We start from the raw sequence: 54,390 nt of genomic DNA, 5'->3' as shown, positions 1-54,390 counted from the left end.
TTCTTCTTCTTCTTCCTCCTCCTCCTCCTCCTCCTTTACTGGCTCTCCCAATCTCTGTTCTGGACTGCAATTTTAGCTTCTCTCCTCTCCCTAGTAAGCTGTTAATCTTTTCCTTACTGTTCTGTTTCATTTTCTGCAACAGTCCACCAACATAGGGTTTCTGGGACTCTTCCAACAAGCCTCTGTTCAACCTCTGATTTTGGTTGAAGAAAGCCAACATAGGGGTGACCCTATTCCCTGAAGCTTTACTCGAAACTTCCTTTCAATCGGACTAATCGAAGCCTGGAACTGGGCTGAACTGCATCTGCCACCAGCTTCCATCTCAGGTTCTTCTCACATCCTTCCAGCCTAACGATTTGAGCAACCATCTTGTGGGTTTGGTAGAGCTTCCTCTTGAGAATTGAAGGGCTCTTCTTCTTTGCATGTTTCTGTCTTCCATCGATGGTTGAAGTCACAAGGTTGAAGACAACCTAAATCGTGGGATTTATTTTAAGTTCTTTTATTCTGGTTTTCCCATTATACCCCTATTAAGCCCCTTCATGCCACTTTGACCTTTAATTTCTTTTAGTTCCAAATCCAACCTTGAACAATAATTTAAATCCCCACTTGTGTCCTCTCCCCTTAACTGACCCATTCAAACATTAGAGATTTCTGGGTAATTACAATAGTGCCACTAACCTATGCTATCTCAATTTAATTACAAGTTTTCCATTACCCCTTGATACTTGAGTATTTACCATTTGGATGGGTCCATTTAATTACCAAATTACCACGGCTTCTAGTCTTTGGCTCCTTATTTAAGTGGGCCCACAGCCGTCCGAATTTGGTCTTCAAGGTCCACCGGCCCCGCATTAAGATGCCTGTGTGACGCCTTGACAATTATGCCAGTAATGGAAGAGTAACTTGCTTGGTTTATTCAAACTAAGTGTATCCATTTTCAGTAAAGGTTTGAAGCTCCGAATTTCAACCCCATCTCAATTTTTATTGAAACCAAAATATTTTGGTGAAACTTCAGATCACTTTGGTCCATTTATTTGGACACTGCAATTTCGGTAGTCAATTTATTTCAATTTCAGTCGAAACCAATATATTTCATGAAATTTCGAACAAATGCAGGTTATCCGTAGTTCCTCTCATCTCAAAAGACGGCCCACTCTTCTCCCATTGGTAGCCTGGGGAGCCATGGTCAGGGGCTCCCAACCCGACTGCTGATCTGAGTACACATTACCTCTATTTTGGCTCAGCTGTAAATAATTGCCTCATTCTAGTCACTGGCCTGTGGACATGATAACCACAAGTTATGGCCTTACCTCACAATCCAAAGCATCAAGAAGGCTCCTTATATATCATCTTGGCCAATTTTATCACTCAAACTGCAATGATCGTCCCCAACCTCTCTGTTAGTATGCCACCTCTAACATTGAGAAGAAGATTCTGTGCTTGTATCCCCATCATTCGAAGATTACACAGTTAGAATAAACTAATTTAATAGATGAGTATTCTTACAATCCTCCTCCCAAACAAAAATTGTCGTTGTGTTGAGGAATAATGATGGGCCGAGTATGGTTGTACTTTATGTTAGGTGTCCTGTTTCTTGTGAAAGAAGAAAATGGAACATGATTTCCTTTTGCCTCCACCATACCTGGTTATTTGGCAGCTAAATGCCAAATACCCCATCAATTAAGAGACAGACAAGAGGTTCTAAAGAATCTTCAAGAATTCAAATTAATTCAGTCAGGCTCAAACAGATTTGCCTCATAGGAGAAACTTCTTTCCTGGCTTAATGTTCATAGACCAGGAATATTCCCACAATTAGGCACTCAAACTCGACCAAACAAACTGTGTTTGTCTTTGTAAGTAGTCTTGAGTGGTCCATGACTCCATTGTAATGAGTATGAAAGGCATTTCGGAAACAATTTTATGACCCTCATGTCGATCAGGTCAAACTGATCAACTGTGTCTACTTGGGTGGTTCACAGTATAGGATGTGCAGTAAGTTTTCTACTTGTCAAATAATTTCTTCACCAACCACCCCCCCCCCCAAAAAAAAAAAAAAACACATTTCTTAACTGAGTCCATTATTGGGTATGGCGAACCTTTCTTATAGTGTTTTATTAGCTTGAACTAACTGTGTGTATGTTTCAGTGTCTTACAACTCTTTATCAGTTCTCAGAGCTTCCACTGCTAATACCTGCTTTCTTATATATTTGTATTGCAGATTGACAAAGTAAGGCTTAATATTCGGCAAAATCATGAGCTTGACATTAAACGTGCAATTAATGCAGGCTCATCAATGAGATTCAATCTTGACATCCCAGAATCTGTGGGTCTATCAGCTCCGTCACCTGCTCCTTCATCATCAAAGCTTATGGACGTGGATATAAGAAGGCGTAGTAAGAGGAGAATCTAGTTCTAATATATGTATAGTTTATAAAAAAAAAAGAAGAAAGTAAGAGTTGGTGATATAACTGCTGGTGCTAGTACTGGCGTAAATTCTTGGAGGGAAATGGTGTGTTATGCCTGCTATAACATGATGTATTTTATATTGTATAGGAATGTAAGTTAATTATGTTAAACTCTGATTGCCAATGGCCATCTCTCGTTTCAAGTTTTACAGTGTTGTAGATGAGATTCTTTGGAACCTCCTGAATTTTGATCCTTCTCCATGTAAGATAAATTTTTTGAAGATTGTTAATGAGGAATTGGGGAGAAATGTAATAACTGTCATCCCCGTGAAGACGTAACGTTTTTATTTGTTGAAGGTATCCCCATGCTGCACTAGTGCTCTTGTTGGACAGCGTTCCAATACAATACATATGGTGAACCATTTCGCCTGGATCTTGAAAATTTGTTCTCAGCAGCTGCAATGGCTCTAAAGCAGGGTGGCATGTTGAAACGGGATTTGAGTAGCCAAATCCCCGTGCATTTGGGAGAAGGATTAGTCGAGGTTTCCATTTCCAGAGGCACCACGATAGAAATGTATTGGGTAGGGAGTAGGGACTATGACCATTCTGTGGAGCTTAATACTCAATGCGATAAGAGGGGTAACTTGGTTGATTTCACTGTAAACATGTACAATGGATTCTTAAAGAATGGACTAACTTCGCTGGTTATCTCTATGGAGGCCAGGTGTGAGGCTACTGCAGCCTCTCATTGACTGTAACTACCAATTTGTAAGGATATTACTTGAACTCATTATTAGCTTGCTGTACATGCCTAACCGAAAAAAAAAAAAAGGCCTTGCTGTTGATGTTCCTTATAGTGGCTAATCAGGTATTTCCTGCTTGCAGTGATTTTCTAGCTTGAATCGATTATAAAATCTTGTAAGCATTTTGTCTTACGTTAATGACATGAATTATTGCCTGTTGTTCGGCTAAATGTAAAATTAATGGTGATAAAAGGAGCATACGGGCAGATAGCCAATTGTATCTAAAAATTCAGAATCTAGGTCTATCTGTTGAATTATCACTGACATAGTGAGAATTGGAATGACAATGTCTTTAAACATTGTTTTGATGTAATTTTACAATGAGGAAAGAGGTGAGGTTTATAGAACATTGATGATCTCCAACAGTCTTATTCAGGTTTGGGTTGTTGCAGCCTCATCACTCGTGTTGGCAACCCTAGCGATTTAGTTGAGTGGCTTCCACAAGAATTTTTTTTTTTTCCTGTAGTGGTGACAGTGACACAAAAATGAATGCACCAAAATGAAGCCTCTATCTCTTTCTTAGGGCCCGTTTGATAACGTTTCTTCCGTTTCTATTTCAAGAAACGGTAGAAACATAAATTTTCATTTTTAGAAACAAAAACGGAATTGAAGGTGTTTGATAAGTCATGTTTCTAGAAGCCGATAGTAACCAGCGAAAGAACGACCACGAGTCGTTTCCAAAAACGGCGAAACAAGCTAGGTCATTTCTTGAACCATAAATAGGTAAAAATTTCAATTTCAATTTCTAAGAACAAGTGAAACAAAATACTTTTATCAAACGCATTTTATTCCGTTTATGCCGTTTCTAGATACAAAAACAGTAGAAACGCGTTTCTTGAAACGTTATCAAACGGGCCCTTAATGTGTAATCAAAAGAGAAACCTATGAATGTTTACATCTTCTACTACATTTGACCTAGTCGTAATAGCCTTAATAAGCAATTCTACTAGACAACGGATACTACAAGTGAAGTAAATCCTCAAGGAGGAGTATATCAACATGCATCTTTTTGACATAAAGAATTAATAGAGAGCAAACATGGGAAGAGGTCCCAACTCCAAAGGACACCTCCCCTTCATTATCCGTACAATCCAGCTCACAATCTTTGCGTTATCCACTCATATGTTTACTTTCTAGAAACCCTTTGCCTTAACACTTGTTGCAACCATTGCAGGATGGCTCTGGTTGCTTTTTGATGCTAGCACATCTCTTGCATAATCACAACTCACAGAAAAGATACAAAATGGTACACCCGGTAAAACATAAGTTGCCCAGCCAGCAACACAAGTACATGTTGGGGATTTTTTTTATCATAGAATCATATGAATAACCCCATTGATATTAGAATATAAGAATCATAAATCAATCATAAAAGATTAATCATAGGTGTAGTTCCTACACCAAGAACACACAAATATATAGATTTACCCCATACATGATAATCAATTAGAATAGAAGAATACCAAGAACTACACAATGGAGTCCCAGCCACTAAGATCTTCTGTAGCCTTTCACCCTTAGAATACTCTCACATGCACTATTCCTATGGGGGAATCCGTACTTCCAAAATTATAAAGGTGTTAAAGTGACAACTGCAGTGACCTTTAGCTTCTATTTATAATAGAATCCCTAAAACCCTAATTCATTCCCACAATTGATTGGGCTAGGAGTTTCTTAATCAGAGTGGATCTATAATTGTTTGGGTCCAATGGATCAATCAGTATCAGTTAAGCCCACATAAAAATTCTAACAATCTCCCACTTGGGTCACACTGATACTGATGTCGTTCTATTGACACATGGCCAAATAATCTCAAGACTGAACACCACTCATATAAACTTTGATTCAATCGATAATCTCTACTGTTGAACAATAGTAAAAAATACACCTCAATATATGGCATATAACTATCTAATGTTATAGACAAAGAAAACTATTAATCCAAATCGCTTGGAAACATATATATATATATATATATACATATAAGGAATTGATATAATACCTGTGATCACATGAAATATACATTTCATTATAGGTCATTTCCTGATCTAAATATCAGCCTATCTTGAAAACCTCACAGGTAGTAAACTTTGATATTAATCAACACTTAGGCAAATCGCCATTTTCTTGAATTAATATCTTACTTTGGCATACCGCCATGACTAATCGCCACTTCCATAGATTTAGGTTAAATACCATAATAAATCACAAACTTTGACAAACCATCTATGGTTAATCACCACTACCATGGATTTATGTTAAATACCACTATAAATCACAAACTTTGGACTTAGGAAAAATACCTCCATAAATCATAAATTTTGACTAAATACTGTCATACATCACAAATCTTGACGAAATATCGCCAATTACCTTGACTCATTGTCAATTACTTTGGCTAACCACTGCCAATAAACCTTAACAGACACCGCCTTTAAACTTTGGTTGTCACCACCATGACATATTTGCTTAAATAAGATCATAAAACTCTCACTAACCAAGCATATAAAAAACCTCAATGACACCAATGTCAGAAAACATGGCTCTTGAACACTTTGTTGATAAACTTGGGTGACATCACCTTTGGGCAAATGTTACCTTGAGAAATACACAATTGAACTGAATGTACCACTTTGGTGGGTTTCATTTATTTCTATTATGTTTTTCATATTGGAGATGAATATATGTACAGAAGTGTATGCTTTAATGTATTTCTTACACAACTAGGGACAACATAAGCAAATAAAGCATAAATATACATAAATAATTTAGAGAACAAGATTTAAGATAAAATCATTTCAAAATTACTCCAAAATCATTATAAACTTAATAGAGCAACAAAATTGTTCATATTTCCTTTTGGTTGTGCTTTGATCAGTAACAACACCTGTTTGGGTTCCCTGAGAGCTAAAACCAGATCAAGTAACCAAAAAAAAAATCTCAGGTATGAAATATACACACCAAATAATCGGTCTAAAAAATTTAATATATACATCTGACAGATAGATTACACAATAAATGTATATCTAGCAAATAAAACACACAAGAGTCATAACTGTAACTACATTCATATTCTTTGGGCTAAGAATGTACTGGTCCTCTTGTAAATTTAAATTTACTATGAAAATACAATTACTTTTATCACATATAAGCTTAGAAACCTCTACGTTACAGTCATTTTCATACATATATTTTCTTTAACTTTGGTGACATCACATTTAGACAAATATCACAAACTTTGTGACGCTTGAAATAATTATGAAAGAATAGGATGCGCCACTTTGGTGGATTCCACTCAATCCTTTCATAGCTTCCTAGAAATATATTGTGTAGCATAAAATGTACGGAAGCTCACACCCAGTTTAATTTTAGCATATTTATCTATCATATGGTATTTCAAACAAAACATATCAGTGCAAAATGAAATGAATATGAATTTACTATATATTCCAGTCATAAATAAATTTTAAATATCATGATAATAATAAATCAATGCAAAACTCAAAATAGTTCTTTTGTATGAAAAATAATATAGTACACTAAATTTTTCCTCCCACTAGCAACTTAGTATATTGAATTTATCCTTTTAGTATATTGAATTTATCCCACCATATAACAGACAGGTACAGAAGAAGTTTTGCGTAGGGCACTTATAGTGATACAGAATGGTATCACAATTTTATCCCTGTTAAATTCTTTCATTAGTATTATCAGAAGGGCATGTCTGATAATCAGCAGGAGAATTGTACTTTGTATATAAGTTATATACAAATAACTATATATAGATAGAAGATCCACTTATAGGATCAGTAACTGAGTCTAACTTATAGCTAGAAGATTATAAATTCTTATGTGGCTCGACCAGTAGGAGGATAAATTTGGACACCTGTCTGTTGAATTTATCCTTTTAGTATATTGAATTTATCCTTTCATTAGAAACCTAGTATGCCAAATTTATCCTCCTACTGGTCGAGCCACATAAAACAGCTTAATGTCCATAATTCTATCCTCCCACTTGGTTCTACCAATCATAAATTAATCAATTTATTGGAGAATATAATTCATTAAATGTGACATACATATAAACTTGTTCACATAAGCCCAAAAACAAAAGAAAACCAAATATTTATATCAATTAATATTCATAAATATGTTTACAAAGAACAATGGCAGTGTTTGAGAACTTGGTATTAGATTGATCAAAATCGATACTAATCTAACCCAACCAATCAGAATTGATCCAATCGGAATACAAAAATAATACATTAAATAAACTTATAACCTATAGTCATAGTCATGAAACACTCATCCACCCTATTGCCATTGATCAATTGTCCAATACCTTTTAGGGCAAAAATCTTTGCTTTAAAAGCATAAGACTAAACTATTGATTTAGTCTTCCTAGTATAGAAAACTAGGTCTTTGAGGCATATATAGACCTCCATATTCTCAAGCCACTTTTAAATATATTCAGTTTAATAGTTCAATTCAAGGAAGAATAATTCACTCGATTTATAATTAATGGATGTAACATCAATAAAATTAAAACCAATATTGCATCACTAACCATTAAATGTAACCAGAGTGCTAATCGAACTACATTCTTAACCTTTGGGTCTGAAATGCACTGGTCCACTCAAAAACTACAATGACTATGGGAGTTTTTCAACTTAAAAAATTACTACCATCTTTGGATGAATAACAATTTCTAGGTTAAAGTCTGTCTATATTATACTTGCATTTATGCTTATCTTTGATAATGTCGTCTTGGGCAAGCATTACCTAATTCTTGCCAATAATTTTCTCTGTCTTTAAAAATAAGACAAAACCTTTGAGTTACAAATCTATTACAGTAATTTTAGATTTTACCACTTTGGTGGGTTCCATCCATTCCACTGCAAAAGCTTGCAATTACACTTGGTAGCTTAAATTTGTGGGTTATTTAAACATAAACTAAATATCATTTTACATGTACAAGAACAAGAATATAACTATTAGCAAAATAAACATTATAATGCTCAATTATCAATTACTTCAAGAGTGTCAACCAGAACTATATTCCTGACCTTTGGGTCTGAAACATACTGGTTCACTCAAGTTTCTACTATTATTGTGAGACTTCTTCTAACTTTCAAAAAATAATACCATCTTTGGATGGACAACATCCTCTAGGTTGAGAAATCCCTATTTTGTTTTCACTTGCTTTAACTTTGACTTATCTTTGATAATATCACCTTTGGGTGAACATTAGCAATCTTGCTACCAACTATCCTTCTGTCTTTTTAAACAATGAAGACCTTTGATTTGTATTCTATTGCAATAAGACTGAATTTTACCACTTTGATGGATTCCATCCAACCTCACTACAATAGTCTACAAATTCATTATGGCAGCTAAAAGTGAGATTGTTTGAGCATGAACAAAAAAATATATGTAAACAAAGGCATAATCTATCATTAGCCAATAAACAAGTTCATATGTTAATATGCAAGTAATATATAAGTTGATTTTCTTTCATTTATTCCAATTAAGAGGAAAAATTATGAAAAATCACAAAACACGCATACTTATAGCTTATACAAAATAGACAATAAAAGTTGACCAAAACTAGACTCATAATATGTCAAAACGAAGAACACGAAAAACTGGATTCAACACAAAAAACCAAGGTGAAAAATTCTTCACCATTTGTCTGTACGAGCCATTTGAAATTATAGGAAAAATAGATCAAAATCAATTTGGTTTGTCCAAACCAATTAGTTTGGCCAAGCGGTCTAATCCGGTTCGGACATATTAGTTCTGGGTCAAAATCTAGGTCTACCGATAGGGAATCAGGGTCAAACCTAGAGTCTTCGAGTCGGGTGTCTGGGTCTTCGGGTTGAATGGTCAATGACCTGGTCAACCTTTGACCAAGTCAAATAGGTTTGGTCATGGGTTGACCCACTGCACCTCTGGGTTAGAAATCCTACCGAGTTGACTCGGCGATGACTCATTGCCTTTTTTTTTTAAGAAAAAAAATATCTCTCCTTCGTCAGCCGGTTTTCAATGATGTGTGCCGGCTCGTCCAAAGGTTTTTGGTAACTTATGGTATACCGTCAAAAACGTATTCTCATCCTCTACAACTTTCGTGAAGAAATTTTTTCGATTCGGGACTTTTAAGTGATGGTAAAATTACGATTTCCATGATTTGGGACCCAAACCTTATACAAAATCAATTTTTCTTTAATTTTTCTTGACTCTAACACCATAAGGGTTGACTTTGATACCAATTGTTGGGGATTTTTTTTCATAAAATCATATGAATAACCCCATTGATGAATACAAGAATCATAAACCAATCATAAAAGATTAACCATGAGTGTATTCCTTAAACCAATGATACACAAAGATATAGATTTACTCCATACATGATAATCAATTGGAGTAGAAGAATATTTGTGTGTAAGTTTAGAAGTCTCATAAGTATTGATCACGTAAATCTCTTCCATTACTTGAAGATTAGTCCCATGAAGATTGTAACAAAAAATTACACAATGGAGTCCCAGCCGCTAAGATCTTCTGCAGCCTTTCACCCTTGGAATACTCACATGCACTATTTATGTGGGGGAGTCCATGCTTCCAAAACCATGAAGGTGTAAAAGTGATGGCTACAGAGACCTTTAGCTTCTATTTGTAATAGAATCCCTAAAACCCTAATTCATTCCCACAATGGATTGGGCTAGGAGTTTTCTAATCGAAGTGAGTCTATAATTGTTTGGGCTTAATGGATCAATTTGTATCATTTAAGCCCACATAAAAATCCTAATAGTACATTCGTTATAATAGCCATAACAGACAATAACTGGATAATCAATAGAAAGTAAAGTAAAGGTTTAATAATCCAAAAGAATCACATATATAAGCATTCTCATTAGGGGAAGAAATTATGAGGGAAAGAAACCATGAATACCCAAATCTGCAACCCATTTATATATTGATAACAGCAAATAAAATTACCAGAGATGAGAATGACTTTTTGGAAAACAAAGTTATTACGAACATTCCAGATAAAATACATGGTGATTGTAGCAATACTAAGAACTCTATCTTGTGAAAATAGAAATGAGGAATATAACCATGGTTTCAAAGGAATTTGTATGCGGCCCCAATGACCCAGCAGCCCACACACACCTACTTAGAAAATATACAAGAGATGAAAAGGTGCCATATCTGTGAAATATAAAAATGAAACCGTAGGTTTTAACCACAAGCTCTGCTTGGCTGCTTCTACCAAGAAAAAAACCACAAGCTGCCAAACAGTCAAACCAGGCCAATATTGGCGACCGCTAGCTCATCTAGCTACCAAAGTCCAAACCGGGTCCCCCATGTGACTTTAAACTAGAAATTACTGGACACTGCAGAGTAGGGAGTAATAGGGAATTAACATAGCTGGGCTTGTTGTGACATGTGCGTGTGCTACCATCTGTCTTCAAACTATTGAGAATCAACGACCAACGAAAATAATAAATACGGATCCATTTATATGACGACACTGTCAACCCTCTCTACTCTCACTCTCTCTCTCCGTGGCCTACTGGCCTATTACTTCTGTTCGTCTCAATAACCCCAACCCCTGGTGGGCCAGGTTCCAGACCCCGGTAGCCCGCCCTCGCTTGAAAAAAAAAAAAAAAAAAGATTGGAGAGATGAGTACGTAACCTGGCAGCCTCTACAGGCACGTTACGTATGGGCCGCAGAGCTGAGTTGGCACATACGAACGGAATTAAATTCTTTAGAGAGCCCTAGCCACGCGGACCATGCCGGCGATAAATATATACGGATAAAAAAAGAAAGGCTGTGAGACACTCACACTGCGAGGAGTTGCCGCAGCTGAACACATGAAAGGCGAAATGACTATCTTATCCTTCACAATGTTTATCTCAAGTTGAGATTCTCAACCCAACACCTTCCCGCCCCAAGTCGCCGCATCCCTTTGAAGTCGTGTCAAATTAAGATAACTAATTAATTAATTAATTTTTTTTTTATTTTTTTTTATAAACAATTAATATTCCTTTCAGTAGTAAACAAGTGGTGAAAGTTAAAAGTTTCCTGAGACTTCTTGACTTGCTGGACTCTTCTTTTATTTAAATTCTGATTCAATCAACTGGGATTATGGACCAACTGGATTATGGATTTAGGTGTCCTCATCGTTAGCAACAGCGAAACAAATATCAATTTACAGTTTTTTTTTTTAAACTCAAATTAACCTTGTACAGCTGAAATATATCGATATCAATACCATAAACTAAAACCTTAAGTCGTCATTAAAAAAAAAAGTCAGTATATAATTTGAGAATTGAGAGGTTATCAACTTATGAACTTATCTTGAAAATAATAAAATAAAAATGAAAAAGCGACTCCATTTTTAGAGGGAGAAGTAGATGCATTTAATTGAACTTTAAGGATGGTGAGTTGGAATACGTATCAAGCCAAAACGTATCTAGATGGATCACTATATATATAAAATAATAATATTATACACACAAGGGGCATGCATGCAGTCCATCATAATGAATGAAAATTGCAATTATATTCTTATAAAAAAAAAAAATGTGACGAATTGTTTTTTTTTAACATATCATATTATTCCCTTGTTCCTTGCTCCAGGATTTTTTTTAAAATAATTAAATATAGAACTAATAGGAATAGGGTTTCATATGTCAAGAGTGTAGTTCTGCTACAATAGAAGGAAAATGTGACGAATTGTTCGATACGAATGGGCACTTATCAATCAAAAGATATAGTGTGAGACCTATGAATGGGACATGAGAGGTGTGGGTAAGAATATGCACATTAGTGTTATATAAATAAAATTTATTCTAATTTTAATTTAGGGAAGAATTTTTTGTCATGAGGCATGACCTGCACCAACGTAAGAGCCAATGAAAGCATGGTCAAAATATCAAATGGAGGCAAGTTTTGGGCTTTCATGGGGTGGGGTAATCATTTTCACCCCAACCTGCGTCTGGGCGCTTGCACTTAGTTCCTAGATGTAATTCTTTATCTCTTAATTTTTATTAGAAAAATCCTAATAATTTATATCTCACATGCCAAAAACTGATGAATGGATGATTGGACATAAATGCATGTCGGTTGCTTGCTTAAGTATGCTAAACGCACATGGCCACGCCATATTCGTAAAAAAAAAAAAAAAAAAAAAAAAACATACCTATTGCAAGACGCTCCCTACCATTGGTGGGGCTGTTTCAAAGAAACTATTTCATACATTTTAAGTTTTGTATAAAAACTCTCAAAAGAAATAATTCTGATGTTCATTTAGAATAAATTTAAAATTGAATATATATGTGACATTAGACCTTATTTTGTGTTTTGCGGGGACTCTCAAGCTCAACTCTATCTACTGCCATCACCACTACAGAACAAAAGATGTAATTATGAATATGAAATTAAAAAAAATAATATATATTTTGTACATATTTTTGTTATTTTATGGGGTAAAAATACATTTTAGTTTTTTCAATTGTACCAATATTTTTTTATACATAAGTATTATAAATGATAAAAAAATATAAATAAAATAAGAAAGAAGAACACTACCTAGTCATGTGAACCTTATGCGCCAATATAAGAGGGTGCCAAATTATTATCCTGCCCCTGTAAAATCATAAAATTTCATCATTGTTGATACTTTAATGCATTTTCCTTAGCCTACACCAGTGTAAGAGTTACACAATTAGGTAATAATTTCTTGCCAAAAAAATAAGGGATGTGTTTTCTTTCTAGGAACCCCGGCATTCAAACACATGAGGAGTATAATGACCACAGCATCCCTCCTAATTGATGCAATAACGTATTTCTCCTTGGTTGAGACTTGGGAGTTAGGACACTGGAGCAGGCTAACCCCTAGGGTAGAAAAATATTTTTTCAAAAAGAAAGAAAAAAATTTTAGAAATTAGAAACGTTGCCGCACACAGCTTACCGTCCAGAAAGGTATTTTGGTAATTTAGGGGGATTCTTATTCTTGAAACTTCCTAAAAAACGTGGGCTTGATAGGCCAAATTAAGCAGCTTTCCCACACTCCAAGGATGACAAACAAAAAGAACTAATCAAAAAGTAGTTTCGTTAGAGGTTGGAACGGACTCAAAAACGGGACAACGATAGTGGTATATCCGATATATCTTGAGTGAAAGAGGGGTATATATGGGAAAACGACTCATAGCGCATTCATAGTTTCATACATACATTAGTTACGTTTCAGGCTATCATTAATTTATTCATTCAGAGCTCCGTTCGAAGTTTGATGGTCCGGTGGAAGCGAACAGCTTCGCAGAGGAAATATCTCTATTCAGTTTGAAGACTCCACTTCCATACAGATCTACGGGGAGAGGGAGAGAGAGAGAGAGAGAGAGAGAGAGAGTTTCGCTTCGGTTTCTGAGAATTTTTGAGGACCAAAATTTCAGAATTTTCTTATCTATATATATATTGCGAGAATTGCGAGACGAGTATCTGAGAGCTCCTGAATGGTATCGACGACCTATGGTTGATTCTTTTTCGCATGCTTTTCGTTGCCTCTTGAAATTGTTTCATGCGAAGTTTCGTTGCTTATACGTCAAATTCGGGAAGAGTCTGGGAAATTGACGGACGAATCTAGGAATTTCTTCCGTGTTCTCTAAGAATCTTTTACAATCCTTCAATTCCCCCCACCCCCATTGTGTTTATGTTCAAAACGAATCCTTAATGTAAATTTTAATAATTAGGTTTGCATGACATTATTTTCTTTAATTGATTCTCTCTCTACATTTTTTTTTTTATAGATTCCGGTACACTCGAGGAAACTGCAATCTTGTCTGTTGAAGCTTTGAATTTCGAACTACACAGATCAAAGTAGTTTGAACCGTGAGTATCTTCAATTTTCTTAAAAGTCTTCCTTCGAAAGTCGAAGAATGCGTGCAAGTTTTCACTGAAGTTGTGAATTCTTCTGTCTATAGGTGAAGAAATTTTCTAATCTCTTAATCTCCTATTAAGGTATATAATTTTCTTTTGGCTTCTGGTAGCTTTAATATTTTATTTTGAAGAAAATAAATGGGAAAATTATTCAATATTCGAAGTAGGAGCAATCCTGCTAAATTGATTCAGTTTTGATGGATGTATTCAGGTTTCATTTTCTCTGAAATTGGGTCGAGGAAAGCATGGAGAGGATTCTGTTAACTGTCGTGGAAGCAAGCCACGCTGGAGGGCAATCAGTGCTTACAACAATGAAGTTTGCAGTTCTGCCCATTGCAAAGGTTTTCACGATGTGCTTTATGGGATTTCTTATGGCTTCAAAATATGTTAATATCTTACCTGCTAGTGGACGGAAGCTGCTAAACGCGGTAAGCAGTACAAACAAACTTGAAGTAGCTTTGAAAGTTTATTCTTGTCTTTTATAGCTTTTCAAAGGTCGAAGAGAGAGACTGAGATGGAGAGAAGAGTGCTCTGCGTGCCTCTCTCTCTCTCTCTTGCACATTAAATTCTTGCAATTCGGTGGGACTCCAGGTTTCCTAGTTATTACCACTTAAGTCTGTTGAAACAGCGGAGCGAATTTCTTTCTTGTGTTTTGGTTGCACTATCTATCATTCATAAAATGCATCAGAAGCGGGAAGTTTGGAAGTTTCTGTGGATAAATGATAAGAGACCATCCGTCAGTAAAGATGAAAACGAGAAATCAGTGAATGGGATTGAAAACTCTTTAGAGAAATATTGCTGATATGGAAATTGCCGTGGAAGGAAAGAGAGAAGGGGGTTGAAATTCGAAGGAAATAGCTCCATACTTTCTTTTTTCTTTTATATTTTCCATGTAATTTCATTTAAGATGAACATTCATAAAGCTTAGGGTCAAGCCTTAAGTGAAATTCATAAAGCTCGGAGTTAGGCCTAGGGACGCCCAGTAAGGAGGAGTGATATGATTCCTATTGAAGGAGCTAAAAGAGCTAGGGGTATGCCTAAAATTGATGGAGGGCCTAGAGAGAAAGGGAAGAAAACCCTGAATGAACTCAGAGTTGTAGGGGAGAAGAGAAGAATAGCACAAAGAGGGGGAAAGTGGTCACACGCACCATACCTGGTATTAAAACCTTCAATTCAATTCATCATTCAAAATCTATTTAATACCTTGGGTTACATGCCTTTATATAATAAATTGAATTTAAAACTTGCCTAATTAAAATCTAAAATTGAAATTAGCAACTTCTGATTACTTCCTAAATTCTAACTAATGAAATTAGAAACAAAATAAACTCAAACTGGTAACTCCCTAATTGACCAAGAACTACCCAAAAATAAAAGATTACATATCTTCCCAAATAAAATAACTCATTATTTCCTAAATAAAGTAAATCCTAAAATATTCTACTAATCCCAAAAATCAAATTGGATCTGGTTCGTCTCGATTGAGATTGCCCGAAGGGTCAACCCGGTTCAGCCTCAATTCTGCATTGACTCCCCCGATGTTGAGAAAAACTCGTCCACGAGTTTTAAAGAAGGAGAGGATCAACTCGATCAACATCCACGATCATTGGCTTTGATAGGGCTATGATCCAGCACATCGTGCTTTCACCTATCACGGTCTCCTAATGGTCACCAATGAATAATATGACTTTGATTGAAATCCAATGTTGGGGTTTCACAATTGAAAGTGGACAATCGATTAGTTGTTCAGATGCAACATTGATCAGACCATTAAGTTCATCTTGATCGTCACGTCTAGTGTCAACTGGCTTTGTCTACCACTAACCCATCCTCGATCATGTTGCACACCTTATCACATAACCATTTGGTACTTTCGGTAAGCTTTTGAAAATCTGATCGAAATTCCCGAGATTCCGATCGAAGTTCCTTCATTCCATCATCAAATTTCTTCTTAAGTTCTTCAATAAAAGTAATAAATTCAAGGGGAAACGCCATCGGAGTAAAGGATTTCGTAGGAAAGTTGCTCTGATACCACTTGATGGAGGGCCTATAGAGAAAAGGAAGAAAACCTTGAATGAACTCAGAGTTGTAGGAGAGAAGATAAGAATAACACAAAGAGGGGGAAATTGGTCACACATCTTGCACCATACCCGGTAGAAAAACCTTCAATTCAATTCATCATTCAAAATCTATTTAATACCTTGGGTTACATGCCATTATATAATAAACTGAATTTAAAACTTGCCTAATTAAAATCTAAAACTGAAATTAGCAACTTCTAATTACTTCCTAAATTCTAACTAATAAAATTAGAAACAAAATAAAATCAAACTGGTAACTCCCTAATTGACTAAGAACTACCCAAAAATAAAAGATTACATATCTTCCCAAATAAAATAACTCATTATTTCCTAAATAAAGTAAATCCTAAAATATTCTACTAATCCCAAAAATCAAATTGGATCCGGTTTGTCTTGATTGAGATTACCCAAAGGGGCAACCCAGTTCAGCCTTGATTCTGCATAAAAAATGACCATAGGAGAAGTTGTGAGAAATAAAATGCAAGTATGATCTCGTATAGAGCCTATTGGAGAGCAAGGATCCAAGTAGCCGATCCCATTTAGCTAATTCTCGTGACTTGCTGGGCTATGCCTCTTTCCTTGTACTTTCACCTGTAATATTTCATCTTTCATCTTTCATCTTTCATTTATCATTGTTCACTTTTCATTGAGCTCATGTCCTATCCATCTGTTGTTTTGGGGAGAAAATATAACTTGTGTTTAAACTTGACACAAGCCTCTCTATTGATAATGAAATAAAATCCTAAAAGGGCTTAAGGGTCCGTTTAGATAACACTTCTAAAACCCATTAACCAATAATCCATTATTACAACATTCCCCCTTAATGTGCGTGGATATCACACATGCCCAACTTGCACAAAATGGAATAAAAAGCTTTACTACTAAGCCCCTTTATAAGAATATCTACTCTTGAACTTCATTTCTCGCAAAAGGAATGCATATGAGGCCTTGCCGTAACTCTCATTGATAAATTGCCTATCAACCTCAACATGTTTGGTGCGATCATGTTAGATTGGATTATGTGTAATGCTGATGGTGGACATATTGTCACAATACAACATCGGTAACTGAATATACACACCCAGATCTTGAAGGAGACCTCATAGCCAAAGCAACTCACAAATGCTATGTGCCATTGCTCGGATCTCAGCTTCTACACTAGATCTGATCACAACTGATTGCTTCTTACTACGCCATGTAACCAGATTACCACCAACAAATGTACAGTAACCAGTAGTAGAACGATGATCATTTGGAGAGCTTGCCCAATCGACTTCAGTATATACCTCGAGCCTTATGTCATCAGAAAGGGAGAATAAGATACCATTCCCTAGGCCGTCTTCAAGTACCGAAGAATACGGAACATAGCTTCCATATAAGATTTGGGTTTTGATCTCTCACCTGCTCTGATACCACGTTGATTTGGGGAGAAAATATGACTTTTGTCTGAAGTTGACACAAACCTCTCTATTTATAATGAAATAAAATCATAAAGGGCTCAAGGTTCCGTTTGGATAACACCCCTAAATCCCATTTATCAATAATCCATTATTTCAACACCATCTTTTCTCATCTCTTCTTCCCCCTTTTTATGTTTAGACCTCAGTTTTCCTACTGTGTTTTGTTTGGATCCATATAGCTGAACCCATTAAGTTGGGATAAGGCTAAGTTTGTTGTTGTCGTTGACTAGTAAAGCTTTCACAGTTTCTCTTGTAGATAAGGAAAACATGAGAAAGGGATAAAAAAAATTTGGTGATAGTTGACTTCGCCAAACAAACCTAGTGATTATTTAAGGGAAAGAAGAGAATAGGGGGGCTACAGGATAGTAGGTTAGCCTTTTCTCCCATTTTAGTTTAATTACCTAAGTTGATGGATGGAAGACAGGCTTCATAACATGCGTAGGAAAGTGCTTGTGCCTTATAGCCTTTCTGGTACTTTTGTGATCAGTGAGCACCCAAGAGAAAAGGGTACAAAACTGAAAGTGGTTTTGGGCTTTTGTAGCATAGAAGAAGTTTCAAATTAAACATGATTAGCTAGTTGTTAGCATACAATGAACAGTACTTTAAATTTTCTCCTATTTTGATGTCTGATTACAAATGGATAATCTCTCATAGGTTCTCATTATGATGTTTACAGTTAACAGCTTGTTTTAACGTATGTTGCAGTTAGTCTTCTCACTTTTGCTTCCATGTTTGATATTCTCTCAACTTGGACGGGCTATCTCTTTTGAGAAAATGCTCGAGTGGTAAGAATAAGTCCTTTCCCCCTTTTATATTCATAGTAAAATAAAGCTAGCCCATGTTGTGAGCACAACTTTCTTCTTGAATTTTGTTTATGAAATTAATATTTCTTTCTAGTGTTCAAGCTTCTTTTATCTTAGATAATGTTAATATATGTATTTTTTTACTTCCCCCCCCCCCCCCCCCCCGGCTTTTTTCTTCCTAGGTGGTGTCCTAATGTACACAGGATGTATGCACATCTTTGAAAATTAGCTCAAAACAGATCAAATTATGGCTAAAAGAAGTAATCTAACGAGCTTATAGAAAAAATAAGAAGTAAACTAGGATGCAAATGCATGATACGATTGTATGAACTCTATGGGCATTGCTGGCAACTGGTTGTTTCGTTGGGTTTTAAGTTTCATGTACTCTGCTGCTCTACACCATCAAGTAAATTTAATTCTGTACGAACACTTTTCTGATTGCTCATTCAGACCTGCTTTTTTCATGCCAACAATTATAATTGGAGTGATATATTAAATGTATTTCTTTTACATATGATTATTTTATTACTTCATTGATATTCTCTTAAAAGTTCTCTTGATCTCATGTTTCTTTACTTTGGCATTACTGTGCCCATAATAGTTGCCAAGAATTTATCCACAGAATCCAGTGGTTATACTTGCTGTTCTTAATTATATGTGAGTGGATCCCTGCAATGGTGTCATACTCATATTTGATTTTTCTCTCCCCCCTCCCCACCCCCCACCCCCCAAGTGGTGGTTATTGTGGGGGCACCCTTTGCTTTGGCATTCTTCTTCTAGTTTCTATTAGTTTCTTTTTAATTTTTTAGTTCCTGGTTTTACCTAATACTATCTTTCAGTTCGTTATTACTGTGTGCATAATAGTGTGACTGAGATACATGATACGATTCTTCTTCTATTGCAGGTGGTTTATCCCTTTCAATGTAATTTTAGCTACCATATCAGGTTCACTAATTGGTTTAGTCGTTGCATTAATCATCCGGCCACCGTACCCATATTTCAAGTTTACTATCATACAGATTGGAATTGGTAAGTTACTTCATTGTGGAAACATAAGCAATGTCAATTTTTGTTGTGCCCTGAAATTTTTGTTGTTCAACAGTTAAATTGATCTAAGCAATTTTCTGTACCCGATGCTTTTCTTATGATTCAAAGTTCTTATCTCAATATTACTTTCCTTATGTTCTTATTTGTCTAGTTCTTTTTTTTTTTTTGCTAACGACCGGTATCTAGGCCTTCAGCCTGACTAGTCCTGCGGGCCCATACTGACCCCACAACTGTATGGACTGGGTCATACCGGGGTTGAATGAGAACCATTGAACTTTCATTGAAAGCAGTGAAGAGCACTAAACACCCCATTCTTATTTGTCTAGCTCTTTATTCAAGTTTGTGGCTTTTATCTATGTAAGGGATCAGCTGGCGTTCAAAAGGCTAGAGCTTATATGATGAGTGGTTAAGTTTCGGGCTGAAAAAGATTATGTAATAATGGATGTAGTTTAGCAAATAATTAGATTAGAATAAGGTGGCCAAAAATGGATAATAATGAGGGTTATGGCAGCATGTGAATGTGAGGCATGACTCATGAGGATTAGGGTTGCGACTGAAAGGATTAGGGTTTTGGTAGCATGTAAATGTAAGTTAAATCTATTGACATGAAAAGATGTAAACCCCAGAAAAATTGACCCAATCTGGGTTTCAACACTACAATTGATGGATCTCCATTCATGCTTCAATATGATGATTTCAATAAATATTTCATTTAGACACATCTTAATGTGTTTTTTTCTGCATATATTTCAAGTACAGCCTCATGAATTTTGAATTTATGTTTCATAGTGTTGCTTTTATTAGTTATTTTATTTAGTATTAGTATTTGTGAGTTGTGAATATGTTATTGTGGTCAGGAAGAAGATTTCATATCTGAAAGTAGCATTTATTTTCTACATGACAGATTCCTCCTAAGGTTTTACTAAGGTTCTAAGCGTCTGGTGTAACCTAATTTCCTGCAGAATAGTGTGTGCTGACTTTACCCAAGTCTTCACTTTATGAGCATTTATTGTTAACCATGTTCGTTTCCATGTATTATTGGTATTGATGACTCACTTCCAACTTGAATTCAGGGAATATTGGGAATGTGCCGCTTGTCCTGATTGCTGCTTTATGTAGAGACAAATCAAACCCATTTGGAGACTCAAACAAATGTACCCAAGATGGGAATGCATATATTTCCTTCGGCCAATGGGTATAGGTCCTAAATCATTTTTGTGCACTCCAGTAGTTCATTATTTTGCATTTGGTTTCTCTTTTTCTTGTGCTTTAATTACTAACTGATCTATCATACATACATCTGAGTTTCTGCAAGTCCTCACGTATTAGGTTTACTTTATATGAAACTTTTGAGGAACATGCTTCCTAAAGTTGATAGTTTGGATCATGCTCATTCAAAAATTAGTTCGTTTTTCCTGTGTTATCTGCTCTCCCTCTCTCTCTCTCTCTCTCTCTCTCTCTCTCTCTCTCTCTCTCTTATTAAATCCCTTGCTGCAATTTAATGTAGATCCTCAAGTCTGGAATTAAGAGTCAAGTTTTCTTACTAGAAAACTTGGGAAAGAGACAATCTAGTCGGAAAGCTAGAAGAGAAAACCAGAAAGAATTTCATTAACTCAAAAGAACGTGTGTTAGGCGGGCCCCTTGGGTCCTATTTATAGCTGAAACAAACTTCCTAATTTGTTGTTACATGAGAATAGAAACTGAGAGACAAAGGCTTAGATTCAATCAACTCAAGAGAACAAACTTGCAGAAAATAGAGACTAGATACTCCATTCTGACAGCAGAATAGCAGCTTATCGTATACTCTAGAACTCCCTCAACTCTTCTTAGAAATGCATGATACTTGTTCCTAACTCTTTGTATGCCAAAAATGATCTATATAGATGGGGTTTCCAGTGGAGAAAGGGCTCAGATCTCTTCAAATCTGGCAGTATTTCATAGAATTCATTGAACTTTCTATTTCTCCTTCAAATTGCTTTGACTTCCTAAGTTGCTGACCTAGATGTCTTATTGGACCCAAAAGACACCTAGTGTAGGTAAAACAGACCCTTCTCGGGGTCAATCTGGATCCATTTTGGAGGTTTCCCCGCCACCACCACTTTTATCACTACTTTTGGTGAAAGAGTGGGTGGGGAAAACATGATGAGGAGCTGCCACCTAGGATTAAGGCCTAGGAGCTTGTTGGTGGGCCCAATCCTTGGTCACAAAAAGGGCCAAAGTGATTCCATTTATGGTCTGGTCTGAGGCCTAGGTAAGGGTTAGCTTACAAAGGTGGGAAGGTGCTAGGCACCCACTCTGCCCTGTTAAACCAGTATTTTTACTAGGGCTTGAATTTTGAACATTCTCCCCAATTATATTCATCCTAAACTGCTTGCATGGCTATTTTATTGGTTATTGTTGTATATTACAAGATTCAAAGAAATTGCATACTTTACTCTTTTTTACACTAGCATGCATCACAATATCAAACTACAATGGGTCTGCTGAGATTAGGGATTATACCTAAGTTCGACCCTTGATGAGGGTTGAAAGGGGAGGGCCCCTCTGCTCCAAGTGAACACTTCCTTTGATTACCTGGCTCAAAAGGGGGATCCTTGTTGTTTTATAGTTGTCCATCCACGTGCAAGGATTAAAGTATCGGTATCAGTCACCATATCGGTCGGCCATAATTAAGATACGTATCGGAGGGTATCATATCGTATCGGAGATACGCTAAAGATACACACATAAATGGATAGGAAACATTTTTTTAAACACTTTTGCATAAAGAATTTGTTAAAAAAAGCTATTGATAACTTATATTATGCATAAACATTAAATTGAGGGTATCGCACTAAAAATTCAAGGTTTGTAGTTGTCCCATAAATGTAAAATCCTTGTTTCCAACCTTGATTTCCACTTTAGTTAGAGAAAAATATGGTTGGCAGAAACTTTGGAACAAAAACCTCTTAAAAAATAATGTTTTTCTGAAAAATTACCCATCTTGGCCATTATATGACCGTAGCACACTGTATCGGTACATATTGATACTGATACGTATCGATACTCACCGATACGTACCGATACATACCGAAATGTACATTTCACCTCGATTTTATATTTTTCATAGTTGTATCGGTGCATATTGTATCGTATCGATGTGTATCGGTGGTGTATTGATGCATATCGGTATGTATCGTAAGATATATATCGATACGAAAGGATTTTAAAAATTCTATGTATCGTATCGGTGTGTATTGTATCGGTCGACTAAATTTAAGATACGTATCGGAGGGTATCGTATCGATATCGGAGATACTTTAAACCATGTCCACGTGGCGGTGATGATGTGACAACATTTAATGTCACCGATGAGATGACAGAGCCTCATGGTGTGCATAAAGTGGATTAATGCATCATTAGTAGGTGGTACGGGTTTCCAGGTCAAAACTGAAAAAATTGGCTTATTTATGCTCGAGGGGTATTTTTGACAGTGAAAATGAATTTTTTGGAAGATGGTATTTTCATGAAAAATTTATATTGTAATTTATCAAGTCCAATGCTTTTGATTTCGTCACGTTCTGATACTATATGAAGAAGTTACGATATCCGTGGTTAAAATATAGCTTTATGCAGTCGGGGGCAGTTGTGGATTGAAGATGTTTTTTCTGGAAGAACTTTCTCCATGTAACGATACGACAAAAATCCAATCTTTCTAATGTTTTTGATTTCGTCGCATTTCGATTCCGTATGAGGAAGTTGCGACATCGGAAATGTCTAGGGGCATTTTGGTATTTTTATATGGCTGAGTCGGATGATTGGGTCTTCTGGAAAGTTGTAGAGCATTGAGTCGTGGTTCCAACACTTTTTGTTTCAGCTCAATCGGAGTTCGTATGAGAAAGTTATAAAGGTTTCCGCAGAGCCAGTTTGAAATGCCAGATCGGAAAATCCCCAATTGCTCTTGGTGTTGGGTGGATTTTTTAGATTTTATTTTTGAAATTTCAGGGGTTTTTGTGAAATTTTCAAGAGTTGAGGCTTTGGCGGTGTTTTGCAATGAAATAATGGAAGAGGGGCTGTCTGCAATTAGAAGATATTAAAGGATCTCAAATGAAGGGTTAATATTACGCCATATAGGCAAGATCCAATGACTTAAATGAATTTAAGATTTTTTAAAATGGGGAAACAAGGCTATTGACGCAGCCAATCAGGCACCGACATTCGACAATGAGTCTGATGCTGATGCATGGCTAGTGCGCTTGCGTCAACATGGTGTCATCAGTTGACTCCTTTATTCCAATCCTGTGGTTGAGATTTATTAGCCATTTGAATCATTTAACAACTTAGATTAAAAAGGTGCTTTTGGATTGAATCCTACGGCCCAAATTTTGCCTTGTTGCGCATGCCGCCAGCGCATGCTTTGCTCATGCTCCATAGATTCCATTTCAGGCTATCTCATTGCTCCAACTTCAAATTGTCATATATCCCTAACCACAAGGCCAAATCCGTCCATTCAGGTTGTAGCTTCTTCATTTTTTCGTGCTCTACACATTGGCAACAATAAAAAAGGGTTATGAAGGGTGTAAGGCTGCGTTTTTTGAGAGAGAAGCTCCCCCTTCCATTAATGATCATTGAGTGATTTTCTAAGCTTCAAATGAGTATGTGTGCTTCATTGAAGGCTGATTTTGTGTGTTGGTGAGCTCTCTTAATGGAGTATTGACTCCAAGCTAAGAGAGAAAGAAAAGAGAAGAGAAGAGAGCTTGAGGGTGTTGTGTTGATGCTTTAAAGAGCAAGAAGATAAGGGAAAGAGAGGAGAACAAGGGAGAGTTTGTCAGTGGAGGTTCCAATGGTCAGTGCAAGTTCCCAGTCATCCCAGGCAACCGGTTGTGAGATTCATTAACTTTGGATTTACATTATATGCATGTATGATGATATTTATGTATGCTGGGGTTAGTTGTGGATGAACTGTAAGCATATGCTAGCTAGTTGTGGATGTATATGTTAGGTAGGGATTGACTGTAGGGCATTGATATAAGCCCCAATTTATTGCATTTTTCTATTATGTGCTTAGTGGATGCTAAGCACTGAGAGTGGGTGCTCCCGGGTAGTGGGTGTTACACATTGTATCGGCACTGAGAGTGCCACCTCAGCTTCAGCTTGAGAAAATTGGGTGTGTGTGCTCCCAATTGTGGGTGTAGTCAAAAGTAGTGTATTGAGTAGGTATGAAGCATTTATAGGCACTATTCCGGGGATGTAGGCAAATTGTCGAATCTCGTAAAAACCCTGTGTTGTGGGTGCTTGTTGTTTGCATTTTATATTGAACTGCGTGGAATGCAGAATGGGTGTGCACACTTGGAAGTGCCTATAAGAGGTTGAGTGTGCATACGACTATGTGCGAACAGGGACAGGTGTATCAGAGTTTGCTTGCTCAGATATCAGACAGGTTGTTGTGGATCAGAATTGGACTCACTGATTCACCCCCCTATCAGTGACTGCCAGGATACAACAATCCTCTCTCTCTCTCTCTCTCTCTTTCCCCCCTTCGGAAGGTTCTGTTTGCTTGGGGTTGTTGTGGTTTTTTGGATTTTTTTGGGATTTGGGGGTGGGGGTTTGGGATTTTTTGGAATTTTCTTGGCTCACAAGGCTAAGGGAAAGGGCTTTGGAGCAAAGGGGGAGGGTGAATAGACGAATTGGTTGTGTTGGGAAGTGTGTAGGGGTCCCTTAGGGAAGGGTAAATGGTTAAAAATGGCAAAAAACCTGCAAAAACTCAACTTTTTTTAGTTTGGTGGCTCCGCCATACATGGAGTGTTGCCAAGGCTTCAGTGGCTCCACCGAACTCGCTTGCTGAGCTGCCGGCATAGGCAGTGGCACCGAACTTCTGATGGCTGCTACGATCAATCCGAGCGTCTGATTTTTGCGTGCGATATATCGACGATCCAACGGTGCAGGAGTTGAGCTTATTCTTGGTTGAAAAATCTGCTGAAAAGTGAAACAAGTGAATTTGTCTATTTTGGTAGTAAGGGAGGGATTGGCGGCCGTTCTTGCATCGTCTTTGCACCATTGGCTAGCACCCAGTAGAAATGGTGATTTTTGTCACTCCAAAACCAGATCTTGTAGTTCAAAATAGTATTATGTGTTTTTTTAGAGGTGTTATGGGGAGATTGCGGTCTTTTATGTGCGCCATGGTTCCAAATCTCGGGTTTTCAGCCTGGTCAAAACTGAAATATGTTGAAATTTCCGAAACCTAGTCGACACTAGTTTTTTTTTCCTTTTCTTTCTAGGATGTTGCTAGAAATTTGGGCCAATTTTTCCAAAATTCCTCAGATTTGGGCTGAAATGTCAAAGATTTCCCAAATACCTTGTTTTGTCTCGGGTTGAGTCGAAACCACTGAAATGTGCGACTGAGATTTAGAACTATGATGTGTGCCAAGTCTTCCTTGAGATTGAGTACGAGGTTGGTCTGCACCCTGTGGTCATCTTCACCGTTGGGGGGGGGGGTTGACAAAATGGGGCCTACACATAGGCTGCTGATATGAAGTGCTGAAAGCCAAAAATGAATTAAAACTCATGAGTAGAAGTGATGCCATGTTTTGTGACTTAATCTTTTGTCTTATGTTTTCCTTCTTATAGCTCTTTCTTTCTTCTTATTCCTTCCTGTACCTGTCCCCTAAGTATTTGACAGCTATTCCTCTACATCACAATTCTGGTCATGGTTATGGATGGACTAGGCTTTTATAGGATAATCAGATGGTGTATCACTGTATGCTGATTGGGGACAATAAGTTTCAGATTAATGAATAAAGTTAGAATCATTGAAGGTAGTTTTAGAACAAAAAATTTATAAGATAAGCTGACTTGAAAACATAAAAATAGATTGTAATTTTAGTTAAAAAAAAAAAGGAATGAACATGAAAGAGAACGTTGCCTATAGAATTAGAGCAAGATGGTTGAAATGAAGAGGCACTTCATACATAAATGTAGTGCAGTTGAGATATGTATGTTTAGATTAATGATTGCAAGATCGATGACCGCCTCTCTCTCTCTCTCTCTCTCGATGGCCCAACTGGTGAAGGGTGATTAATTTCCATCCGACTATATGGCTGGGTACAGAATTTCCCCTGGATCTTAAGGAAAGGGTGCTCCAGGACAGTCTTTGCTTATTAGTTATTGGTCATGCCTCTCATGTTTCATCTATTGACTTTCATTACTTCATTCCCCAGTTGGTGTGGCAGATGCGCACTAGGAGACCACCACGTTTGCTACCCACCCGAGCCAATTAGAATAAAGTTCTGGTCATATATTGGTTCTGAGGATGGGAGGTATGCCCGTATGCTTGGCGAGGTAAGACATCAACTTCATTTCCACCCCATATTTGAGGAAACAGTGTAGCGGTGATACTGAGGGTAGGTCCACGGGGATTGGGATGGTTTGTTGTATAGTGGCAGTACCGCACTGATGAGGAGGACAGTTCAAATTGAAAACAAATGGAAAGAGGACTGCCAGAAATTGTTCAAGTTATAGTGGTGGGGTGTGGAGAATAGTCCCACATCAGTTAACCGGGAGCTTGGAGTTGGGTCTATACATATGAAGGTATCTCCACCTATGAGAATAAACTTTTAGGTAGGAAGCTTCCACATGGTATTGGAGCACCATCACTCAGTCCTTCCTAGTGGTAACTGCCACGTGGATTGACCACCCAAAAAGAGGGGCAACACGTGAGGGGCTGAGCGTGTCATTTATCCTTAGTAGTTGGGATAAGGCTTAAGTTTTGATATTTGAGGAGGGTATTTTTAGGCTGTGGAAACTTGATGGCAAATATGTCTATCTCTTACTGCCTAGGTCAGCATCCAACTGTTTCTGTCTCTTGCAAGTGTTATCATTTCTAGGTTCTCTACAATCCAGCATGTGCTTTTTTTATTGAAAGGGATGGATAAAGTGTCCATGTTTGTATTGCATTGGTAGTGTTGGGAAGTTTTTATACCAGAAATGCAGAGTAAATTCGTTAGTATCTAGCATGTCCATGGCTACATGAGTGGTCCTTGAATCCAGAAAGTATCTAACAGAGTTGTGATTAATTTCAGATGTTCCCATGAATAAAACTTTGTGTTGACATTCAGCAATTTAATCATTGCTGTGTCCAGCATTATAACAAACTCAATGCAGTCTACAATGATTTTATAAATGTTGCCTGGATGCAGAATGGCTTAGGGAGGTCCATGGAAGCTAAGGCTATTTCATCTTCTTGGGCATGTCAACGCATGGTTTTTCTCATGAATACCTAGTTTGTGCTGAAGCCAAAATCAGCCAAAGACCTAGCTGATATGCTTGCTGAACATTGAGTTATTAGGGCATCTATTATAACCGGTGTATCAGTCTTATTATAGATCTTTACTGTTCTCCACTCTTTTTTTGGGCTTGGTCTTTTTCCAAGACCTCCTGTCCTTTTCCCTCTATTCCAATAAAATGGGAATTCAAATAAGAAAATAGTCTTTTTGCATAGAGGAAAGAAAACTTTCTGTAGGGGTTACAGTGGTTAAATTTAGTTGCAAGTGCCTGACAATAACTACCTCATAGCTTGTACCAGGTTGAGCCTGAGATTGCGATGATAGTCCAACTGATAAAAAGAGAATATCTGTTTGATTAATAAAGATAAAAGGCAAGAAAGCATCACCATTCAAGTGAAATGTTTTATCTTTCGCTTTTTTACATGAAGTGAGCATGGATGAGTAGGGAAAATGATCATGCCACACAAGAAAGTAAAACATTTTTACTACATTTTACAGAGGCTGTTAGACTTATTTTGTTGAGTATATACATGCGGATTTAACTTTTTGCATCCTATGTATGAGCCATAAGCACTTGCCTAATCATGAGTTCCTCTTCTTTACTGCAACCCTATCCTTTGAGTGACTTGGAAATGATGTGTCTATTTCAGGTTGGTGCAATTGTGTTATACACATATGTATTCCAAATGCTTGCACCTCCACCTGAAGGTACCTTTGACATTGAGGACAAAAATCTTCCGATCAAGGGACCTCCAAAGATTGGCACTCCTGAGCCTCCAAAGAATGGCACACCTGAGCAAGTTCCGTTGCTTGTACGGGAGCCTGAGTCAACAGATACAAATGCCTTGAACAAAGGAACGGTAAGGAACAAAATTTTGTTATGTATCTTTGTTACTTTATTTTCTTTTCCTTTCCTTTTTCTTTCTTTCATCTCATATTTTTTAAAATGTCTTACTGTGCTCAATGTGAGACTGTCTTTGTTTGTAACTGAAACAACTGGATCCTATCTGCACATGTTTGGACGAGTTTTGGATGCTTCCTATTTGAACTTTGGATTTGCCACATTTCTTTTTGAATTTATGATCACTTAAAACTTCACTGCTAGATTTTGATTGGCATGTCATGCTTCTTGATGCAGATCAAAAAGTTCTTAGGCTTCCTATATGAGAAGTTGAAGCTCAAGCAAATTCTTCAGCCACCTATCGTTGCATCTGTGAGTCTAAACATTTTGACCTTGACAAATTGATTATTATTTTTGTTGTATATTTGAGAATGGCGGTTTGTTGCTGCTGTTGTTGTTGTTGTAATTGTTTTGTTTAATTCATGAGTAGTGTAACCAAGGTTTAAAGTATCGATATTCAATATCAAGTATTGTATCAGAAGGGTGGTTTTAAGAGACGTATCATATCGTATCGAAGAAACGCAAGATATTCTAAAGATAAGCATGGATTATGGAAATGCTTAGGATATGCAAAATACTTTAACAAAGTACGATGAGACAAGTGTATTCAATTGATTATCAGTAAAGGATGAGGTTTTTCACATGTACTAATACCAAATTTGTATTAGGATCATATTGGTTGCCTTTTTATTTTGGGTGAATAAATAATTGCATTAAGGGGCGCACTTGGTCCAATGGTAAAGTTATAAATGTTGCGACCTGGCGGTCAAGCGATTGGAACAACCTCTAGACGTTCTCGGGGTAAGGCTGCGTAATTCTTGCCCACCTGGACCGCGCACAATGTTGGAGCCTTGTACACTGAGTACGCCCTTTTTTAATAAATAATTGCATTATGAAGAGGAAGAATATACAAAGGGAAGGGGGGGGAGCCAAAGGACAAGACCTCAAGGGAGGAAACAACAATAGAGGGGCAACAACAAGGGACAAGACCTCAGGGGAGGTAGCAACAATAGAGGGGCAAGAGTGCAGCTAAGAGAATGGATACATCAAGAGGGGGGGCAATGATGGAGGAGGCGAGACCCCAGGAGACAACAATGAACCTATTCTTTAGGGTGTCTCTAACACGGGGATGATAAAGACTACTAATCTTGGAGCTGACATCAAAGTAGATGGCTTTCTAAATCTTGTCAAAAGATCTAGAGTTGGAAGTCCATCTACGAAGGTTGAGCTCCACCCAAATATGGGTAATTGTGGCACCAAAAGCAAGCTTCCCAATCGAATCACAATAAAAGATCCTCCAAAAGTCATGTCAACCCAGATCCATTCTCTAGAAAAATGAAGGATTCGTCTGCTAGAAGGCCAGCAGGAGCGAAGGACCCTCTTCCAAACCGATGAGGAGAAGGGGCAGAAGAAAAAAAGATGGTTAACATCTTCAGTGCCATTTCAGCAGAGACAAAAAGAGGGGGTGGGACTTGAATATGCCGGTATATGAGAAAAGACTGTGTGGTGAGGCAGGTCGAGAGAGCTCGCTAGGTCATAAAGCTATGACGAGGGATGTGGCCTTCAGACCAAATTGTGTTACGCCAAGGCACAAGGGGGCCTTTGGAACAAATGACTTCCCAATTATAGACAGAGGTAAACAATCCCTAGGAAGAGGGAAGCCAGAGGATTTTATCTCTTCCACGGCGGCCGAGGGGAATGGGGGAAGAGAAGGCCAGAGATCAGCAAGGGGGGAAGGAGAAGGGGGGTCACCTATTAGGAGAGAGAATGGCAGCAACATTTGTAGATCTACCCAACCCAGAGGAGTAAATGTATCTAGGGGAGACTGGGGAAAGCAGGGTGCCGGAAGGATGCTGGGGGTCCATCCAAAGGGAGGTGGTGGAGCCATCTCCAATTGTATAGGAAATTGTACCAACGATGGGACTACAACTAATGATTTTGTGCCAAATCCTGGAAGCATCAGAGGAAGTGGCAATTGTCCAGAGAGAGTCTCTCGTGAGAAGATAGGAGTAAACCCAACTACCCCAAATGTTGTGCTTGGAGATGATTTTCTAGATGAGCTTTTAGATGCTAACAGAGTTGACATCTTTGGTTTTCTTCAAGCCAGGGCCTCCTTCCGATTTGGGGTTGTAAACCATGGACCAAGGCAAGGTATGCAGGAATTTGGAGGATTCTGCACCTTTCTAGAGGAAGGAGCAGAGAAGGGAATCAATCAGAGGGGAGAATAAAGATGTTGGATCAGTAGAGGACTAGAGGTACATGAATTGGAGGGCAGATTTTATGAGGACCAGCATACCAGCATAGGAGAGGAGGTTGCTTTTCCAAAGCAGGAGATTTTTCCTTCTCAGGAAATGCCCAATGAGACAATTGCTCTATTTAGGCATTTCAGAGTCAAGCATTCCTTCAGGGCAGAAACCCACCATTGAGTCATTGAGAAGGGTTTGGGGGGGGGGAATGAATGACAGAGGAAGGCCAACACAAGAAGGGTGAGAGTTGGAAGTGGCCACAACTTTTTAGGATTTCGGAGGGTTGGGAGTAGGGGAGGGAGGGGGCCCGTGGGAGTAGAAGGGGTGCAAGAAGGAACAAGAGAGGAAAGGGCAACAGATGAGGGAGGAGGTTGGAGGGAGGTAACGGCAGTGGGAACTACCAGAGGAGAGAGGGACATGGGGGGGTTTGGAGGAAGGGGTTTATTGTCACCTTCGTATTGTATCAGTACCTTAAAGATATGATGCCGATGATTTTGGGAAATAGTGGTTTGTCTAACTTGCACCAGCCCTCCTTTATTTATAGAGGAATTATCACTCCCCTCCCCTGAACTATCGCTAAATATCAAGCTCCCCCACGTTTTTGACAATATTTCACTCCCCTCCCCCTAAATCAAAAGATTCTATCAACCGTGACTAGGTGTTAGATTTTGTTGTTAAGTGGTTGTCTTTTTTTTTTTTTTTTTTTTTATATATATAATACCCTAAATGCCTCCATCCCTAATTGATCAAAAGAAGGAATTATTGAAAAATAATGGGGAACTTCAAGGTAACCCTCTTTGACGAAGCAAACGGCGAACCAAAGAGTCCTTGATATACGAAAACTGAATCGGCGAAGCAAACAACGAACCTGTGTTGGGAATATTAGACTGAAGACCAATTTTAAAATTTGAAAAGATCTGACTGAACGGGCGTTGCCTAATTTTTAAATGTTAGATGAGAAACGGAAGGAATACCTTTTCCATAAGTCACTATTTTCTCCTCTCCCTTTTGTCGTATATTTTCTCAGTTACTAAAATCCGAGAGGAGAGAGAGTCCCTTATTTTAAGGTATATCAAGAAATGGAGAGTTCCAGACATAAAAAACCGAAGGAGTCTTCAGTCGGTGCTGTGAAAAGCATTCTTACTCTCTTGGAGCCTAAAGTATAGCCATGGATTATGGCAACATAGCAAGGTTGTAGCTGTTACTCATTCGTGTCTCCGACAAGAGAAGGATGGGATCATACTTTGTCCTCCTCGAGAGGATTTGTGTTCCTCAACCCTCAATGCAGAGATATGCGGTGATTTCTATCTTTGAAAAACTCCGATCTGCTCTGCCATACCTATGCGCGAACTCTGATTCCGGAAGGGATGTTATTTTTTATTGTCTTCACTCCACTTCTGCTGCGGTCGTCGATCAATCAGTTCGGGAACTTTGCCGCTTCGTCAAAAAGGGTTACCTTGAAGTTCCCCATGGTTTACTTGAACTTCAATCGCTTCTTCGAACTCTCGGTTAGAGTTTCTCTGAAGCACAAAAAGTGGTTCCTTCATTTGGTCGATTAGGGATGGGGGCATTTAGGGTATTATGAAAAAAAGGACAGCCACTTAACAACAAAATCTAACACCTAGTCACGGTTGATAGAATCTTTTGATTTAGGGGGAGGGGAGTGAAATATTTTAAAAAATGTGGGGGAATTTGATATTTAGCCATAGGTTAGGGGAGGGGAGTGATAATTCCTCTTATTTATAATATTTGAGATATGAGTACAAGTACCATAATGCCCCTATGGACAATTCTACCCCTACTCATATTACAACACTCCCCCTCAAGTTGGTGCTCACACATTCCCAACTTGCACAAAATAGGATGAAAACCCTTACTACTAAGACCTTTCGTAAGGACATATGCTAACTGATCTCTAGACCTTATAAAAGGAATACAAATAAGACCTTGCTCCAACTTCTCAATAACATGTATGTCAATCTCCACATACTTCGTACCTTCATGCTGAAACGGGTTACGCGCAGTGCTACTAGTTGATCTGTCCTCACTGTACAACATCATAGGCACCTGAGTAGGCACACCCAAATCCTAAAGAAGACCCTGAAGCTAGAGCAACTCATAAATACTCAAAACTCAACCTTTGCACTTGATCTAGCCACCACTACCTGCTTCTTGCTTCGCCATGTGACAAAGTTGCTGCTAACAAAAGTACAATAGCATGGCGTGGACCATTGATCAACTGAGGAACCAGCCCAGTCTAAAACAGTATAGGCCTCTACATGCATATGATCAAAAGGTGAGAATGGAATGCCCTTCCCTGAAGCTGACTTCAAGTAGAGGAGAATACAAAACACTACCTCTATATGAGAAGTATAGGGATCATGCATATATTGACTCACCAAATTGATAGCATGGTGGCTGATGTCTAGTCTAGTATGGGACAAATAGATTAGTCGCCTAACTAGTTTTTGGTATCAACCCTTATTAATTGGTCTGTCATCCTTGCTCTTTAGGTGAGCATTGGCCTCAAGAGGAGTATCAGCTAGCATGCACCCTAACATTAATGCAGGAGTAGATTACAAGTATTGGCCTCAAGAGGAGTATCTGCTAGGATGCACCCTAACATTAATGCAAGAGTAGATTACAAGTAACTAACTCCGTAGTTTATAACCCCAAACAATACAAATAGGAACAAGAAACAAAGAAATAATACCATCAAATAAACCCCCAAGGATACAATACCCATATAGGAGCAAAACCAGCCCAAAACCCAACCCGATAGGAAAGAGAAAGACCTTCTATAGAGCTGGAGAGAGAAAGGTGCGGCCAGGTCTGTGGGAGTCCGATTGAGCTACACTTTTGGGTGTAGATAGTCCCTAGGGAGGGTACAAAAACCACCAAATATGAAGGGCTTCTGACGGCTGGTTATGGAGTTATGCGCTTTCTTGATTTTCAAACTTGGGAGAGAGAATGTGAAGAATTCTGTAGGAACAACAACTTGTCTTCTTCAGATAACCTTCAAGAGAGGATCAATTGATCCTCTTAGAGTATAGAACCAATCCTCCAAAGGATCTACAGATTAGATCCCAAACTTGGACAGCAATGAGGGTCGATTGGCTTCAAGAACAAGTACTCTTTGGCTGGCTGATTCTGATTTTGTATGCTTTAACATGTCTGAACTTCTAATAACAATAAACAGAAAATAAAAATAGAAAAATAAGAATTGATGGAGGGTTGAGAAGGGTGAAAGAGAATAAAGGAATGGGCATCTCACCCCTCAGGTTTTGGGTATCACATCCCTCAAAGGTTTAGGCATCTCACCTCTCAATAACAGTTTTTTTAGCTAAAGAGTAATCACTCAATAATTCATTCATTCAAATATGAAATTATAAGTACATAGGCTCCTCTATTTATAGAGGGCAGAATAGCAATCAAACTACTACTAGGAGCTAGTTTCCCAATAGGACTAGACATTCCTACTACAACTAGGAGCTAGTTTCCCAATAGGACTAGACACTTCTACTACAACTAGGAATTCAAAATAGGACTAGGACCTGACTTTATGACTCCAACATGGAGTAGGACTAACTAACTAATAGTCCATATAGCACTTTACAAGCGACCAATGGCCTGATGGGCTTTTATTGAATTAAATAGCAACTAACTAAACTAATGAATTAAATCCTGTTTTTCTACCTTCTACCCATATTTTAGGCCTATTAAAGTGGCACATTTCAAAGAAAACCCATGGGATCAAAGGCCCGACACATAGATAACACAACTCAAGGCTTATTGCAATAAAATAAGCCAAAGTGATTTATCTACATTAAACATTCCAATCCCAGAATGGAGATCTAGAGTGTACTTCTGTTGGGAGAAAAATACACCTCTAGTAGAATGAGCCACCTCAATACCAAAGAACTACCGCCACTTACCAGATCTTCAATCTTGAACTCCTTACCTAGATGAGTCTTCAAGTTAGCTATTTCAGCCGGATCACTCCTATTGACGATAATGTCATCAATATAAACAATAGAATAATAACTTGATCACCAACTCTCTTGATAAATAGAGTATGATCAACATTACTATGTTTATGTCCCATTGAAACCATAGCCCTATAAAAACAACCAAACCATGCTCTAGGAGATTGCTTCAGCCCATACAATGCCTGCTTCAGTTTGCACAATTCCCTTGAGTCTCCTTGCTAGAATAATTTGGAGGGATGTCTGATACAGATAAGGCTGCACTTACCTGGTTGGACCAGCATGACCGGCTTTGGAAGCCAAGAGCCAAGAAGAACCGGTCCAGCCCAGGTTTTTGGTCCAATAAGGGTTGGTAGTAGTTTAGTTTAATAATGTCTTTTATTTTATCATGTTTGTTTTTGGATAAGATACGTAGGAGATAGAGAAATAGGAGTCTGTTTCAGTTTTAGAGTCCAAGTAGGAGTCTTGTTATTTTCTATTTAAATACTTGCACATATCCAATGTTGGATAGAATGAAGTAATTTGAATGAGAATTGGTTACAATTAGTGTTTTGTGAGAACGTGTGCTTCCCCTTCTCCCCTACTATTATGTTTTTCCCTCTCTTCCGTAAGGCCCTCCATCAACTTGGTATCAGAGCCGAAGGATCCCCATTCCCTTTCTTCGTTCCATCCCTTTCTTCCCTTTTCATTCGTTGTGTTAGTTCTTGCCGTGATTGAGAACAGGAAAAAAAAAAAATTCTATTCTTAACCCACTGCCACTGCCAAAGCCACCCTAACCTTAAACCCATCGTCCCTGTCCTCCCCTTCGATTCTTCACAATCCCAGTGTTGCAATCTCTTGCAACAGTCCCAGCCACTTTTGACTCCACAATAAACCCTGTCTCCTTCTTCCTTTTCCCTTCTTCTCAATTTCTGTCCAGCACAAAAAAAATAAAATAAAATAAAAAACTATCACTCATGCACCCAATCCCTTTGATCCTACTGAAACCCACAGAGCAACCCCTCTGGCCTTTGTTTTTCCTTTCTCCGTCGATCAAAACCCTTCTTTTAGGGTTCCAGATTGTGAAAAAAAAAAAGCAGTGCAGCAGAGAGAAAGAAGACAGAAGAGGAAAGGAGATAAAGAGATCGCAGGAAAGAAGCAGAAAGGAGACGAGACAAGAAGTAGCTAGAGCAAGCAGAAAAAAAAAAAAAAAAAAAAAAAAGGCAGCAGAGATAGAGATAGACGATACCACCAGAAGAAAAGAAGAAGAAGAAGCAAGACGAGAGAGGATTGAACCAGAAAAAAGAAGAAGAAGAAGAAGAAGAAGAAGAAGAAGAATAGAAGACGAGAAGAGAGAGAGGCAGCGACATAAATATGATTTTACCTTTATTTTTATTGCGTTGTGTGGTTCTCTCTCTGCTCCCCCATGATATCACTCGCTCTTCTTCTTACTTGCTATTTCTCCTCTCTTTCGTACTTCTAAGTTCTCTTTCCTTTTGTGTTGTTCTTCACTCTGTTTTTTTTTCCCCTAAATATGATTTTACCTTTATTTTGTGTTTTCTCCATACCACAATGACACCAGCTTCAGATCCTAAAATCTAGGACTGATTCTCCCCATTTTTCTCCTGTTGATTTCTCCTAAATCCTTTTTTTTTGATAGAATCGTCACTCTCTTGTACTCCCATCCCTACCACAAAGACACCAACTTCAGATCCTAAAATATAGGACTGATTCTCCCCATTTTTCTGGTGTTGATTTCTTCTAGATTCTATTTCTTTTTGGATAGAATCGTCACTCTCTTCTAGTCCCATCGACCATTCCTATCCCCTAACTTTCTTTAAGGCCCCTCTTATTTGACGGATAAAAAGGGGTGGGAAACTTGGAAGGGTAGGTCCCACATGTTGTGGGTTGGGTTGAAAAGAAAAGGGAATGGAAAGAAATAATGAGATATGTAATTTTTAATGGGGTAGAATTTAGTGGGAGATAGAGGAAATAGAGGTGGGGTGGGATCCTATGGGAAAGAGAGGAAATAGGAGGAGGAGGAGGAGGAGGAGGAAGAGGAGGAGGGAGGGGAGGCAGGGAGAGCCAAAGTCCTACCAATTGAGTGGGTGGGAGAATGTTGAGTACTCCACGTCAGCAGATAACAATAATTGCATTTACTGAACTTGTCTAGTAAGTTTCCCACCCCACTTATCCAAACACTCATATTTGTGGTAATTTGTGAGAAATAAGTACAAGTTTCTCACCCTTTTTTTAACTTTTCCACTTTTCTTTATCAAACAAACAGTGCCTAATTAATTCTTGATTGCAGCTCTTATTTTTCATCCCATTTATTCTTTCCATTATCCATCTATGTATCTTCCTCTCTTCACCTTTCCACCTCTTCACTTTCTTTATTTTGGGATATTTTACTTCTGGTTTTTGTTCTGAAAATTAATTTATAAAATCTGGTAGCTGCTCTTTTAATTCTGATGGTTAGATTTGATATTAGATTTCTGATCCAAATCTAGGCTTCAGATTTGAATCTTCTTCCTCAAATCCTTAAGTGAGCCCATCACTTGCAGACTCAGAGATGGAAGTTTTAGTCTAACCTGGTTTGATAGCTGGTCTTGTTTTGTTTTCAAAGTATGATTCATGGTATTTTCCAATCCTAATCAATTCCTTTTGACAGCTAAACCTAAATGTCTAAAAGAATTGCTGAACAATGCCATGTAGTGGACCAACTTACTGATTACTCAGGTTTATTAGCATGCTGACTCTTCCTGTTCTTGTGATGCATTTAACTGTTTATAAAAAATTTATAAGCTTTCTCTATCTAGCTTTATTGTACTTTTTGCTCTTTCTGTAGTTGTTACTTGTTAATACTACGTACTTATAAAATTATTTTTCCCCCCTGATGAGTGTTAAGAAATTTCTATTAAGTTGGTATTTTGTCCTTTGGTTCAGATCCTCGCAATGATAATTGGTACCATACCTGTCTTGAAGCAACTGATTCTTACAGACGATGCTCCATTCTTTTTCTTCACTGACAGCTGCATTATTCTGGGGTATGTTCAGTTGCTTGTGTTTTTTATGCTAATGACTGCTTTACTTTTGTGATTAGTACCACAACATGGAACCTGGGGACAATTTCCCTCTTCAATTTTCCTTTCTCTTTTGAAGGGTGTTTCTCTCCCCTCTCTCCCCTTCCTTTCTCTACACACATGGCAAGGCTGGAAAAATAACTTTTATTTATTTTTTTATAAGTGGCTGGTAAGGGAACTTAGGGATCGCAGTAGCAGTTATCGGTGGGAAAATGAGAAAATCTTGCCTCAAGATGGTTTGTTAAGTGGTGTGGAAGCAGAATGTGCCAAGCAGCCTCTAAAAGGGTACAGAAAAACAGCAAGGATCTGTGGTCATGGGATTTTTCTGGGCCTCAAAATGGCCCCTTTTTTTCACTCCTAGTTTGGGCATGAGGCATAAAGATTGGATTGGCTTTGGCCTTCGTTGGACTTGGATATGGGCCAGGTGTTCAGCCCATATTTTGGGTCTTCTGTTGTTTAGTTCCCTTAGTCCATTGGTCTTAGCTGGGGCTGTGAATGGAATGGATAGGGTCGGATATACCCCTAGGCATATTCGGCCCTCTTAGCTGGATATATGATATCCAATTAAATATCTGCTGGATATGAAAAGTTTAACCCATATTCCTATCTGTTTATATATCTAGATACTAGATATTAGATCTGATATTGGATATCCGATTAAAATGACCACTACTGCCTATGACATCAGGAGACGAACAAGACAAAAAAATAAAAATTCAGAATGTCTCTTTCGAGTCCCTTGCTACCCTTATCCCCCAATTCTCCCCTTCCCTTTCGATCGAAGGGAAAATAAAATCCAAGACACAAGCTTTCAACAAAGTAAACCAGAGTTTGCCTCTCCTCATTACCAGATATTTAGAGATGAATAAAAAACATAAAGAAAGAAATTTTCCCAACCACTCTCTAATCAAAGAAAATAACAGGGCCTTAGAGATGGATAAGAAGCAAAAGAGTGTTGGGACTTTCCAATCAGGACTGAAAAGAAGCCTGAGCTCCTGTCCAGTTAGCCAACCTGCACATCCTCAATGACTTCCCATTCTTAAGCATCTGCAAGTTCACAACTTCTCCAAGTTTGCAGCCATTCTCTTAGGCCCCGTTTGATAACCATCCTGCTTCCATTCCACTAACTCCAGGTGGAGTTGATTTTTCCTGATTCCATGATTTTCAGGATAGGATTGGCGTTTGGTAACAGTGTTCCGGTAACGATTCCGGAACAGAAAAAAATCAGAATCAGTGTTTGGTATGCACCTGATAGAATCAATTCTCTTTCTGCACCATATAATTATGAAAATTCCATTATACAAATTTAAATTACATTCTTCAATTCTACATCTTCCAAATATTTACACCATTAACCATTGTGGTTTTATTTACAAAAGTGTCATTATCAACTTCTTATACTGTCCTATAATTATGAGATGCCATTGGACATCTTAATAACATTCAAAATTACTAAAATGTTGTTCACATTAGTAGCAACACATCCACAAATTCTGATAATTTAAGTATTTATTGATGGAACCTTACAAATACTACTGAAACCATCAAAATATAGTTGTTCTCAATTGAATCACTTCATGCATTTATGTAAATAAGAAAACTTGATAAAATGAAAACCCAAATGACTAAAAAGATGGTGCATCCAAAAAAATGACAGGTTGATATGCCTGAAGTCCAGGGTTAGTTCCTACTCCATAATCATCCACCCAAATAAATGACTGGATGCTTCTCCTGGACAGGACAAGTGTAGATATGACATCCGCAATTTTTTTGCTCCATGCCTTTTTAAGTAGCATTCTCCCATGGCGATAGTAACAGATAGGATGCTCATTTTCAGTCACTTTCCTGCAAGTGTTATTAAGCAATCAGAATCACCGAAACTTTCATTGTATACAATATATAAACAACAACACTATATTTTGATGCATCATTAAATAAATATGCACTATAAAATACGAATTGTAGAGTATGCATCTCCCTTGCCCTCTCACACTGACTACTACTACTTTGGAGGTATATCACCACCCACAGAAGCAATAGTCTCCACAGGTTCATTTGCTGGTGAAGCATCATATGCTCTAGTCTGGAAAATTCTTTGTCTGCTCCTTGCTCATCCCAAATGAAGTTGTGCAGTGCACAACAAGAGCACATAGCCCTAAAATTTGAGGGGAAATGAGGCATAGACCGTAAAATACCAAATTTTGCTTTTAACACCCCAAATGTCAATCACATTCCTAAAGATGAACATCTATGATTGAACAATTCCTTTGGGGTTCTAACCTGTCTTCCCCCTCTATAATCTCACAGGTGATGCCTCTCTCCTTTAAAAGGTGTTAACTGTTAAATAACCTCTGAGAATCGAGTACCCAGAGTCTACCACATAGTACTTTCCTATCACATATATGATAAATAAAAAAGATATAAGAATTAGAGAACACATAATTAAGAAAATTTATTTGATTAAATGTAAAATATCAAACTTTGAAATGATATAACTTCAAGGAAATGAGGAAATCTCAAACTCTCATTTTGTAATGCATTTGCAAATGCACGACAGTTGTTGGCACTTCCCTCCCATCCTGCATACACGAATGTGACTTTCACGTCAAAAGAACATGCACACATTACATTCTGGATGGTTTTGCCCTTCCTACCTCTATAAGGGATTCACTTTCCCTTAGGTATGTGAGAAGTAATGTGGGTATCAATGGAACAAATACAATCCTAATATGTACAATATTAATACATTTTTGTTAAACTATGTTTACTAAAAAAGTAAACATAGTAGACAAATAGAAAGTGTAAATCAAAATTACCAAGATTACCTTAAAGTATGGGAAGTGCATTGCATATGTCCTTATCTCTTCTGGGCATGTGTCAAAGGATGGTGGTCGGATATATTACTTCCTCAGACTTTATGATGCTTGCAACATTATCTTGGAAAAACGGATGATGGTTTCACCGGAGTGTTGAAATCTTTTAGTTGTGGCTCTACAACAACAACAAAAAACTCAGCCTTATCCCAACTTAATGGGTCGGCTACAAAGATCTGTTCAAAACAAAGTAGGGAAAAACTAAGATACAAAACAGCATAGGGAAGAGGCAAAAAAGAAGGGGAAAATGAAGAAAAAAATACCAGAGAAGTGAAAGACAGATGAAAGTAAGAGAAAAGAAGCTCAACCTAGGAAGCCAGCAGAAACTCAATTAAATGGGATTAGCTACATGTATCCTTGCCCTCCAATAGGCTCTATCCGAGGTCCTGCTTGGGACAAGACCTAGGCCATGCATGTCATTCCGCACAACTTCTCCTATGGTCATTTTTAGGCCTGCCCCTATATCTTTTAGCTCCTTCAATCGTAATCAGATCACTTTTTAATGGGGCATCCCCAGGCCTCTGTTGAACATGGTCATACTATCTCAAACAACTTTTAGATGTGGCTCTATTCCCACCTTTTGATCTAATTGGCTAGAAGAACATCACCAATTGTTCGGCCACCCTAAGGTAACAACTATCTTTTAACCAACCTTATTGTTTCATTAGGTTTCATAAGTTAATGAATTCATGGCGTTCCATTCTAAACTCATAAACAAACCACAGAATCTTAATTCTTTATTTTACTTTCTACACATTCACTCCATGCCATAAATTGACATTCTTTGAACCCTCCACCTTCAAATCACCAATCCAACTTTTTGAACATAAAAAGTGACTCAATTCACCAAGGAACTTCCTTTTCTTTCTATATATCCTTTAGCATCTAGAAAAACTCTGTGATAGTTGGCCATGGTTTAACTCTAGTATGACATATTTTGGGGGAAGGTGGAGAAATAGTGTTGGGACTCTCTAGTGGAGCAACCCAAATTCCTTGTACACTAGAAACCCTTAGGCATAACACCCCATTTTTTGTATTAGTGTGCTAGAAACACCTCAGGTTTCCAAGTTGTTGACCACATAGGAAGCTCCTCAGAGTTCAGAAACACATCATTCTTGTATCAATGCACTACTTTGAATTTATCCATTAGTTCGTTCAGTGCTTGGGAGTTTCTCATTAAGTATTGGTTTTTATATGTGAGTCTTGGATAAATTCTTAAATGAAGCTACAGACTTAAAAGAAGCCTATGACTACTGACTAAGATACATGCACCATTTGACAACGTTCTGTTTCTGTCGTTTCTGCGTTTTCTTGTTCCCAAAAACGGAGAAACAACCTAAAAAGCGTTTGATAAAGTTGTTCCGTTTCACCCATTTCTAGAAACATAAATCCAAATTTATGCTCATTTACAATTCTAGAAACGACTTTGACGAAACAAGTCGGACTTGTTTTGTCGTTTCTAGAAACGAATTTGAGAGAAAAAAAAAAAAAAAGCTATTGTGCCCAATAAATCTCTCAACTATTTAAACCTAAATAGAGGCAACCGAACCCTCTCTCCCTTTTGGGCATCCGATGATACTATTGGGTTTTTTAGTGGCATTATGTTTGCAAAAAACATTTCAAGAAACAGGTTTATCAAACACCAAAAAATCCGTTTTTGTTTTTGGAAACGTGAAAAGCCGTTTCTGCTGTTTCTAGACACAGAAACAGAAGAAACGTTATCAAACGGTGCCACAGTCTTGGATATTCTTCTTCTCTTGGTAATGAATTATTTTATTCATCCAAAAGGAAAAATGTATTCTGTTTTTAACATTCTGATAAACAGTCTACAGTATCAAGATGAAACTGGTCCCTGGAACATCAAAATCTTAGTTTTGGCAAAGTGTCAACAGAATCATTTGCTTACCAATATGACATGAATTTAAGTAGCACAAACATTTGCACATTAGCAAGCCTAAAAGATGAGCTAAACTTCTCAGTTCTCACATAAGTGTAGAAGGAACTCAAATACTAGGAAAACAGAGAAGCACGCACAAGACCAATAGAGCCAAACCTTGGAAGTGTCTGTATACTAAATCCAAATGGCAAGCACCCACAACACCAGTTGGAATGTTCATCTGTTTAACAGATGCCAGTAGCAGAAAGCACTAGGTTAGAGTACAATTCTGTCTTTCTGTGAGCAATATATTCAGATAGCAAAGCAAGGAATATATGAAACCATGACAAGGTTGTAAGAAAGAAAAGGCTGATGAAGTAAAACAAAGAGAAACCCTTTACCTTGAACCTTCTGAAGTGAATTGTTGAACTCTTCTTGGGATTTAACAACAACAATGTTAGAAGAACCTGAAATTACTTCAGGGGCTTAGCAAAGTCTGCAGAAGTAAACTGATAAATTAAAAGCAAACTGCATCTGCAAAACTGAGGCTATGATTATGAAACCCTAAAAATGATTGAGAGCTTTTGAAAGTCTCTCGGGTATCAGCATTAATCTCCATAAGTCCCGTTTTTTCGCCTCTGGGATCCCCAAGACTTTAGCCCATCTTCTTGATATCACGGGATTCTCCCTTCTGAAGTGAATTGTTGAACTCTTCTTGGGATTTAACAACAACAATGTTAGAAGAACCTGAAATTACTTCAGGGGCTTAGCAAAGTCTGCAGAAGTAAACTGATAAATTAAAAGCAAACTGCATCTGCAAAACTGAGGCTATGATTATGAAACCCTAAAAATGATTGAGAGCTTTTGAAAGTCTCTCGGGTATCAGCATTAATCTCCATAAGTCCCGTTTTTTCGCCTCTGGGATCCCCAAGACTTTAGCCCATCTTCTTGATATCACGGGATTCTCCCTTGGTTCTCTCCTTGTCAAATACCTAGGCCTTCCCCTCATTCCCGCCAGGCTTTTGGCCCACCATTGTATCCCAATTCTTGATCTCTTCCGTAAGAGACTCCGGCTTTGAAAAAGCAGGCTGCTATCCTATGCGGGTCGCCTTGCGCTCTCCAAATATGTGCTTCAATCATCTTTACTGGACGGGCATCTTTACCCTCCCTCCCCCTACCTTCAAAGTCATAGAATGCCTCATCAGCTCTTTCCTCTAGAAAGGAACTGATTCCACCAAGTTCCTCTGCCCCTCCAACTGGAGCTCAGTCTGCCTCCCCAAAGCCATAGGAGGGCTTGGCCTTAGGCGTACCAAAGACATGAACTCGGCGGGTATCCTTAAGCTGATTGGGAGAATTGCCACAAAAAAGATAGCATCTGGGTCTCTTGGGTTTACTCCTATCTCCTGAAATCGAACTCCATTTGGTCCACTACTCTGGGCCCAGAGTCCTCTTGGGTGTGGCATGGCATTCTCAGCCTTAGGCCTCTGGTGCTTGAGGCTATTACCTACTCCATTGGAAAATGGTGCCTCCACCTCTCTTTGGCTGGACCCCTGGCATCCTCCAGGAGTCCTCCTCCATCTCCTCAGTCCTAGAAATGTCTACTCCTCAGGATTGGATAGGATGGCTTCTATCTCATCCATCTTAGTTAATGATGGATGGGCCCCTTCTCCCCTTCCCCCCTTTGCTAGCTAGCATCTGGACCTCTCTTCCTCCTTTTCTCCCCAACCACAGAGAGAGGGAGGATACCATTCCCTGGAATCCTTCTCCTTCCAAGATGTTTATCTTCTCCTTTGCCTATAACCTTGTTAGGACTAAAGCCAATACTGCCCCTTAGCCCAAAGTTCTCTGGTTCAAAGGCCACATTCCCCTCCACAGCTTCACAGCCTGGAGGGCTCTCACCAACTGCCTCCTGACGCAGTCTTTCCTCATCTACCATCACATTCATGTTCCCCTTGCCTGCTGCCTCTACTGGAATGGAACTGAGGATATTGACCATCTTTTCTTCTCCTGCCCCTTTTCCTCCACCATCTGGAAAAAAGTTCTTTCTCGTTGCTGGCCCTTTAGTCGAAGAGCCCTCCCTCTTAGCATGGAATGGCTCTAGATTGATATGACCTTTCACGACCCTTTCATTTGTGATACCGTTGGAAAGCTAGCTTTTTGTGCCACCATCAACTGCCTTTGGATGGAGAGGAATCTTTGTAGATGGACGTCCAACTCTCGCTCTTTTGAAAGGATTTGGAAGGCCATCTTCTTCGATATCTCCACCAAAATTGCAGCTCTCCCATACCGCTAGGAACAGACTTATTGTTGCTTACTGGAACCTCCCTTCAGTCATTCTCCTCCCCCCCCCCCCGCTTTGAGAGATTGTATCCAGTAGATGTAGCCCCCCTTGTTTGATCGGGTGATTCCCCTTGTTTGGCCTTGGGCCTCTCCCCCCTCCCCTTCCCCCTTTTTCTCCCCTTGTATATTTTTCTCTCTTTGGGTTTATATATTTTTATTCATCCAAAAAATAAAAGAATTTGCGGAGGGGATTTTTCTCTCGGGACTAAAGTGTACCGATCGGGAAGGAATGCAACTGCACCTTCTTTCTCATGGATTGTTTGGTAACCAAAAGGGAAGGGTGAGAGAGAAATGAAAACAGAGCAGGTAGGGTTTCATACCAGATCTGAGAGAAGAATGAGATTATGAGAGAGAGGAACAGGAGAGACAAACGAAAGGAGTTCGTACCAGATAAGAGATGTGGGCGAAGAACAGGGAAAGACCGGTTTTCACAAGTGTTGCTTGTCGAGAGGAGGGAGGGGCAGAGGAGGAAAAGATAGGAGGGGTAGAACGGCATCTAGGGTTTTGAGCAAACAAAAATTATCGGGATCAATATTAATTTTGTATGGGTATTCCAACTTGGTTGCTCCAGAACAGACGGAGCATCAAAATGATGTTCCATACATCTTGATTTCGGAGGGGCATTGGGGGGGGGGGGGTCTGTTCTCTGGGAGCATGACATGAGACCAGATTTGCCAAACAGAATTCCACTCCTGTTTTATTCCTGCGGATAAGAATCAGCAGAATCAAGAATCAGGTGTGTCATCAAACGGGGCCTTAGCCAACTGCTTCATTTAGTTGTATTGGGTCCGCAACACCATAGGTATAGGCATAGAATATTGGGGATTTAATTGCATTCATTACGTAAAGGTTTAGACACTTGAATAGATAGAGAAGTCTCTTTATTGTAGTTCTGGTGAGTCAAGACCAAGCTTTATTAGGTTAGAAAGTTTTTCTAGAGCTGGTTTCCTTGAGCTACAGTGAAGGAAAATGTCCAACAACTGTGGTTATAGCTGCACTATGACAGTTTTTAGCATGCAAACTTTGTGGAGTCTTGTCTACATCACCCTGTACTCCAGTGTCTGGATTGAACACAATTATACTTAACCACATGTCAAAATAAGGGTTTAAAAATTGTCTAGGAAAAATGTTTGGACTGTTGAATATACAGGAGGTACATAGTGGCCTGTACAGTTGAGATGGGCCACTAAATCTAATATGTGGCAAACCCAAAGGGTATCCTCTCTACCCAATGTTCTAAAAATCAATCCTCCACATGGAAACAGCTGCAGGCAAAGGAAAAGTCTCTTCACCATCTGTAGGAAACCTTTCTCCTCTTTTTTATTGTTAGCCTTGTACTATACAAAAATTTGAGGCTGGACCACAAGTACTTTAGAAGCTATAACCATCTGTAGGAAACCTTTCTCCTCTTTTTTATTGTGAGACGAGTACAATACAAAAATTTGAGGCTGGACCACAAGTACTTCAGAAGCTATAAAGGGTTCTGTAAACTGACTTTTTTTAGACATGAGGTCGTGTTCTTGTGATGTGGTACACTTTGATGGATGTGGGGAGAAACCATGTGATAGGGGACCCAACACCTGTCTTAGTGGTCAAATTTTCAAATCAAAATAAGTACGAGTTATGGTTATTAAAGTGAGTTAAATATTTCACAAATTTACTAGAATGCATTTCACTGTAATGGAATGTAGTGGCATTTCTGTAATCCTTTGAACTTTTAATTACTTTTATGGCATATCTTTTACTTGTTTTGAGCTGAAACTTACCTGTGATGAGGGCCCTCTACCACGTGGACTCACCCATGATTGCTGATGTTGCATGTTGTGGCGCTACAAATACCATGAATGCTTGGCCAAGATTGGCTGAGCTGGTTTCAATGGAATGAGGTGTTCAACAAAGAAGCCAGCCATCTAATATGCGTAATGATGCAAAAATATTTCCAGGACAACCAACCATCTGCATTGTCTACCTTATAGTAGTGGCCGAGTCTAAGTCTATCAAGCGATATGAGAGCAAGGACAATCGACTCCCTGGTTCCTGCCTCATCTATTTTATAATGTCAACTGAATCAACTTCTATGACAACCTTGTCTTAACCTCTTCTTAGGAGTAAATTCAAGCTAAATATGGGAAAGAGTAACTTAAGGGTACACTCTGGATCATCCATGTCAGCCAAAGATGTACTATAAAAGCTTTCTGGAACTGGACACTGACATGAGGGTATTGCCAAAGGTGCCCCTCTGCATAGCTAGATAAAGAAAGTTGAGGCAAATTGGCTACCAGACCAATGGGGTGCTTTGATTTTTTTTTCCCCCCTTTCTGTTTCTTATTTCCTTTGACAAAAAGAGGGTTGGAGAAAGGAAAATATTTTCTCAAATAGCATTAGAACCTTAAATATACCAGCCACCTTAGGCCAAATGGGGAACATGTGCTGCTTTATTCTTTGGTTCATCACTGATCAGCTTCTTAAATAAACATGTTTGTAAAAAAAAAAAAAAAAAAAGATATGAGCAGACTGTATTTGTCGAATCCCCCTATATATATATATATGTGTGTGTGTGTGTGTGTGTATTTGTCAAATCCCCCCCCTATATATATATATGTGTGTGTGTGTGTGTGTATTTGTCAAATCCCCACCCCTATATATATATTAATTATCTTGTGGTGTTAATGCTCAGATAAATATATTTCAACTTCTATTGATTATCTAACCTTGGCATGTGGCTACAGGGACGCTATGATTCCATGCATTTTGCTAGCTTTGGGAGGTAATCTTGTAGATGGTATGTTCATCATAACCTTTTGTCTTTCCATAATATTAGCCCTTTTACTGTATTTATAAGATACCAAATTTCATAGAATCATCATGCAACATTGCATGTATGTGAAAACAAACCTGAGATGTTCTCTTTTCTGATATGTAAGTTTGAAAAAAAAGTTACAACAATAAGATACATGAGAAGACCATAGGATGAAAAAAAATATAGAATGGGTCAAGTTCCATCATTCTTGAATATGTTTTGCCCAGTACTAACCAGATAGGGCGCTTAATTGATCAAACACGCCTGTAATGGGCTGCACCCAAATGACACTCTTCTTCCCTTTCTTGTAGGACCTGGTAGTTCGAAGCTTGGATTTCGAACAACTGCTGCTATTATTTTTGCACGGTTGGTTTTAGTCCCTCCTGCTGGGCTTGGCATTGTGATGTTGGCTGATAAGCTTGGCTTCCTCCCACCTGGTGATAAGATGTTCCGATTTGTTCTTCTCCTCCAGCATACAATGCCGACATCTGTGCTTTCTGGTAACTTGTTTTCTCCAAACAAGCTCCCCACCCCCCCCCCCACCCAAAGAAAAAAAAAAAAAGGCTCTAGTACATACCATATATAACAACCTGTGAAGTGTTATTTATTCATTTTTTATTATTATTATGGTTTTGTAGGAGCTGTTGCTAGTTTAAGAGGATGTGGAAGGGAGGCAGCTGCCGTCCTGTTTTGGGTACACATCTTTGCAGTCTTCTCAATGGCTGGGTGGATTGTTCTATATCTCAGCATACTCTTTTGAGAGTTCTGACGTTAATTTATGTTGATACCATCGTTGAGAATAGGGTAGGGTGTTTTATTCGCCCTTTCGAACATACAAGTGTTGTATAGGCCTATGAGGCGCTTAAGGGGCTTTCTGCTCATTGCCCATTTTCTTCCATTAATCACTCTCGCTCCCTTTTCTTTCCTTCGTCAGGCTTCAATTAGGAGTTGACGATGCAATTGGTATTCATATTTGTCAATAATTGTAGGATGAACCTATTTTTCGAGTCATAATGATGACCTTGCCATGTCTTGGAAAATCTGAAGACCCAGAACACTTGCTGCCCATCAAGTTCCAAATAGCTGGTAACGGTGGAAAGTTCACTTCTTTAACTGCGGAGCCATGCATCGACACTTGGGCTTGGTTGCAGCTTCAACAACTTCATAGTGAGAGTATGCAATCTTCCGCCGAAGTGGTACAATGGAAGAGGAACATGGTTGTACTGTGTTTTTTCAACGTTTTATTTTGCCACTTACCAACTTTGTTCGACTCTGTACTTGCCTTGTGAGCTGGGACCTTTGGGGTTTATCTTTCTACAAAGCTCCTCCATTTGGCACAGCTAGTTTTCATAGATACCATATGTCATAAAAGCAGCTCCCATAAATAAATACCTCCACTGTTCACCTTGTGCTTCAACAATCATACATTGTATATGTTGAATGTGGCTGAAATTCTACAGTTGACTTATTGGCAAATAATCTAGTTGGGGATCTATAATCTGATGCACTTTGGAGAAATTATTTTATTTTTATTTTTTTTTGCTGGGGTGGGGGTGGGGGTGGTGTCTTGGTATCGGAAAAAAGATCATCTCTAATTAATTTGACATTCAATCCAAGGGTTGAGAAGACTAGGGATATGTGGTCATGTATTGGGATGTCTGTTCAGAGTCCTCCCAGCCTTGGGATCACTAACTAGACTCCCAATTAGTTGGATCACTAATAAGACAGTGCAATTAATTTGAGAGGAGCTACTTGCTTTAGGCAATTAATCTTCCACCCCCAACCTTTCTTCTAATCAAATTTACACAAACCAAATATCATAATTACAAAACTACAAATGGCACCTTCACCCTCCCATGTGTTTTTTTTTGGTTACCCCAACTTTCCTCTTCCTTCGCTCTCTAGCGGCCTAGCCCCACTCCTCCACTCTGTGATTGGTCACAGGCTCACAGCGGGGAAGGATATCGAAGCTATAACAGAGCAGGTTAACGAGAAGTATCAAGTGGAAAACTGAAGGGTTAAAGATTATTAGAGATATCAGAGATTTGGTAATGCGAAGGAAAAAGAGATGATTAAAACAAAGCTGAAACGGGGTATAAAAACAGGGGAACGCCTAAGTTAAAAATGACAAGGAAAAGAAAAAAGGAGGAATTAGATTGGATGGAAGACTACTCCGGGAGAAAGAATTCAATGTAAATTGAGGGTGCCTTATGCTCAGAGAGCCTTTTCCCTATTTGGAGAGCTGTGCCAACATCTCCACTTCCGGATAAAGAAACCGGTGGTGCAATCTTGCACTCTCCACGGCAGGAGTAGCTATGCCAAGCTGGCCTCCACCTGTTGTTAGGCCTCAAGAGTAAATGGAGGGACTACAATGCGTATAAAGGGAATGTAGGCTAATTCAACCCTTCCTACAAGTATGGCACTGACAAGTGGAGGAATTTTCAGCCATCCAGGTGTAGAAGGGGGCTGTAGGCTAATTAATAGCCGGTGTGGAATAAACTCCCAACAAATTTGGTTAAGAGAAAGATAAGGTGGGTAAAAGGATAAATGAAACCCATTCTTCCAATGCTTCACTATAGTAGAGTTTAAGGTATCTGCAACTTGCAACATAGAAGACCCTGCCTTCTTATATGTAATTTAATTCTCATTCCTTTTCCGTAATCCATGAATGAAAGAGGAGAACTGTAATCCAACTCCGGAACCTGTTGCAAAACTCTCTTATGCTGATGTGCCAAGATAGACCACATCAGTCAAGAAAATGATACTTACGAGGAGATGTACAGACAACCATCCGCAGGTTGTCTATCTTACCGCTACCCAAAAAAGGAAAGTTATTCCAAAACAGTGGATACGAATATAGAGGAGTGGGCAGTTTTGACTTTTGAGTGTGGGCCTTATGTGCATTTTAATTTATATCTTCCAACACATTTAACCTACCAGTAAAGACAGAGTCCCTCCCTAGCTTTCCACTGGCAGTACTCACTCACTTCCATGTGCACAGCCCTCGAAGAATAAAACTTCTTTCTAAGCTTATCACAGTCTTGGCTGTAGTGGTAGTGGCCTAACTTGCATTACAGCCAGAATAGGTGTTTCCCTGATGCCTGATCCTAGTACATTATAATCTCGTCCCGTGGGATACTCAGGTAATCACTGAAAATTTTCCGTCAGTTTTAAGAGGATTTGTTTATCTGAGTTGGTGGATCATGGTTGCACGTGGCTTAAACTGAAAAAGTTTCAGTAGCGAGATGGGTGATTTAATCGATGAGTGATTTCTAGGTGGAAGATAAGAACCTTGAGCTTTATTATCATGGCTTGTGCTTTATAGTGTGGTTTGCTTTGAATGTTAATGTTTTTAACTATTTTTATCGGTGGGGATGGTTTTGGGTTTTTTATGATTGTCAAGCAAAAAGGGGTTTGGCAGCAAGCGGAGGGATATGAGTTGTGGGTTTTGTTAAATTCGATTCGTTGTTGTTTTTGCCTTTTCTGTATTTCTGTCTGCAGGTTAGAATTGTTCATAAAGCTCTTTAAAAATACCGTGAATATTGGGTGGTTTTGGAATTAAAAATTGCTGACCCAGCTGGGATTGTTGAAGCAATCTTGAACTAAGAATAGTAAGAATAGTGGCTGTGAGTGTGAGATGTGATTCTTCTGGAGCGAATATGAGACCTTTAAGCAGTTTAGGGATTGGTCTTAGTCTGGTTTTCGGTTTTCTGCTCTTGGCTCTTGTTGCGGAGCTCTACTACTTGTTATGGTGGAAGAGATTCACCAACAGAGAGATTGATGATGATTACAGCAGCATTGGGAGAGAGCTGTTTTACCCGTTCTGCTGGAAGAGAGCACCGTTGTTGAGTTCCACTGCCTTGAGCCCTCAGGAAATCTGCACCCCTGTGAGAATTACAGGGGCTCATGGCCATGAAACAGAGAATCAGCTTAACCTTCGTTCAGGTTCAAATAGGGATTTGCTGCTGAAACCCTATGAAGACGACGGTGTGGATTTGGAACTCATGATGCTCTATAACTTAGCTGGGCCTCCAAGATTCCTCTTCACCATCAAAGAAGAGACAAAGGAGGATTTGGAATCCGAGGATGGGAAGTCCAGAGGTGATAGAAGCCGAAAAGGGTCGAGATGTGGGAGCTTGAGTGACGTCCTGACTGTGGAGACCCCATTTTTGACTCCTTTGTCTTCTCCACGATTTTTCACTCCACCGCTGACCCCTGTGGACCCGTATAGCAACCATGGATTCAACCCTCTCTATGAATCAACAACAGATGCGGAGCTTAACAGAATTAGGTCTTCACCACCTCCAAAATTCAGGTTCTTGAAAAATGCGGAGGAGAAGCTGTACACGAGAAAACTGATGGAAGAAGTCGAGAAAGAGAAACATAAAAATGGTGGGTCTGTTCAAGATGGGTTGGCGAAAGCTCCTGCTTCATCTGTGGTCACAGATGAGGAAGATGGATCTTTTATCACCATAATTGTGGGTAAAAACAAAGAGAAAGAGTTTCATCACCATTCTAGTGCTTCACAAGTGCTACCTCTAGATTGTTCTCCTTCCACAATCCAGCCAGTTTACAGGAAACCCGTCCTGCATTCTAGTCCCATGCTGAGATGAAAATAATGAAACTTGCTGTGATCTCTCTCTCTCCCCCATTTTCTCTCTCCGTTTCTCTCTGATTAATTCTTTCATGATCATTGTTAGGCTTGTTTGTGAACCTAGTGTTAGAGATTTTAGCTTTTGATTTTTTCATGTTTAATTGCATTTCTCTGTCAAATGATGAACGTTCTCTGTAACTTGAAGAGTCTCACAGATGGTAGCGATGGGGAGACTTGTGGTTGTGATTATTTTTTATTTTTCTTTTACTTTCTCTATCTTCTGTTTTTTTTTTTGGTCGATTACTTTCCCTTATGAGAGCTGTCTGGTATGATACCCTGTAATCATTTGATGTAGGTGGTGGTGGTGGTGATAATCCATGCCATCCCCCCCCCCCCCCAAGAATGATATTCTCCTTGGACCAAGCCTTCTTTTTCTTCCTTTACCCCCTTTTCTTGTGTGTATGTAGAACAGTCATGATATGTTGGGCATTGAACTGCAAAAGCATTACTTGTTGTATGGAGGTTTTGGCAGGGGGCTATGATCACTAGGAACATCTTTATTTTTTCACTAAAAAAAATATTGATAGGCTCTTGTTATTATATCCACCCTCATGTGTAGAGAGTAGGTAATGTGAGAAGCAATCGATTTGGGGGTTGAGGGGAGAGTGCTTTAATGAATCATTGTATATAAGATTGTTTATCCGTTTGGTTTCAGCGAATAGTTTCGGTTGTGGTTGGATTCATGATCTAATAGGTATAAATCGAAAATGAATCAAATACTGTTTGGTTTTAATTTTCCAAACAAAAATTGATCCCTATTTGGTTTTGGCTCACTTCTGACATTATTAGTTATACAGTTTGATACTTAGAGATGTTTCTCTCCTAATAAATAAAGGGAAAGGATTGAGTTTTCCTTTGCCTACCCAAAAAGAACTAAGGATCTCCTCATCCATCACTTCGAATGTAGTTTGGATTGGACTCTTGAGCAAAGTAAGTAAGAGTATTATGGATTTCATATTATAATTATGACTATCCATTGTAAGAGAATCTCTTCATCACGGGTGAAAAAAGTTTCTCTTTAATAATATATAATAGTATAATTCATTCCAAAGAGAGTAGTTCCTAAGAGAGTAGGGGGTAAATTTCATTCCCAATGATTGTTATGAAAAATCACCGTGTAATTTTTGTAAACTAGAGTTTGCAAAGTAGACTTGTTACATAGGGTTGGTGAAGCGAACCTCACTGTTTCAAATTTATCCCACCCACGGTCCTTATCCTAAAGTAAAGTGGAGTAATTCTCTTTATCTACCCATCTTTATTTGACAGAAAAAAAAAATCTTTATTCGCAAAATTGTTAACTATGTGCCCAACACAATGGGTCCTGCTCTATTTATATTGAGTTGCTGGTGAAGTTCTTCTCTTTGTCTTTGCTTGGATCTACCAAACCTTGCATCTGCAGTCTTCATATTTTTCCGAAGTAAAGGAAGACTGGAGAGGAGAAAATGAAACAATATTATTGACACTAACTTAGGGACATACCTTTCAAACCCTAAGAACCAAAGGTCACCCAGGTTCCTTTCCTAGCAACTACTTAATGGCCTATCAGTTTGAAAATTTACTGAATAGAAGTCTAAAATCTAGGGGTGAAACAAGGTCGAGTTGGACCGGGTTTCTTAAAAATCCCAACCCAACCTTAGGTCCCCAAAACTCAACTGAGGCCTAACTCAATCTATTCGGTTCATGATTAGGCCCAACCCTACCGAGCTCATGGTTGGGCCGGGTTGACCTTGGCTACTCTTGTATCTTTTTTTTTCTGTCATTTTTTTCTTACAATAGGTCACAAATGTTAAGCCTATAATTACCAGGGGAAAATGTCAAGACTATGGCCAGCCCCTGTTCACCCTTAATCC

The 54,390-nt window shown here is 38.5% G+C and overlaps 3 protein-coding genes across 9 annotated transcripts in view; all 3 read left to right on the top strand.

Moving 5' to 3' along the window:
* Positions 1–2,737, top strand: part of LOC122057227 (sister chromatid cohesion protein SCC4) — a 46,890-nt gene extending 44,153 nt beyond the window's left edge. For 3 of the 4 annotated variants that reach the window (XM_042619254.1, XM_042619255.1, XM_042619258.1), the window contains one exon: positions 2,219–2,737. In XM_042619254.1, coding sequence (XP_042475188.1) covers positions 2,219–2,410 — 192 coding nt within the window. In that variant the 3' untranslated portion in view covers positions 2,411–2,737. The remainder of the gene's footprint in view (positions 1–2,218) is intronic. The other variant, XM_042619256.1, reaches the window with a different exon arrangement.
* A 10,734-nt stretch (positions 2,738–13,471) lies between these two features.
* On the top strand, positions 13,472–49,379 carry LOC122057818 (protein PIN-LIKES 6). Of its 4 annotated transcripts, XM_042620120.1 has the most exons (14): positions 13,472–13,729; positions 14,021–14,102; positions 14,195–14,231; positions 14,362–14,578; positions 18,397–18,476; positions 19,399–19,523; positions 20,615–20,736; positions 28,453–28,662; positions 28,941–29,015; positions 37,861–37,961; positions 47,816–47,868; positions 48,198–48,386; positions 48,525–48,690; positions 48,876–49,379. In XM_042620120.1, the coding sequence occupies exons 4-13, from the start codon at positions 14,396–14,398 to the stop codon at positions 48,644–48,646; spliced, it is 1,260 nt and encodes a 419-aa protein (XP_042476054.1). In that variant the 5' UTR covers positions 13,472–13,729; positions 14,021–14,102; positions 14,195–14,231; positions 14,362–14,395; the 3' UTR covers positions 48,647–48,690; positions 48,876–49,379. The 4 variants fall into 4 exon arrangements, with proteins under 4 accessions (XP_042476054.1, XP_042476051.1, XP_042476050.1 ...); XM_042620117.1 differs by having other exon boundaries at positions 14,358–14,578; positions 48,525–49,379; XM_042620116.1 differs by having other exon boundaries at positions 13,473–13,729; positions 48,525–49,379.
* Positions 49,380–50,827: 1,448 nt separating this feature from the next.
* LOC122057432 lies at positions 50,828–52,729 on the top strand. Its single transcript, XM_042619534.1, has one exon. The coding sequence runs from the start codon at positions 51,546–51,548 to the stop codon at positions 52,497–52,499; it is 954 nt and encodes a 317-aa protein (XP_042475468.1). The 5' UTR covers positions 50,828–51,545; the 3' UTR covers positions 52,500–52,729.
* Positions 52,730–54,390: the final 1,661 nt, after the last annotated feature.

This window comes from Macadamia integrifolia, chromosome 12 (genome assembly GCF_013358625.1).
Source record: "Macadamia integrifolia cultivar HAES 741 chromosome 12, SCU_Mint_v3, whole genome shotgun sequence".
NCBI classification, from domain to species: Eukaryota; Viridiplantae; Streptophyta; class Magnoliopsida; order Proteales; family Proteaceae; genus Macadamia; species Macadamia integrifolia.
This window is presented reverse-complemented; position numbering and strand designations above follow the sequence as displayed.

What these genes read in the sequence shown, in the direction of transcription:
- LOC122057818 (XM_042620120.1), top strand. Translation starts at nt 14,396, where the DNA reads ATGGAGAGGATTCTGTTAACTGTCGTGGAAGCAAGCCACGCTGGAGGG. An exon ending in GACGGAAGCTGCTAAACGCG is followed by an intron (nt 14,579 to 18,396) that starts GTAAGCAGTACA and finishes CGTATGTTGCAG; the next exon opens with TTAGTCTTCTCACTTTTGCT. An exon ending in ATATTTCCTTCGGCCAATGG is followed by an intron (nt 20,737 to 28,452) that starts GTATAGGTCCTA and finishes TGTCTATTTCAG; the next exon opens with GTTGGTGCAATTGTGTTATA.
- LOC122057432 (XM_042619534.1), top strand. Translation starts at nt 51,546, where the DNA reads ATGAGACCTTTAAGCAGTTTAGGGATTGGTCTTAGTCTGGTTTTCGGT.